Source organism: Callorhinchus milii, unplaced genomic scaffold (genome assembly GCF_018977255.1).
Source record: "Callorhinchus milii isolate IMCB2004 unplaced genomic scaffold, IMCB_Cmil_1.0 Scaffold3, whole genome shotgun sequence".
Taxonomy (NCBI): Eukaryota; Metazoa; Chordata; class Chondrichthyes; order Chimaeriformes; family Callorhinchidae; genus Callorhinchus; species Callorhinchus milii.
In genome coordinates, this window is record NW_024704744.1 from 98,201,310 (window position 1) to 98,273,398 (window position 72,089).

General features: G+C 44.2%; 3 protein-coding genes across 5 annotated transcripts in view; 2 read left to right on the top strand and 1 right to left on the bottom strand.

The window, feature by feature from the left end:
- Window positions 1-18,050: 18,050 nt before the first annotated feature.
- On the bottom strand, window positions 18,051-26,832 carry LOC103186158 (NSL1 component of MIS12 kinetochore complex). Its single transcript, XM_042333178.1, has 6 exons — window positions 26,716-26,832; window positions 25,572-25,653; window positions 24,674-24,804; window positions 22,582-22,639; window positions 20,569-20,636; window positions 18,051-18,263 (listed from the first exon to the last, which is right to left on the bottom strand). The coding sequence occupies exons 2-6, from the start codon at window positions 25,651-25,653 to the stop codon at window positions 18,051-18,053; spliced, it is 552 nt and encodes a 183-aa protein (XP_042189112.1). The 5' UTR covers window positions 26,716-26,832.
- Window positions 26,833-27,515: 683 nt separating this feature from the next.
- On the top strand, window positions 27,516-46,474 carry LOC103186159 (putative deoxyribonuclease TATDN3). 3 transcript variants are annotated; one of them, XM_042333461.1, is made up of 10 exons: window positions 27,516-27,605; window positions 32,939-32,971; window positions 34,503-34,576; window positions 38,219-38,303; window positions 38,567-38,629; window positions 40,798-40,907; window positions 42,834-42,889; window positions 43,803-43,915; window positions 45,206-45,286; window positions 46,187-46,474. In XM_042333461.1, exons 1-10 carry the CDS (start codon window positions 27,540-27,542, stop codon window positions 46,328-46,330), a joined length of 825 nt encoding a protein of 274 aa, XP_042189395.1. In that variant the 5' UTR covers window positions 27,516-27,539; the 3' UTR covers window positions 46,331-46,474. The 3 variants fall into 3 exon arrangements, with proteins under 3 accessions (XP_042189395.1, XP_042189396.1, XP_042189398.1); XM_042333462.1 differs by having other exon boundaries at window positions 45,209-45,286; XM_042333464.1 differs by lacking the exons at window positions 27,516-27,605; window positions 32,939-32,971 and adding an exon at window positions 33,937-34,131.
- A 21,624-nt stretch (window positions 46,475-68,098) lies between these two features.
- flvcr1 (FLVCR heme transporter 1) overlaps window positions 68,099-72,089 on the top strand; it is a 16,742-nt gene continuing 12,751 nt past the window's right edge. Inside the window, exons 1-2 of the mRNA XM_042333179.1 lie at window positions 68,099-68,221; window positions 68,327-68,842. Of these exons, the coding sequence (XP_042189113.1) occupies window positions 68,099-68,221; window positions 68,327-68,842 (639 nt within the window). The remainder of the gene's footprint in view (window positions 68,222-68,326; window positions 68,843-72,089) is intronic.

The window sequence follows — 72,089 nt, forward strand, 5'->3', positions numbered from 1 at the left end:
AACCAAAGAGAGACATCGAGAGAGAAACAGACAGAATTAGTTTTCAAACCTATAGCGACGACCAGGTTCCAGTTTTTACAGTTTTACTTTATTCTATGTGGTTAGAGCACTCAATTAGTGGTTAGAGCACTCGCCTCGCAAGCGAGAGGACCTGGGTTTGATTTCCGGTAGGGCAAAAATTTGGGAAAGTTTCCTTACTCCACACTCCTCTGTTTACCTAGCAGTAAATAGGAAGACGGTTGTTAGTCGATTGGCAGATTGCTTTTCTGGGGTTAATAATTCCTTTAAATGATAATTAAACAGGAACAACAAAATTGATACTTTTGTTATAATAAAATAATAATAATAATAATAATTTGGCCACTCAATTTGTGACTGTTTGTGGGACGCTGCTGTGTGTAATTGGCTGCCGTGTTTCACCCACAAAACATACAGTCAATTCACTTTACAGTATATACTGTGAAGCAGCTTGAGACGTCTTGAAGACGTGATAAGGAGCTATATCAAATGCAAGGATTACTATTATTATTTATTCAATTTTGGAGTTTACATTGCGTGTCAGATTTTTTTAAAACAAAGTTTAACAAATTGATTCCAGATAGAAATCAAGGGTTCAAATCCAATAATACAAAACTTCAGCAGTAAAAAATCCCTTTCCAAGGTTCAGTTTAACCTTTTTTGTTAGGACTAGTGTTGAATTTTATTTTGACAAGAACAATGTTTCCAGACCTCATCTTCTATATGAGAAACATACCGTTGTTTACATTATAAGCATTTATGTCACACAACCAAATCTTCCAAATCATAATGCCCTTTACATAGCTAATAATAAGACTAATTCTTGCATGTGATGTAGCGCCTTGTCACGTTGAGACATTCTCAAAGCGCTTCACAGTAAATACTATAAAGTGAATTGACTGTGAGCAAAATATGTAACTACAAATATCAGATAGGTGGCTTCTAAAGATTTTTTTCAGAATCATACAACCACAAAAACATTTAACTCACTGATTGTAAATGTGTTGGTCATCCAACTACATTGCGGCATTGCTCATGAGTAAATGAGTAAATGTAAATCAATTTACTGTTAATTGAGTAAACTAACAACTTACAAGAAAAACCTGAGGATAGAGAATACTGGAAGTTTGCTTCAATGATCACTTGATAGCTATTTCTGACATTCATTAAAAATAAAAAGTATCGAAGACGTGATAAGGCGCTATATCAAAATGCAAGGATTATTATTATTAAAACAAAATATGCAGCTGCTTAAAATTAATTGCCTCTTTTTGGGGTGAGATATTTATAAAATGGTCTCCGTTTAGCTAAGATTTATGAGGGTTTAGGATCTTTTCGAAACCATGTCAACTGACAGAGCAGTGAGATGTCACTGCTCTCCAGGCGAATGGCACAATTCACTGCTTTAGGAAACCCTAAAAAGTAGGTAAAGAATATAGTACAGAGGGAGTATTCCAAATTAATTTCCTGTGAATGTCATTGATTTTTATTGCATTCTGAATTACCATTAAGTTTAACATGTATTCTGGTCCATGTCGTTTGAGTTTTGCTTAGGAAGGATTCACTCGAAGTTAATTCACTTCAGCAGAAAAACTAAAGAAGATGTCGATAGCCCCCCCCCCCCGATGATAACAACAACAACTCACATTTATATAGCGCCCTTCACGAGGGATAGCGTCTCGGAGCGCTTTGATTGGAACCCAAGAGGAGTGAAGGAACAAAGAGACCTGGATATTCAGATCCACACATCTCTGTACAGTAGCAATAGAGGCCATATAACAGGTCAATAGGCTTTATATCCAGAGTGATAGTGTATAAAGGTGAGGAGGCAATGCTGAATTTGAATCTGTTGTACTTGTACAAAACCTTGGCTAGACCACATTTGGATTACTGGGTCCAACTACAAGAAGCATATATCAGCGATGGAAAGAGTACAGCGAAGGTTTACTAAGATAATACCAGGGCTGGCAGGTTACTGCTATCAGGATACACTGGATAGGTTAGGAATTTTTTTCTCTAGAGACGTTTTGAGTGGGGAACTAATAGAGGTGTTTAAATTTATAAAAGGTTAGCATAAATAGGCCGTTCCCACTTGTTGCAGGATCTAAAACCAGGAGACACAATCATAAGATAGCAGCTATAATCATAATCCTTGCATTAGCTATCGCGCCTTATCACGTCTTCGAGATGTCTCAAAGTGCTTCACAGGATGCACTGTAAAGTGAACTGACTGTATATTTTGTGAGCGACTATGGGATCTAAATAAGTGAAACTCGCTGCTGGAAGTGTTGGTTGAATCAGGTAATATATACACATTTAAGAGGAGCCCAGATATACACACGAGGGAGAAGCAAACAGTAGGGTATAGGAGGAAGTAAGGAATGGGTGGAGACGCGTGTGGAGTATAAACACCAGCATGTTTCGTGCTATAAATAAATTTTATGTAAATCTATGAGGAAGTAATCTGATTCTCTTGTAAATCACCGATATAGTCATCTTTATTCACGTTCGAGAAAATGCACCATTCATACCCTCATACACCCATTCATAACATCGAGGCTTGACACTGCAGCTGCAGATCATCCAGAACTCTGCAGCCCGGGTCTTCTCCTGCTCCAGGCTCCGCTCCGTGACCCTATCACCCACATCCTCACCCGACTTCACTTGCTTCCCATCACACAGAGGATACAGTTCATGATCCTGGTTCTCGCCTTCAAAGCCCTCCATGGTCTTGCTCCCCCCTACCTTAGTGACCTCCTAACCTCCTACCATGTCTGCTCCCTCTGTTCAGCGGGCTCCGGCCTGCTTCATGTTCCCCGTCTCGCTTGCTCCACCATTGCCAGGCTGGCCTTCAGCCACTCTGCCCCCACCCTCAGGAACTCCATCCTGCGGTCCCTCCACCTCGCCCCTTACCTTGCCTCCTTCAAGACCAATCTCAAGACCCCCCCCCTTTTGGATCGTGCTTTTGATCACCCTGTTTTCCCCCCCTGCCCTCCACCCTCCCCAATACCGACCCTCAGCTCGGGTCCGAAACTCTCTGACTGTCCAGCACCTTGGGACGTACACCCCGACGTGAAAGGCGCTTTCTAAATGTAATGTTGTTGTCGTTGTTGATTGTGAAGCCTAAAGCAAAAAATAAACCTCCTAAATCCCTACCAACCTGCTCACTCCCTCCGCTCAGTGGGCTCCGGCCTGCTTCACGTCCTCCGTCTCGGAAGGCCAATTAATCCATCACCTGAACTATAATAACCAGCATGACATGTCATTGCAATGGTGATCTTCTCACCTATGTCATCCAATTTTGGAACTTTACTCTCAGATTTGTTGGTTACACAATGTCATTGCCTTGGATACTTCCAAAGCTACAGGACAACATATATCTTACAGTGTTGCATGCAACCTATGTTCATCATTGATCAACTCAGTTATGTGGTCTGTTCTTGGTTCCACCCCAATTCCTTTCCCATATTAATGTCTTCCTCATTATACATTGTCCATTGTTTTTCATTCCATTCTGGATTAATAAACTTCCTTCAGATTGCAAACCACAATGTCACAAACATTCCCTCCTCTCAAAATACAATAGTTACATGGCTCCACACACTTCATGGAGCAAAGCAAATGCTGTTTTCTCCTGCTCTTCTAAGACAGTTTTTTAATATTTTTGGTTAGACCAACCAACAATTATAAAAATAATCTTTGTATATAAAGTAGCACCTTGTCAAAACATCTCAAATCGCATTGGAGGGTTTACTGTAAAGTGTCGTGACTGTTTAATTGTAGGCAAACTCAGTAGCCATTTTACCAATGTCAATGTCCCACAAACAGCCATGAAGTCATTGATCAGTTTTATCTGGACGATAGCTGGCCAGGATATCCGGAGAAACTCCTTTTTTTGAATAGTGCCGTGAGATCTTAACATCCACATTGAACAACCAGACAAGAGGCTGGTTTAACATTATCTGACAATGCTGCACTCCCCTGGAGCCTCAGCCCTAGACTACGAGCGTAAAGACCCGTCATGGGGTTTGAAGCCACGACTTTCTGATTCAGAGACAAGAGTGCTACCAGCTGAGCCTGCCTGACACTTTTCCCTTTCGATGGTTCCATGAATGGCATGTTATTTTGGTCCATTTAGAAAATGTAGCAAGTGTTTTTGATGTCCTCTATATTGTTCTGCTCTATCGATAACGTTTAACAAATTTGTTACTGCCTGCTTACCAACAACTGCAATGGAGTTATAAATAAAATTAAGACCTCTAACTTATTTTTAAGCACGTAGTGATAAATCCGTTATGCTTATTGAACATCAATGCTGTTGCTGAGTATGACGTGAACATGAATATGAGTATTGGGGTCAATAAGTACCTCACCACATGGAACAGTTATGATCAGAAAATGTTTGAGGTGTGTCCTTGGTAAGTAAGGGTATTTGAGATCACAGTCCAGGCTGACACTCCAATACAATATCAGGGGAGTGCTGGATTGTTGGTGGTTCTGTCCTTTGGATGAGACACTGAACCAAGGTCTTATGGAGTCCTGTAGTTTAAGTGGTTCGAGCACTCGCCTCGCAAGCGAGAGACCTGGATTCGATTCCCGGCAGGGCAAAATGTTGGACAAGTTTCCTTACTCCACACGCCTCTTGTTGACCTAGCGGTAAGTAGGAACTCGGTTATTAGTCGATTGGCGGAGCGCTTTTCCAGGGGCAGTAATTCCTTCGAAAAAAAAAATCCCCTCCAAAAATCGGTCACTTCGATCCACGACCGTTCCTTTGTTCTCACGTATCCACTGAACAATCAGAGAAAACAAGTTAGGAGTTGTAAAGAGGACCTCAAACACAACAACAACTTGCATTTATATAGCGCCCTTCACTTGGGATAGCGTCACGGAATGCTTTTGTATCTCTCTACCGGACAGATGCAAAATCTTTTGCATCTATCCATCTATCCAGAGATGTCTATGTGATATGAGTGCATCATTGATTGTTGAACGCTGCTGATCATATGCATAGCAACAATACACACAACATCAAAGTAATATTTTGTTCATACAAGCTGTTATTTTATTTCAGTTCACACAGAATTTATGAAAAATCAGTTAGGAATAATGATTTGGATATCTAGACTGTTCCCGCTACACCTGTTTTCTTCTACGCCTGTTTTTTTTCCCCCCAATGCACCAAGAAAGGGTCAAACAAACAGTGAAAACAATGGAATGATTCAGTTTGGCGCACAAAATTATACACAAAAGGTCCTAGTAAATCTCTGCCCTCTAAATCGCCTCTTGTTAAAAAAGCAACTTATCAAAATCCTTACGGTCAAAATCAATACGGCAAAAATGTACAACATCTAAAAAAAATTCACGGAAGAAAAAATAAATAGTAAAAAAATTCACCAATAACTTTGCAAAGATCTCGCCGATGAAGAAATACAATATTATGGGCTTCCCATCAGGACATTAAATCTTTACAACTGCATCTCCCTTTATGCTGTATGATGAGATATCCAGATAGAAAACTGCAAAGGGAAACCAATGTTCGAAAAGTATCTTATCGAGTGAAAATATTTTCCATACAAAGTATGTGATCAGTACACTTTGCCCAAAACAATCAATTACAACACTACTATGGCAATAACAGGTCCACCTCACCAGCCTTAAACAGAATAAAAGCAAATTGTACCACAGGAGTTCATAACTTTTACCTGAAGCATAATTTTGGACGTGTTTTACATTCTTTCATGTGCAGGTGAGCAAAATAGATAATACGACTTGAAAGGCAATTGGCTTTTACATTCAAACAATAACAAACATTCAGCAGTTTTGTCAACAGCAATGTGCATTCATATAATATCGTCAGGTGGGCAGATTGACAGTCAGTTAAGCTTGCACGTTGTGCAGACCTGCTACAGAATTATACATTAAAAGTCTCAGTATTTTTAGAGGTAACATTTTTTCCTTCTTTACATGTAAAACAATAATAGGGTACTTCATTCACGGAAACATTCACTCTGACTTTCTCTTTTCTGAAACCAACAGGTTAAATATTCTGAATTAACCTCATATTGGCAAACAATATACATAAACAGCATCATAACTCGGTTCTAAAGGTGAGGGTCATAATCAAGTACTCCAGTTTATGAAACTTCACTCTGTGTTTTGAAGAAAGCTCCTTCCCTGCCCCGTACTGCTTAAATGTCAATTACTACAGCAACAACTAATTTTGCAAGCAATTAGCTCTTATATTCATACAACAATGAAAATGTAGGATTCGAGTCAATAATATATAACGCTAAATATGTGTTCTCTTAATCAAACACTTTTACGGCTCTCCATTACCAAGAAACCATTACAACTGAGGCTTTGGAAGCAAAGTAAACCTCCAATTTGACAATAAAAAAAACAACAAATTCTAACTTCTCAATAACAGTCATGAAAAAAAGAGTTCATGTATTATTCATTGTAAACACATTTCACTTTGTAAAAACAAAAGTATACAATAAACGTATCTGAATACAGACCTGCTGTAAATCCTGATATAGTTGGCAAATTATGTCCAACTACTTATTTTACTAAGTCTATACAGTCTGTTCTATTTGGTTACAAGCAACATGTATTTCCACGCTGATCTACTGAATCAAGTGTACGTGGAATGTGCAAATCTATGGCCTGTTGCTGATGAGACATACCCTGTGGCTCACTAACAAGTCCCATTAAAAATGATTCATCAGTAAAAGACTTAAAGATAAAAACACCGGCACAATCATAATAATAATAATAATAATAATAATAATAATCCTTGCATTTGATATAGCGCTTTTCACGTCGGGAGGACTTCCCAAAGCGCTTCACAGAACACACTGTAAAGTGTATTGACTGTATATTTGTGGGCGAACGCGGCAGCCAATTGCGCACAGCAATGTCCCACAAACAGTCGTAGATTGAAAATGACCAATTTATTATTGTTTTGGGTTTTGGAGGGATTATTATTAGGCTCTGTGTGGAGTAAGGAAACTTGCCCAAGGTTTCGCCCTCTACCTGGAATTGAACTCAGGTCTCTCGCTTGCAAAGCGAGTGCTCTAACCACTGAGCTACAGGACTCCACGATCACAAACATTTACAATACACTATCATGAGCATGAAAAGAAACCTAACTTTTATTCATGTGACAGGCACTTCGTGAAAAGCAAACTTGTGAACAAAAACGCAACCGAGGTCAACAGTAAAATTCTAACTTTCCAAAAATAATGGTACGATTATATCTAATTCTCCTAAAGCTTATTGAGTTATGATTCCTCAGGGGAACATAGCAACATGGACAGTCGATTTGGCCTATTGAGTCTGCTCTGTCAAGCTAGTTCTTTATGTTTCTAACCGAAAATACTATTACTTCCCACAAATTTCCCATTTAAACAATTTCATGAATTCTGCACCTGCCGTCCTTCTCGAACATTCCCATTCCACATCCTCGCAATATTTTTGGTGAAGAAATGCTTCCTGGGTTCACTGTTGATGGGCTTAGGTCTAATTTTAAGATTACGTTCCCGAATATATTGTTGCAAAGGCTATTAATGAAAACACCCCTTACAAACACCGCGTACTTCAACAGCAACAGAATTCCGATTCGAAACGTGGCACCAGAATCATGTTTTACAATATATAACTTATTAGCGTATAGAATTTGGTATAAATTCAGAATCTCCTAAAAGACAATAATGAGGTGCACTGACTGATACATTTTCCAACAAAACTACAATAAATCGCATTATTCGGTACAAAGATGAGAGAGAGAAAAAACGTCACAAAAATGTGAAGGATGAAGTTTCTCTCAGTCGTGTAACATTCAGTATATATGAGGATTATGCTTTCGCACAAACTTTTCTAGGTCCTGGTTTGCCTATAATAATAATAATACTTGAATGACTTGAATGAGGATAAACTTAAAACATCTGCATCACTGGACTCTGGATCCTGTGACTGAAGTACAGTCAGTGCTTCTGTGTCACTTGTCCACATGGCTGTCATAGGAAAATGCCATGAACTTATTTAAATGGCACCTATAATGGTTTGGGAGAAGATAACATGATGTATTGGTGTTTATTATTGTATAATTGGAGGTGGCAGAAGACATGAAAACAAACTGCTTGCAAGCAGCAATAGCTGGATAGTATTTATTTCAAGCAGCTATTGAATTGACATAGGTTTATTATTCCCATTCTACAGTAACCTACACCAATACTTGATGCTATCCATACCACCAAAGAAGGACTATGGTAATGGGAAGAAATTGGAGAAGCTAGGCCTGTTTTCTTTGGAGCAGAAAAGGTTGAGAGAGGGCCCGATAGTGGTATACAAACATATGAGGGATTTTGAAGGGGGTAAATAGGAAAATGCTATTTCAACTGGTAGCAGAATCCAAAACTGGATGTGAACAGAGATATAAAATAGTCACAAGATGAGCGAAAGCAGAGCCTATGAGAATCTTATTTCAGAGAGTTGTTGGGATGTGGAATGCCCTTCCAAGTAAAGTGGTGGAAGCAGAGTCCACTGTTGGTTTCAAGAGGGAAGTAGACAGGTATATGAATTAGATAAAGGCTTGAAAGGGAATGGGGATAGGGCAGGGCAATGGGATTGAATGGACAACATCCTTTGAGAGCTGGAGCTGAATCGCTAATGTGAATGACCTCCTTCTGCATTATAACTTTCTATGATTCCACGATCGTCTCGATAGCTATCAATGCATTAGATCATAAGTATATTTGTAGTGAAAGGCAGTGTCCAGTAATCTTCCAAACATGTGGAATTAGGAAATTATGTTCAAGGTAATTTGTCTCTAGTTTACCTGAACATCCCCAAAAAGTACAGCAGAGCTTTACATTTTGGATTCAATAACAATTGGATCAGTTACATTCATTGCCCTTTTGGTCCCATCAATCCACATCTGGAGTTATAATAATAATAATAATCCTTGCAATTTGATATAGTGCTTTTTCATGTCTTCTCGGCCTCTCAAAGCACTTCACAGAAAATGCTGTAAAGTGAATTGACTGCATATTTGTGGGTGAAAAACTGCATATTTGTGGGCGAGTTACTCAAAAATGGCAAGGAAGATCACTATAAAACCATTCTATTGCTATCACCAGTCACTGAAAGCAGCATATTAAACGAAGAGACTAAGCATAAGCTAAGCATAAGACTTCAGTGGTAACGTAAAAGAATACTTCAAAATAAATATAACAATACAGTATTAGATTTGGTTCTGTCATCTGTAAGAATACTATGAATTAAACAAAGTTCTGACATAGGAATCCCAACGTCATGCATGGTTGATTTTCCCTGCAAATAAATGTTGCTCCCATTCACAAGTCAGTTTCTAACCACATCTTAAGCAGTGCTGGAACTGCTGAACATTTGGTGAAGAAATGAATCTGCAAAGCAAGGTCACGTAACATGGCTGTAATGTGCGATATGCAACATACGATGCCCAAAACCTTCCGAGTTTTAAATAATATGGTGTAATCTAGCCACTACTGCAATGAGTCCTTGCATGAACTGAGTGTTCCTGGATCATTCGTTTCTAAACAGTTTCCAAATGTTGTTTCCTGTTACATCAATGTTTTGTGGAGACGGTTTTATGTAATAATTTCCTTGATTTCACACAGTCCCGTCCTCCCCCGACATCCTGCTTCCTTCAGGTTTTGCAATCTGTTTCAGTGTGAATCTCGTTGCTGAAACATAGTCCTTTTTGGTGAAAGAGATCAAAAAAAAGCCAAAGAACACTAAAAGATACTCTTCACACTGCATTCAGAGACATAAAGTAAATAAGTTGACCTTTAGGCTTCATTGCTAAGTGAATTTGTAAGATCGGCACAACACTCATATCCAGTGTAAGTCAGTTGACCTTTTATCTGTTAAATACGTTAAATAAGGGCTCATTTATAGTGAAACTAACGACTAAACTGCTTATGTTTGTCTGCCACCTATAAGCTGCCTAACAGTAAGTGTATCTAACTGACATGGCTGAGGCTCAGTGCAGTTTGGAATCCTGCATTAAAAAAATGAAGTTAATATTGGTTTGTAAGGGCTGTGAATACATCAAAAGCCCTCACGCTTCAAAACACAATCATTGCTTTGTTATGCCTAGAGCTCACAATGGAGCATAATGCACACGTGGGACCATGTGTGTGCACCATCTGTGTCTTTATATTCTAGCCGCACAGCGTGCAAAGGCCAAAGAAGCATTTGCAAGTCTTACTGTAGCCTGATGCTCAGTTCGTTCCTATAGAGCGTGTCCCAAAGACCTTCCCAAGTTGTAAACCGGAGTGAGATGTATTTAAAAGCTTTCGTTGTAAACCAGAGTCAGATGTATTTAAAAGTTTTCAAGCTCTTCGCCTTAAAAAAAAAGAATTGCTGCAGCAAACACTGTCTATGAGACTCCACTTTGTCCGCCACGTGATAAGCAGCTGGCTGTAACATCAGGGTGAGATCTCGGTGTTGTGACAAAGTTCATGGCGCAATGTATCAGCGGGCATATTCGTTCATGATCTTTCAAAGCTTCTGACAAATGTTTCACTTCTTCACCAAGTTTCCTTATTTCCCTTTTTAGAGTAGCGTTTTCCTGTTCCAGTCCTTCGTATTCCTGTGAAGAAAGGAGAGCATTAAAAGAAGGGGAACTCGACCTTTTAAAATACACGATAAGTTAATAACAACATTTACCCTGACAGTCGGTTTGAGCAAGCCCATCTGGATCACAATATCAACACGTTGCTTTAACTCCCACCCGGGAGGGCCTTGATTTCAGAATCAATTTGAGGCAACCCATCAAACTCATCTGTCCTCCTTCAGTCTCTTTGTGCTTTGCCAATTGATGACAATTACAATTTACATTTATATAACAGCTTTCCAGTCGGGAGTATGTCTTACAGTATTGAGTGGGGATGAGAGGCCAAAGAGGTGAGAGGGGAGAGATGTTGAATGTGTAGCCAAAGAGGTACGTTTGAGACATGCCTTGAAAGAGGGAGGTGGAGGGGAGGGGTTGAGGGAGGGAGTAAGTTGGAGGGCCTCAGGTGAAGTTTCAGAGAAAGGGGGTAGAATGATTAAAAGCCTACCCACCAATGGGTGGGACAGGTAGGGTGGGGTGAGACGAGACTGTGGAGGGATCTGAACAGGGAAAACAAGGATTTTGTACTTGCCCACGTGGAGGGGAGGGAATGTGGAGACTGTTATACTTGTGGCAATCAACAACTCTGTCTCAGAAGTGGTAGGAAATAACGGAAGGCAGTAGAAATTGGCAGGAACCTTAAACACATCACCTTCGGCTGGTCATAAAATAACACTGAAGGTGACAGTGCTTTCAACCTTTTCAGCTGAATGAAGATCTGTGAAAGGAAAGTGAAATGTCCGGGGGAAGGAGGGGAAAGGAGACTGTAAAAGGGCAAAGCATTCTCCTGTCTTAAATTTCAATGATTGTCTCAGACACCCTTTGGATTCTGGTGTGTGTCCTGGCCAGCATCCCCCCTCCCACCCTCCTACCCCCCAAAAAAAATAATAGATTTGGACAATCACTTCCTGGCTAGTTGGCATTGCTGTGTGTAAATTGCTGCTGTTGTGTTCACCAATAAATACACAGTCATTACACTTTACAGTGAAGCCTTTGGGGTGCTTTGAGACATTTCGATAACATTCTAAGGTACTATATCAAATGCAAGGATTACTATTATTATAATTATTATTATTTAGCCTAACTTGAATGAAGATCCCATGACATTTGAAAAGAGGAGGGAGTTTCTCCCGGTGTCCTGGCCAACAATCTCCTAGATAAAATTGTTTAGGGGACACCGCTGAGTGTAAATCGGCTGCTGCGTTTGTCAACAAAGACGCAGTCATGACACTTCACAGTGAAATCCTGTGAAAAGCTTTGAGAAGTCCTGGCGATGTGCCAAGGCACTATATCAAACACAGGTATTATGATTTTAAAAGACTACAATTAGTCAACATATCCTGTACAATCTATGATGGGAAGGAACTTTGTGCTTTCCTGACAAAGAAACTACCAATGAGTCAGGCATAAATCACCCACTATACACGCACGTGTACAAGATAAGTGCTCGCCCACTGTCGGTTTACCAAAAATAAAACCACGGTTGAGTAACTTTGGTGGGCCAAATTACAGCGTGTAAAACTGCAACCGTACCCAAGGTCGGAAGGAAGAAGACAATTTGTAGAACAATAATAAGGAATCTAAAGCTGGAAAAGAGCAGATGAGGAACAGAAATATAATGGAGAGGCTCAAACCCTCTTAAATATAAATACTCACAAAGCACTATTGAGCGTTGAGTTCGTAGAAAACTATTTCTACAAAAACTTCACAGCGTTAGATGAAATGTCATCAGTTTAATCTAGGTTTTTCCCCCCCACCACCACCCCATTGTTTCCAGTAACACTAATATGCAAAAAGATATGTTTGAATTTCCTATAATTTAGCAACAGAAAAAAGAAAACTGGATCAATACATTTTTTTAAAAAAAATTAAATGCCTTGGATGCAAAAGGGTATGTGCTGCAATGTACAATGTCTTTCTGCATCAAAGTGAGCGTTGTCAAGCTGTTGACGGAACATTAATTTCACATTTAATACTCCCAGTGTTGGCGCAGTTGTTCCTAGATCAGGTAAGCAACAGCAATATAGAGCCATCCATTACTTTTTTCCCCCCCTCTCTTGTCAAGTTCTTTTCCCTGCTTTTCCTTTCCATTCCTTTCTTTTGTTTCCTTCTAATCAGATTGAGTTCCATGCGAGCCAGTTCTCTTCAACACTCAATAGTGCTTTGTGAGTATTTTTTTATTTGGGCATTTTGCACAAGTGACCATTATGTGGTGACATAAGGACTTTCTTATCAGGTTTGGATATTGAGTTGAGTCAGAGTAGATACAGCTCTACGCTGTAGCAGACTCATGCTCATATTCGTGGTCGAAACCCAAATCTACCTTTCTGCTCTACCCTCAAAGTTAGGACTGCTCTGTTCGGCCAGTCTGCCTGTCAGACATGAAGTCCTGGATGAAATCTAATTTTCGTCAATTCAACGATGACAAAACTGAGGCTACCCTTCTCGAGTCCTGCCAGGGTCTCCTCACCTCAGTCACTGACCGTATCAACCTTTCTGGTTGCTCACTCCAATGCACAGAGCCTATACACGTCCTCGGCATTTTGTTTGAGCCCTCAATTCCTCTTTAAACCTTTTCATCTGGGCTCCGACCAGCTGGTTTCTTCTATTGCCACAATATCAGCAGCCTCCACTACTACCTCACCCCAATGCAGCAGCCAAAACCTAAATATCTCCTCGGATGCCCTGCTGGCTCGCCTCCCCAGCTCCAACCTCCACAAACTCCAGACAATCCAGAACTCTGCAGAACTCATACCCTTTTCCACTCTTGGCTCCTGGACCTCGTCATTCTCACCCTCACCCCAGCTCCATTGGCTCATTATTTCCCAGTGGATCAACTTTCAGATCCTGGTCCTCGTTTTCAAACACCTCCATGGCCATGCAGTCTGTGATCTCCTCCTCCAATCATTTCCTCCGCTTCACCAACACCGGCCTACTTCACATCCCCGCATGCTCCACTATTGTTAGACGGGCTTTCAGTTAATTTTCTACCGGACCCCACCCCCTCCACCCCATGCTCTCGAACTCTCTTTTGAGAACCCTCTACTTTGTTCCTTCTATCTGCTTTCAAAACCCATCTGAAGGCCTTTCTCTTTAACCCTCTCTTGACAACCACCCAGTTCAAGCTCCCGCTCCATCTCTGTGAAACCCTTTGAGACCTTCTTCTTATATGAAAGGCTCTATAATGCTGTTCCTTACCTGGGAACAATTGCGCTGACACTGGGAATATCAAAGGTGGAAAAATGTTTCATCAACAGCTTGACAACCCTCACCTTGATGAAGAAAGATATTTTACAATGGCTTTTTTTAAAAAAATGTATGAACCCATTCATAAGGGGAAAATAAAACATGAAGATTATTTTGGTACAACAGTACAGCTCTCATTACCGCAACAATAGAAGTGAATTTACGTTAACATTTGAATGCACATCAAGTCCTTAAAGGGAACTACTTGTTCAAATTGCTCATATTAAAAATACTCCTTAATCCCCATTTAAAAACCATACCTGAGTTCCAGAGCCTTCTACCTACACTGTTCCACCGACACATAATACTGTCAAAAGCTGGAGTGGCTTCCTTGAGTTTATGATGAGTTACGGACAACCCTTTGCATTCGCACACTTTACCATTGTTCTACACGGCTGGGTTTGGGTTTTGCGATAGGCAAGAAACTATAATAATAATAATAATAATAATCCCTGCATTTAGTATGGTACAGCACCTACAATTTCAAGAACATCTCAAAGCTCTTGACAAAGTTTTTTTTTTGTGTGTGTCGGGTACTGACTGTGCCAATCTGCGCACTGCCATGAAGCGAATGGCTGATCACCACCTGCTCATCTGGAGGACGGTAGTTCGTGAGACCTGGAGAAACTCCCTTCTCTTTTCAAAATGTGCTATGTCCTTGATGTCCACCCTAACAAGCAGACAGGTCCACAGGATGGTACCTCAGTCAAGGCAATCCTCCCCCAGCAAAGCATGAGAGGGTCAGCCTAGAATGAGCCTCACCACCTTGACTTGGGGCTCGAACCCACAGCCTTCTGACCCAGAAGTGAAAGTGCTACGATCACAAACATTTACAATACACTATCATGAGCATGAAAAGAAACCTAACTTTTATTCATGTGACAGGCACTTCGTGAAAAGCAAACTTGTGAACAAAAACGCAACCGAGGTCAACAGTAAAATTCTAACTTTCCAAAAATAATGGTACGATTATATCTAATTCTCCTAAAGCTTATTGAGTTATGATTCCTCAGGGGAACATAGCAACATGGACAGTCGATTTGGCCTATTGAGTCTGCTCTGTCAAGCTAGTTCTTTATGTTTCTAACCGAAAATACTATTACTTCCCACAAATTTCCCATTTAAACAATTTCATGAATTCTGCACCTGCCGTCCTTCTCGAACATTCCCATTCCACATCCTCGCAATATTTTTGGTGAAGAAATGCTTCCTGGGTTCACTGTTGATGGGCTTAGGTCTAATTTTAAGATTACGTTCCCGAATATATTGTTGCAAAGGCTATTAATGAAAACACCCCTTACAAACACCGCGTACTTCAACAGCAACAGAATTCCGATTCGAAACGTGGCACCAGAATCATGTTTTACAATATATAACTTATTAGCGTATAGAATTTGGTATAAATTCAGAATCTCCTAAAAGACAATAATGAGGTGCACTGACTGATACATTTTCCAACAAAACTACAATAAATCGCATTATTCGGTACAAAGATGAGAGAGAGAAAAAACGTCACAAAAATGTGAAGGATGAAGTTTCTCTCAGTCGTGTAACATTCAGTATATATGAGGATTATGCTTTCGCACAAACTTTTCTAGGTCCTGGTTTGCCTATAATAATAATAATACTTGAATGACTTGAATGAGGATAAACTTAAAACATCTGCATCACTGGACTCTGGATCCTGTGACTGAAGTACAGTCAGTGCTTCTGTGTCACTTGTCCACATGGCTGTCATAGGAAAATGCCATGAACTTATTTAAATGGCACCTATAATGGTTTGGGAGAAGATAACATGATGTATTGGTGTTTATTATTGTATAATTGGAGGTGGCAGAAGACATGAAAACAAACTGCTTGCAAGCAGCAATAGCTGGATAGTATTTATTTCAAGCAGCTATTGAATTGACATAGGTTTATTATTCCCATTCTACAGTAACCTACACCAATACTTGATGCTATCCATACCACCAAAGAAGGACTATGGTAATGGGAAGAAATTGGAGAAGCTAGGCCTGTTTTCTTTGGAGCAGAAAAGGTTGAGAGAGGGCCCGATAGTGGTATACAAACATATGAGGGATTTTGAAGGGGGTAAATAGGAAAATGCTATTTCAACTGGTAGCAGAATCCAAAACTGGATGTGAACAGAGATATAAAATAGTCACAAGATGAGCGAAAGCAGAGCCTATGAGAATCTTATTTCAGAGAGTTGTTGGGATGTGGAATGCCTTGCCAAGTAAAGTGGTAGAAGCAGAGTCTACTGTAGGTTTCAAGAGGGAAGTAGGCAGTTATATGAAATAGAAAGGCTTGAAGGGGTATGGGGATAAGGCAGGGCATGGGATTGAATGGACAACATCCTTTGAGAGCTGGAGCTGAATCGCTAATGTGAATGACCTCCTTCTGCATTATAACTTTCTATGATTCCACGATCGTCTCGATAGCTATCAATGCATTAGATCATAAGTATATTTGTAGTGAAAGGCAGTGTCCAGTAATCTTCCAAACATGTGGAATTAGGAAATTATGTTCAAGGTAATTTGTCTCTAGTTTACCTGAACATCCCCAAAAAGTACAGCAGAGCTTTACATTTTGGATTCAATAACAATTGGATCAGTTACATTCATTGCCCTTTTGGTCCCATCAATCCACATCTGGAGTTATAATAATAATAATAATCCTTGCATTTGATATAGTGCTTTTCAGTCCTCGGCGCTCCAAAGCCTTCACAGAAAATGCTGTAAAGTGAATTGACTGATATTTGTGGGTGAAAAACTGCATATTTGTGGGCGAGTTACTCAAAAATGGCAAGGAAGATCACTATAAAACCATTCTATTGCTATCACCAGTCACTGAAAGCAGCATATTAAACGAAGAGACTAAGCATAAGCTAAGCATAAGACTTCAGTGGTAACGTAAAAGAATACTTCAAAATAAATATAACAATACAGTATTAGATTTGGTTCTGTCATCTGTAAGAATACTATGAATTAAACAAAGTTCTGACATAGGAATCCCAACGTCATGCATGGTTGATTTTCCCTGCAAATAAATGTTGCTCCCATTCACAAGTCAGTTTCTAACCACATCTTAAGCAGTGCTGGAACTGCTGAACATTTGGTGAAGAAATGAATCTGCAAAGCAAGGTCACGTAACATGGCTGTAATGTGCGATATGCAACATACGATGCCCAAAACCTTCCGAGTTTTAAATAATATGGTGTAATCTAGCCACTACTGCAATGAGTCCTTGCATGAACTGAGTGTTCCTGGATCATTCGTTTCTAAACAGTTTCCAAATGTTGTTTCCTGTTACATCAATGTTTTGTGGAGACGGTTTTATGTAATAATTTCCTTGATTTCACACAGTCCCGTCCTCCCCCGACATCCTGCTTCCTTCAGGTTTTGCAATCTGTTTCAGTGTGAATCTCGTTGCTGAAACATAGTCCTTTTTGGTGAAAGAGATCAAAAAAAAGCCAAAGAACACTAAAAGATACTCTTCACACTGCATTCAGAGACATAAAGTAAATAAGTTGACCTTTAGGCTTCATTGCTAAGTGAATTTGTAAGATCGGCACAACACTCATATCCAGTGTAAGTCAGTTGACCTTTTATCTGTTAAATACGTTAAATAAGGGCTCATTTATAGTGAAACTAACGACTAAACTGCTTATGTTTGTCTGCCACCTATAAGCTGCCTAACAGTAAGTGTATCTAACTGACATGGCTGAGGCTCAGTGCAGTTTGGAATCCTGCATTAAAAAAATGAAGTTAATATTGGTTTGTAAGGGCTGTGAATACATCAAAAGCCCTCACGCTTCAAAACACAATCATTGCTTTGTTATGCCTAGAGCTCACAATGGAGCATAATGCACACGTGGGACCATGTGTGTGCACCATCTGTGTCTTTATATTCTAGCCGCACAGCGTGCAAAGGCCAAAGAAGCATTTGCAAGTCTTACTGTAGCCTGATGCTCAGTTCGTTCCTATAGAGCGTGTCCCAAAGACCTTCCCAAGTTGTAAACCGGAGTGAGATGTATTTAAAAGCTTTCGTTGTAAACCAGAGTCAGATGTATTTAAAAGTTTTCAAGCTCTTCGCCTTAAAAAAAAAGAATTGCTGCAGCAAACACTGTCTATGAGACTCCACTTTGTCCGCCACGTGATAAGCAGCTGGCTGTAACATCAGGGTGAGATCTCGGTGTTGTGACAAAGTTCATGGCGCAATGTATCAGCGGGCATATTCGTTCATGATCTTTCAAAGCTTCTGACAAATGTTTCACTTCTTCACCAAGTTTCCTTATTTCCCTTTTTAGAGTAGCGTTTTCCTGTTCCAGTCCTTCGTATTCCTGTGAAGAAAGGAGAGCATTAAAAGAAGGGGAACTCGACCTTTTAAAATACACGATAAGTTAATAACAACATTTACCCTGACAGTCGGTTTGAGCAAGCCCATCTGGATCACAATATCAACACGTTGCTTTAACTCCCACCCGGGAGGGCTTGATTTCAGAATCAATTTGAGGCAACCCATCAAACTCATCTGTCCTCCTTCAGTCTCTTTGTGCTTTGCCAATTGATGACAATTACAATTTACATTTATATAACAGCTTTCCAGTCGGGAGTATGTCTTACAGTATTGAGTGGGGATGAGAGGCCAAAGAGGTGAGAGGGGAGAGATGTTGAATGTGTAGCCAAAGAGGTACGTTTGAGACATGCCTTGAAAGAGGGAGGTGGAGGGGAGGGGTTGAGGGAGGGAGTAAGTTGGAGGGCCTCAGGTGAAGTTTCAGAGAAAGGGGGTAGAATGATTAAAAGCCTACCCACCAATGGGTGGGACAGGTAGGGTGGGGTGAGACGAGACTGTGGAGGGATCTGAACAGGGAAAACAAGGATTTTGTACTTGCCCACGTGGAGGGGAGGGAATGTGGAGACTGTTATACTTGTGGCAATCAACAACTCTGTCTCAGAAGTGGTAGGAAATAACGGAAGGCAGTAGAAATTGGCAGGAACCTTAAACACATCACCTTCGGCTGGTCATAAAATAACACTGAAGGTGACAGTGCTTTCAACCTTTTCAGCTGAATGAAGATCTGTGAAAGGAAAGTGAAATGTCCGGGGGAAGGAGGGGAAAGGAGACTGTAAAAGGGCAAAGCATTCTCCTGTCTTAAATTTCAATGATTGTCTCAGACACCCTTTGGATTCTGGTGTGTGTCCTGGCCAGCATCCCCCCTCCCACCCTCCTACCCCCCAAAAAAATAATAGATTTGGACAATCACTTCCTGGCTAGTTGGCATTGCTGTGTGTAAATTGCTGCTGTTGTGTTCACCAATAAATACACAGTCATTACACTTTACAGTGAAGCCTTTGGGGTGCTTTGAGACATTTCGATAACATTCTAAGGTACTATATCAAATGCAAGGATTACTATTATTATAATTATTATTATTTAGCCTAACTTGAATGAAGATCCCATGACATTTGAAAAGAGGAGGGAGTTTCTCCCGGTGTCCTGGCCAACAATCTCCTAGATAAAATTGTTTAGGGGACACCGCTGAGTGTAAATCGGCTGCTGCGTTTGTCAACAAAGACGCAGTCATGACACTTCACAGTGAAATCCTGTGAAAAGCTTTGAGAAGTCCTGGCGATGTGCCAAGGCACTATATCAAACACAGGTATTATGATTTTAAAAGACTACAATTAGTCAACATATCCTGTACAATCTATGATGGGAAGGAACTTTGTGCTTTCCTGACAAAGAAACTACCAATGAGTCAGGCATAAATCACCCACTATACACGCACGTGTACAAGATAAGTGCTCGCCCACTGTCGGTTTACCAAAAATAAAACCACGGTTGAGTAACTTTGGTGGGCCAAATTACAGCGTGTAAAACTGCAACCGTACCCAAGGTCGGAAGGAAGAAGACAATTTGTAAAAGCGCTTCACAGAACATACTGCAAAGTGAATTGACTGTATATTTGTGGGCGAACGCGGCAGCCAATTGCGCACAGCAATGTCCCACAAACAGTCGTAGATTGAAAATGACCAATTAATTATTGTTTTTGGTTTTTGAAGGGATTATTATTAGGCGTGTGGAGTAAGGAAACTTGCCCAAGGTTTCGCCCTGTGCCTGGGATTGAACTCAGGTCTCTCGCTTGCAAAGCGAGTGCTCTAACCACTGAGCTACAGGACTCCAGGAAGGGTGATGGGCAGGGAGGGTGGAGGTAAAAGGGTGACCTAAGGTGCGGTTGAAGAGGAAGATCTTGAGACGGTCTTTGAAGGAAGTAAGGGACTGTGGGATGGAGTTCCAAGGGGGGGGGGTGGGGCAGAAAGGCTGAAGACCTGATTGCCGATGGAGGCGCAGGCAGGGTGAGGGATGTGGAGCAGAGTCTGCCGAGCGGAGGAAACAGACAGGGCACTAGGGGCTTAGCAGAGCAGAGAGGCAAGGCTGTGGAGGGCTTTGAAAGCAAGGACGAGGATTTTTGAACTTGATTCCCTGTGAAGCCGGGCGAGGATGAGGGTGATGGATTCACGGAGTCTGGTGCGGGAGAGGACACGAGCTGCAGAGTTCTGAATAATGAAGAATCTCTTAACAGGAGTGCCGCTGACAAAAAAGTCCTGAACAATTAAAATGTACAGAATTTCTGAAGTGCTTACCTTCATAATGTCATTCATTTCTTGTGAAACAATTGATGCATTTTCCATTAATTCAGTCTCCGTTGTTACTAAACACAAACCATATTTAGCAAATACACTCAAAAAAGATACATAAGTGTATATTTATGTCCTGTAAGTTAGCAAACAGTACGCTTTACAAGTACTCTATATGTACAGGGACAGGTAATAATATGTATAAAAAATTTGAAATAAAATTACATAATTCCTTTGATTCAGTATTATCCAAAAAGGTCTTTAGACGATGGACATTAAAACACTCACACATCAGTCCCTCCACGGGACTGTTTACCTAGCAGGAAGTAGGAACCCACTTGTTAGTCAATTGCCAGATCACTTTCCGGGGGTAATAATCTCTTCACCCCAAATAATGATGGTTTGGTCACTCACTCTATGGCCGTTTGTAGGACACCGCTGAGCGCAATTGGCTTCCGCGTTTCGCCCACAAAATACAGCTTCACTACACTTCACAATATATTCTGTGAAGCGCATCGAGAAGTCTCGACGAAGTGATAAGGCGCTATATTCAAATGCAAGTATTATTGTTATTAATAATGCCACAGCAGACAATTTTACCTTCATGAGTACGATAACTACCATTATAACTAACTAGCAAAAATGGGAAACATGGAAATCTTCTATACCTAACAGATCAACGTGCAACTGAAATAAATTTAAAATGGAGAAAAAAGTGTAAAACTACAAGAGAAGCGGAGTGGTTACGACTGTAAAACTGAACTCCTCGATTCAATTAGAGCTTTAGAGCTGCTTTCTCAAATATCATTATTCAATTAAAAAGATACACTCATTATGAAAATGTTTACAATCTGAATCGCAGCAATCCCTCTCCTCTCAGAACTCCAGTTAGGTTTAAGGGAGGCAGGTGCCAACAGCAGGAAAGACTCTAGGTTTGGTGTCACCACACTTATGGTTTCAGTGATTTATGGAGCAAATGAAAAGTATTCAGTCTTTGAGTCAGTGCACCAGCAGGTGGCTGAAAGTCCAGGGTCGCTTGCAATAACTAGATGCACTCATTCTGTGCTGCAAACTTGGAAAGAAACACATTGCTACCAAGGAAAATAGAAGGTAAACTGGAAGATTCAAAACAGGAAAAAAAATTGAGGGCAAACTAAAGATTAAAAAAGGAATAAAGCTGAAATAAAAATATCTCCACCATTCAAATTCATGTTTTCCCTATAAAAATGTGCCTAAGGACACAACTTGCTTTACAACAGCAAAATGAGTTCCTCATCATGCTTGATCAAGATTCATTGTTTTGTTATTTTGAGACCCTTCAAGCTGTGTAGGATCTTCCCTCATTTTGGGTCACGTTGAATTTGTTCCCACAAATATAGCATCAAGGAAATGGAAAGGGGAAATGAAAAATGGGATTGAGCAATGCACAGCACTGATTGTTTACTCTGAATTGCACTATGCTCTCTAAGTGGTAAGAAAACCTCTCAAACTCAGAATTAGCTAAGCTTGGCGGTTTACTGATAATATTCCTTGCATTTGATATAGAGCCTCACGATAGAGGGTCTCAAAAGTATTTAAATGGATTTACTCTGTGCATGAATGTATTTTGTAGGTAAATGCGGCAGCCAAAAGAGAAGATGAGTAACGAGGACGATCAGAGACTTCAAAGTAAGAATGGCAAAACAAAGGCAACACTAATGTACAGTAGTAGCAGTCCGAAGGTTAAAGCAGGGCTGAATGTTAAAAACAATAAATGCAAGTTCTGTTTTAAGCAGCGGTACTTTTCAGTTAACATAATTTTGTTGCTTGCACATATATTCAACAGAACATTTTCCTCAGCTATGATTCCCTGAAACAAGGTGAACCAATACAATTTATTTAGAACAGATTTGGTTCGTTAGGGTAAAGATTCCTGCTATATATATATATATAAAATTATAATATGTTTTTATTCAGTTTAATTTTCCTTGTCCCTCACATATAAATTTAAATAAACACACCAATTTGGTACATGCTTACCTTGCTCTAGGTGTAGCTGCAGCGTCCTTTTGGGAATTGTTACTGCCTGTTGAAGCTTCTATAATATAATGAGGTACAAGTCTTCCTTAGTGATGAAAAGTAAACGTGAACGACATTTCAACCCAACTTGCAAGACACCAAATTATCTTTCAGGCAAGTACAGTGTATGAAAACTGACAAAGTTTATACAACTGACCAAAAAGGTCATCCTATTAAACTTCTAGACCAGTATCCCAGGTTGCTGACTTCATCATAAATCTGGAGGCATCACTTATAACAGTAGTTGGTGAAGACCACTGGTTTTGCTTCCCATAAAAGCAGAATGTTTACCACAAGATGCTTAACCAAACAGCAAGGAATAAACATTCTAACTATGGTAAATATTTTGGATTAATGATTAACTTTGTAACAATGGGTATGTCTCGGCTGCACTTTAACAGCTAAGTTTGGTCGCTATATAGTTTTCTGTAACAAAAATTGGAGGTAGGACAGTTAAAAGCATCAAACATTACACCACAGCACTCGTCATAAGCATCTAAACCCAAATACTGTATTTGTTTCAGGGAAATAATTGACTCAATGGTTATTGTGCCATCACTAAATTGTTATTATTATTATTATTATTATTATCATCATTATCATCATCATCATCATCGAAGCTCCAAAGTCCTATTCTGACAGAACATCTTTCTGGAGTAGGAGAGAATTTGAAAAACCCTAAAAGGAAACATAACTCACTTGGTACACTTAACTCGAGAGTTAAGAAGTTTTTAGTAACGGGTTGACATCAAATATACTCTTTTTTTTAAAAAAAAGAGCACAGCTGTTAAGAACTGAAAGCTTTTAGGTTGGAGTACAAAGAGTATATTGTATATTGCTGTAACAGTTCCAAATACATTCTGTAGTCATATGGGCCTGTAGTGGCCCACATGGGTACCACAGCAATCTTTGACTGTTCGATTGCTTGCTGAAATTGACATGTTTAACATTAAACTCAATTGACTTGTCTCAACAACGTGATAACGCACTCTATCAAACACAAGGATTATTATTAGTTATTATGTTTAAAGAGGTCAAGAAATACTCTAGCTAGCTTGGTTGTTTATCACATAATACTCAATTAGTCATCAGTCACTCAATTATCAAACGCAAGGCTTATTATCTATCACCTGGTCACCATTCAGATTCCGTGATTCCATGTCTGCTCTTTTTTTTAAACAAAAGCAATACAATTCCAGCAAAACCAATTCAACAACAGATTTGGAAGCTGCGCTCAAACTGTGGAACTTCAAGTAGGTGGGGAGGGTGCCATACAAAATTCTGAAATGAGCTTCAGATGTTAAAAATTGGGTGCAGAAGTTTTTCTTCCATTGCACTCAAGAGAACTTCATTTTTCATCTCCCTCCCCTCAAAAGATCAACAACAACTTGCATTTATATTACACCCCTCACCCAGGGTAGCATCTCAGAGTGCTTCAATCATGATCGTGACCCCAGTTTTTCCTTTAAAAACACAACTTTTTCAGTCATAAATCAAGCTCCCACTGTTCAAGTTTCTTGCAATCGCAGTAGCAAACTTTTATCAAAAGATTTATCCCTTTTCCGAGGTGTGCCCCATCCTTTATCACAATAATCTTTGCATTTGATATAGCGTCTTATCACGTCAAAGAGCTTCACAGAATATAAAGTGAAATGACTGTATTTTGTGGGTGAAATGCAGCAGCCAATTGCACACAGTAGTGTCCCACAAACAGTCATGGATTGAGTGAAGGGAGGATTATTACCCCTGGAAAGCAAGCAATCTGCCAATGACTAACAATTGGGTTCCTACTTATAACTAGGCAAATAGAGGTGTGTAGAGTAAGGAAAAGGGAGTCAATTAGATTACCCAGTTTCGCAGAAAAAACATAGACATAGAGCACAGAAACAGGCCCATCATCTTATTGAGTCTGCACTGGAATCTGGTACATTTCACTCTATAATATATTCTGTGAAGCACTTTGAGACGTCTGAAAGACATGATAAGGTACTAAATCAAATGCAAGATTTATTATTATTTGTAAGATCAAAAATAGAGGTAAAAAAGTACATACTAGTTTTTCTCTTTCCGCTTTCATTGTCTTAGCAACATGCCCACAGATCTTCCTGGGAAACTTCTTGCGTTTTGTAGCTGTCTCTTTAATACACTCATCCAACTCGTCATCTAAAACCTTGATGTCATTGCCTGAATATTTAGCAAATATTAGAATATTTAGCAAATCTACAAGCAGTGCTCAGAAGAGGCTTGAAAACAAGGTAATTTATTATTTTGTACAACAACTTGCATTTGTATAGCACTGTTCACATGGAGTAGCGTGTTAAACTGTTTTAACAGTGGTGGAGCTCGACACCAAGCAAGGGAGGGAATGGAGGTGACTGCTGGCATGGTCAAAGGTCTTGAATGTGTGATCTGTAGACGGGCAAGGAGCATGGCAGAGGGACTGAGTGAAGAGTTCCAGAGTTTCGGGGCAGAGTGGCTGAAAGCACAGCCAATTATGGTCGAGCTGAGGGGATGAGGGATGTACAGAGGGTTGGAGCCAGCTGAGCAATGGGGTTGGACAGAAGAGTGGGGTACAAGCAAGTTGAAGAGGTAGGGAGGTGGTAGGACATTAAGTGATTTGTACGCGAGTGTGAGGATTTGGAAACTGAAATTGTTTTGTAGTGGGGAACTAGTGTAGCTTAGGTTCTGGGGTGGTGTGGGCGCAGATCTTGATACAGGTGAAGATATGGGCAGCACAGTATTGAATCAGTAACTGAAACAGTAATCTCTTTCAGCAAAGATTTATTATTTAGAAACTCTTCTCAATGTTATATTTTTGTACAGACACAAGGTCACATAATTTGCCAACAAACTCACATCACGTTGGTGAGAAATTGGCAAGTGGTCCACCTGTGGAACTACCACCCGGAATAGGATGAAAGGATTTGGGGAAAAGTTATTTAATATCATACCATGTTCCAGCTCTTCTTCTGGCAATTCTTGCCATAGCATTTCATTCACAAGAATATTTTCCTGTACAGCGGCTTCAAACATCTGTAAGAAAACAGTTGGGACATAATGTCTGAGAAAAACAACACCAAGATTTCATTTATTGAGTGCCTTTCACGTCAGGAGGACGTCCCAAGGCGCTGTAGAAGGAACCATAATACAAGACTGATAGTTTAGATGACACACGCTCCCTGAGGTGCACAGCGCACGCACGCACGCTCCCTGAGGTGTTTATCACACACACCCTCTCTCTGAGGTGTATATCACACACACCCTCTCTCTCTGAGGTGTATATCACACACACCCTCTCTCTCTGAGGTGTATATCACACACACACTCTCTCTCTCTCTGAGGTGTATATCACACACACACTCTCTCTCTGAGGTGTGTATCACACACACACTCTCTCTCTCTCTGAGGTGTATATCACACACACTCTCTCTCTGAGGTGTATATCACACACACACTCTCTCTCTCTGATGTGTATATCACACACACACTCTCTCTCTCTCTGAGGTGTATATCACACACACACTCTCTCTCTCTGAGGTGTATATCACACACACACTCTCTCTCTCTGAGGTGTATATCACACACACCCTCTCTCTCTGAGGTGTATATCACACACACACTCTCTCTCTGAGGTGTATATCACACACACACTCTCTCTCTCTGAGGTGTATATCACACACACACTCTCACTCTGAGGTGTATATCACACACACACTCTCTCTCTGAAGTGTATATCACACACACACTCTCTCTGAGGTGTATATCACACACACACTCTCTCTCTGAGGTGTATATCACACACCACTCTCTCTCTGAGGTGTATATCACACACCACTCTTTCTGAGGTGTATATCACACACACACTCTCTCTCTCTCTGAGGTGTATATCACACACACACTCTCTCTCTCTGAGGTGTATATCACACACACACTCTCTCTCTGAGGTGTATATCACACACTCTCTCTCTCTCTCTCTCTGAGGTGTATATCACACACACACTCTCTCTGAGGTGTATATCACACACACACTCTCTCTCTGAGGTGTATATCACACACTCTCTCTCTCTCTCTCTCTCTGAGGTAAACAGCACTCACCCGCTGGACCTGCTGCTCCCGCTCGGGTGTCAGGTTGAGTGTGGGCCCCAGGAGGAGGCGGGAGCAGCGGGCCAGGGCCTGGCCGAACTGGCGTTTGCTGCCCCAGCAGCGGATGCGCTGCCCGGGCTCGGGGGCCGCGGGGGAGGGTGCGGGGGCCGCGGGGGAGGGTGCGGGGGCCGCGGGGGAGGGTGCGGGGGCCGCGGGGGAGGGTGCGGGGCCGCGGGGGAGGGTGCGGGGGGTGTGGGGCCGCGGGGGAGGGTGCGGGGGGTGTGGGGGCCGCGGGGGAGGGTGCGGGGGCCGCGGGGGCTGTGGGAGAAGGTGCAGGGGCTGTGGGGGAGGGTGCGGGGGCTGTGGGGGCCGCGGGGGAGGCTGTGGGGCCTGTGGGCTCCGGCTCCATCCCTCGCGCTGAACGCCTCGGATTCAAACCTAACGGCCGCTTCCGAGACGCGGGTGCGCGCGCTTTTTTTTTTGGGGGGGGTGGAGGGGGTGGGCTCCACTTCCTTCCGGTTTGGTGGGTGTCACCAGCAAATGCCTCCCCCCCCCTTCCCTGCCATCACACACACCCACACACCCACACACACACGTGCCCTGAGTGCTACAGCTGCTGCTGCTCCGGGTGGAAACCACACCCCCCGCCCCGCCGGAGCCTCGCACGAGAGTTCCGGCCCCGTCTGAAGAAAGATCAATCAATCGATTTAAAATAAAATGTCCGCCCGTGTGTGTGTTTTCATGTGTAGATATATATATATATTTTGAAAGGCAATCCCCCCCCACCACCACCACCACCCCCTCAGGAGAGGGGCGGGAAGGAGGCGGCGGCGGCGATGATGATGATGATGAGCGGCTGCGTGGACTGTCACTGCCACTTGGCAGCGCCCGACTTCACCACAGTAAGGACCAAACCCTCCCAAACGCTCCCCCCCCCCTCCAACCACCCCCAAAGCAGACAGTCACAGTCCAGCTGTCAGCCCGGTGTGCGGGATGTGTGGTGTCGACCGCGCCGACGGTCACCTTTCCCCCTCCATCCCCCTCCCTCCACCCATCCCCCCCTCTCTCCCCCATTCCCCCCCTCTCTCCACCCATTCCCCCTCTCTCCCCCCATTCCCCCCCTCTCTCCCCCCATTCCCCCCCCCTCTCTCCCCCTTCCCCCCCCCTCTCCCCCTTCCCCCCCTCTCTCCCCATTCCCCCTTCTCCCCCCATCCCCCCCCCCTCTCTCCCCCCATTCCCCCCCTCTCTCCCCCATTCCCCCCCTCTTCCCCCATTCCCCCCTCTCCCCCATCCCCCCTCTCCACCATTCGCCCCCCTCTCCACCCATTCCCCCCCTCTCCCCATCCCCCTTTCCATTCCCCCCTCTCCACCCATCCCCCTCTCCCCATTCCCCCCCTCTCCCCCATTCCCCCCCTCTCTCCCCCATTCCCCCCCTCTCTCCACCCATTCCCCCCCTCTCTCCACCCATTCCCCCCTCTCTCCACCCATTCCCCCCCTCTCTCCACCCATCCCCCCTCTCTCCCCCATCCCCCCCTCTCTCCACCCATCCCCCCCTCTCTCCCCCATTCCCCCCACTCTCCACCCATCCCCCCATGTCTCCCCCATTCCCCCCTCTCCACCCATTCCCCCCCTCTCCACCCATTCCCCCCCTCTCCCCCATCCCCCCCTCTCCACCATTCCCCCCCTCTCCCCCTTTCCACCCATTCCCCCCCATTCCCCCCACTTCCCCCCCAGGCTCGGCCTTGGGCTGCACCATTGTTGAGCGCTCTGGGTGGGGGGAGATATCACAGGGTATACGGTGACTGTGCATCTTGTGCGCCAAACGCGGCAGCCAATTGCGCACAGCGACGTCAGCCCACAGACAGTCGTGGGTTGAGTGATTATTATTATTGTTATATTTTGAGGGATTATTACCCCCAGAAAGCGATCCGCCAATCGGCTAACAACCAACCAGGTTCCTACTTACTGTTAGGTAAACAGAGGCCGTTTATTTTTATTTTGTTTTTGGTTGTACTGTATCCCAAGTTATTATTTCCTACAAAGAAGTCTAACACTTTCTGCTTCCACCGTGTTGTTGTTGTTGTTATTATTATAGCTCTCGTCTCTGACTCGGCAAAGGAGGTTTTGGGGGCACCCTTGGGGTTTGGCCAGGAAGTAAAATACATTTGTATCAGCCCCCAAAGTCAACCCAAATACTAGCCTTCCTCCTCCCTCCACCCCCAAAAAAAGGTAACAACAATAATAAAATCCTTGCATTTGACAACCACCACAACAACTCGCGCTTATAAAGCGCCCTCCGCGCAGGGCAGTGTCTCAGAGCGCTAAACAGTGGCGGAGCCTGACTCCGAGGGGAGGGGGCCGTAAGCACGGTCAAAGAGGAAGGTTTTCAGGTGGGACTTGAAAGAGGAGACGGGGGGGCAAGGCGGAGAGATTGAGGGAGAGTGTTCCAGAGTTTTGGGGCGCCAGTGGCTGTTGGCAAACCATAAATGAAATCGCAGCCGGCATTAATTAAAACTCTTGTGGTATTCTGACAGATGGAAAATCCCTCTTAACTCCCTTAAAAGTGTCCTTGGCAAGTTGCTGCCCCATTAGCGAATTGTCTGTGAATATTGTTAAGTACTTGGGAGATGTAATCAACAGCAATGCTGTGTATACACAGTAAGCAAAATACTTGATATCGTATTCCTGTTTGTGCTCCTGTTGATAATATGATAAGCACTGGAAGAGCAGTAGAGGTACATTTTTCCCTTGTTAGGAAACCGTTCACACGCCCACTTTGCAATGGAGTGCCCTCTGCTGCTGCACCTAAATATACCTCTCACATTGGATTTAGCACCTTTCACATCCGGAGCACAATTAAAAGCATTTGCAGGATTTATTGCAAAGTGTTGTGACTGTGTACCATTGGTGGGAGAGCCTTCAGCCACTCTGCCCCCAACCTCTGGAATTCCATCCCCCAGTCACTCCGCCTCGCCCCCTCCTTAGCCTCCTTCAAGTCCCACCTCAAGACCCTCCTCTTCGACCATGCCATCGGCCACCCCCCTTCCCCTCCCCTCCCTTATCCCCCCCCAACCCCAGCTCGGGTCTGAAATGCTATACTCTGTCCAGCGCCTCGGGACGTCATCCCGACGTGAAAGGCGCTATACGCATGTAATCTTGTTGTTGTTATTTTGTATTCAAACAAGGCAGCCAATTTACACATGGCAATATCCCGCAAACAGCCCTAAAGTGAGTGATCAGTTTCATCTCGGGAATTTTTCAGCATTCTTGAGGCACCCACCCTGGGTAAAGGGCATAATAAGTACTCTGTTTTGGTTGGCTAAGGCAGCATTCGCCGTTCTCTTTCTAAATAGTGCCATAGGATCTTCAGCATCCACCTAAATAGGCGGATGGGACCTTGGTTTAAGGTCTCAAGAGGATGACACCTCCATCAATGTGGACTCCTGTAGCTCAGTGGTTAGAGCACTCGCCTCACAAGCGAGAGACCTGGCTTCGATTCCCGGCAGGGGGCGAAACCTTGGGCAAGTTTCCTTACTCCACACGTCTGATAATAATCCCTCAAGAAAAAAAACAATAATAATTTGGTCACTCAATCCACGGCTGTTTGTGGGGACGCTGCTGTGCGCAATTGGCTGCCGCGTTTCACCCACAAATATACAGTCAGTTCACTTCACAGTATATTCTGTGAAGCGCTTTGAGATGTCTCGAAGACCTGATGAGGCGCAATATCAAGTGCCCAGGATTATTATTATTATTAATGCCGCACTGCTCCAGCATTGTATCAGTAATTCAGCCTGGACTGTGATTTCAAAGTCCCTGCTTTGGGACTTGAATCCAGATAGCCTTCTGGCTCAGAGAGTGCATCCAACTGAGCGAGCGAGTGCTACCAACAATGACACTTAATTGTTATATTGACGTTTGTCCAAAAGAGTGTACTCTCAACTAATAAATATTGACACAGTACTTTGAGGATTCAATTCACTGTTTCTAGTTGTGTACCCACTATCTCCCCTCAGTCTCAGTGCTGATTATATTACAATTGCTTTGTAGTTTCCTTTTGGTATGGGTAATGTTGCTTTTCGGGAGGGGGTTTGAAAAATATCTGATCAGGATTTAACTTTTCACACAAGATTAAAAATCTGTTTGTTTTGCCATTTTTTAAAAAAAAAAATAAATGACTTTGATGTGCACAGAAAGAGACGGAAGTCTTTTTTTTGTTATATCAGGCGACATTGTGTTGAGGAAGTACAGCTATCAATGTGCGTTTTGGATGGATGACTATTTCCATAATATAATCCATGGACTGATTGAATCTCCCATTCAGTGTGTTGTGTTGGGCGAGCCTTTACATTACAACAATGACTGCAGGATTTGCTAAAGGATGTGTAAATAGCACAGATCTTGCAGATGTGCCTTGGGGGGACTTTCCAGAACTCTGTCGGGATATGTTAATCTTCCCCTGAAGCACCTTACAGCAGTTTTCAGGCGTCGGCCTGGCTCTGTAGGTAGGACTCTTGCCTGCGTCAGAAGGTTAAGGGTTCGAGCCCCGCTTTGACACCCCAAGGCAGTGCTGGGGGTGTACTGCGTTGTTGGGGGTTGCTATTCTTTGGAACGAGACTATCAGTGAAGGGTCCTATCAGCCTGTTCAGATGGACTTTAAAGATCCCGTGTCACAATTTGAAAAGAGGAGGAAATTTCTCCTAATCCCTTGGCCCACATTCAGCCGAGAGCAGCTAAAAGGCTTCGAGTAGAACTAACTGCATTGGCACGCAGTTCTGATGAAGTCCTTTGATCATGGGGGGGATGCTGTGTGCCATGGCACATAAAAGACATTCCTGTACAATCGGAATCCTTGACATGAACTCCACTTTTTTTCTAAAATAGGCAACTCTTCTCCACCTTTTCCTGTCAGTCTGGTCACTGTCCTTTCTCCGGTGTTTATCTTGCTCAAAGGTACAAAAAAGGAATCTGCCACGGGTCCTCGAATACTCCTGTCTCCTGGGCTGACCAGCTCTGCTAATTTTCAGGTTACATGCTGTTTTCCTGAATTCACCCCAATTCCCCACAATAATATTACATGAATAAAGCTAAACAAGCATCAGTTTAGCATTATTAGTCCGGTAGTTTAGCGGTTAGAGCACCCGCCTCACAAGCGAGAGAACATTTGTTCGATTCCCGGCAGGCCGCAATGTTGGGGAAGTTTCCTTACTTCACACGCTTCTGTTTACCCAGCCGTAAGTAGGAACCCGGTTGTTAGTCGATTGGCAGATCGCTTTTTCTGGGGTAATACAAACAATATTATAATGATAATTTGGTCACTCAATCCACCACTGTTTGTGGGACACTGCTGTGTGCAATTGGCTGCCGCGTTTCGCCCACAATATATACGGTCAATTCACTTGACAGCATATTCTGTGAAGGGGCTTTGAAACGTCTTGAAGGCTTAATCAAACGCAACTATTATTATTATTCCTGTGACATGGATGCTAACCCATGAAATAAATATTAGCACAATTTTAAACTTTGAAAGATTATGATTTTGCCTAGTTGTCTTCTTTCTTTTCTATTCACCCTTGTTCTGTATTCTCTCTTCTTCACTATTTTCTCTGAACTATTTTACATTTTGAATTTACACTTGGTCTCCTCCCCACACCCTACTTCCGTTGTAACCTTGTTATCGTAATTTATTAAACATTAAAATATTGTCGACCTTTTATTATTTTTCTGCTTTGTGGGCCAAAAAGTAAAATGTTTCATTAGCTGAAAAACGTTTTTTGAAGCTCGGTTTGCAGCTAATGAAAAAGGCCACATTTGCATTCTTGATACGCCGCTTCTTTAAACTGAAATAAAATCAGGAAGTGAGAGTTTATCTAATCGCCCACAATCTGAGAGTGCCCAGTCAAAGCACCCGTGCTTGAAATCTTTTAATAATGAAACGTCAGACCTATTTCTTGCTTCAGACTCTCTTTCAATCGTTTAATTTTGGACATCCTTGCTTCAGATTTAGCTAAACGGTGCAGAGATTCATGGGCAGTTAACAAAAGTGCATGGGGGTGACCAGAAATGTGAAAGAAGTGTAGATAACTAGACATTTACAGACAATAAATTATATATATCATATATACCTCAGATTTTATATTATTGAGAACATTTTCTACTTGAACTGCAAAAGCTAATTTTGGTGAACTTTATTGCGCTATCAACATTCTTACTGACATTATCATCCCTATTTTAGGATATTGATGCAGTGATCGATCAAGCTAAGAAGGTACAGTAATCGTTTAAAATTAATCAATATTTCAACAACAAGTTGCATTTACATAGTGCCCTCAGGCGGAGTAGATTCTTGTGCGTTTGAACCATTTTCATCTTCCGAAAAATAGTAATCAATGTGTTCAACGTTGTCATAATCTTGTGAAGAAAGGATCTCACTTCTAACTAGGTTTGCTCTACATACAACAGCAACAAGTTGCATTCATATAGCACCCTTCACGCTGGATGGCGTCTCGGAGTTGTTAGTCGATTGGCGGATTGCTTTTCCAGGAGTAATGATCTCTTTAAAAAAAAATGTGGTCACTCAATCCACGACTGTTTGTGGGACGCTGCTGGGCACGATTGGCTGCGGTGTTTCACCCACAAAATATGCAGTCAATTCGCTTTACAGTATATTCTGTGAAGAGTTTGAGACGTCTCGAAGACCTGATAAGGGGCTATATCAAATGCAAGGATTACTATTATTATTTACAAGACTTATTTTGGATCCTCCACTAGAAGGAAAAAGTCATCCCTAGCTCTGCTTGTCAATTCTTGTGGTTTTGCTAAACACCTCAATCCAGTTGATCTTTAACCTCATCTCTAGGAACAGAACTCAGATTTATCCTGTCTTGTGTCGTAACTGAGCCTCTTTATCACAGCTACTGTATTAATCTGGTGACTAAACAAGTTATCGTGTATAGATCCTCCCACTATGTTGAAAGCAGCTAATTATCAAATAGCTGGTGAGCTGCTGGAAGGCCAGTGTGAACGTACACTCTTATATCCAAGGCTTGGTGTCTAACCTGATTGGAATACAGAGAAGTACGCAGCTGCTGCTGAAACTCTGCACTTCCAATTGGTGGAGTCAGGGTTCAATGGGTTGAGAAATGTGTCCGGATTATGGATGGTGAACATGCTCTCAGGAATTTCGTGCTTAGTTACGCTGCTCACCACCAGGCTTGCAATGAGTTTCTGGGACATGCACCTGGTGAGGGATCGCGTGTGCACTTGTTAGATGTTAAATCATCAACTCGTGACAATCCTCCCAGGGGGGAGGAGATATGCAAAATCTCCGTGCTGTTGAACTGGCTCGAAGGCAATTTGCCTGGCAATGGAATATCAAAATCAGGTAGATCCTCTTAGGGGGTCCTGGTGGTCCGGTTCCTGCGACAGGTGGGTCTGCAGTACACCAAAGCACAAGCAGCAGTTGAATACGCTGTGTTTAATTAGAGGGGCACCAGCATGTCTGTGGGTCAAGATTCCACCTCGCCTTTATTGCACGGATTTGTGGAAAATTGTTAAATTTGGTCTCTTATTTAAAGTTGTTTTCCCACTGTTCTTTAAAAAAAAAGAACCGGCTTCCAAATTAAGCCTGAATTAAAGAATTTTACACAGTTTTTCATAACCTTAAATTGTTGAGCCGGTCGACGTTACAGGCTGAAATGGGCGAAATTTGGGACTCGGCTTTGTACGAGGTGTAGCAGTGATACAAACGGCCTCTGCTGTTGTGAATGTATTTGCCATGGGTAAGATTTTCATTACAGGCCGGCATTCTCGCCCTCGTGGCTGTAGCCGAACATTCAGAAGAATTTGAAAGGCTAATGGAGCTTTCGGAGAAGTGAGTATCCAGTTGGCTTTTGAACATGTATACGAGCGCTTCGTGTGTGTGGCTCAATAGCTAAATGAGCAACACTGTCCGATATCATACAGACCAAGGAGGCACAGGGCGGGGTGGTGCTTCAGTTGTTGTTTTTGTTTTGCTCTGGGAACTGAGGGGACATATTGAGGATTTCATACAGCATCTGTACGACACCAACTGTGTTTCCCTGTGTGAAGTGCTTTGAGACGGTTTGACATTATAGATGCGATATGAAATGCAAGGATTATAATTATTTATTATGAAGCAAGACCATTAGAGTGAGGTCTGAGTGAGGCGCCCACCCCACCCCCCACGCGGCTCCATCCCCAATTGACATGTGCCTCCGCCGAGAGGCAAAGACTAGAAAATTGAAGGAAAATCCCTTCAAAACACTGCAAAAAAATTTTTCTCATTTCCTTCACCACGTGCTCAATTCAAGAGCAGTTCATGTTTCTTAAACAGTATTCGCCCCAACCCCCTTCCCTTTGTGTGCTCGCTGTGCATGTCTTCCTATTTAAATTTGAACTTAAGTGTCCTTCCTTAATATTTGTAGAAATATTTTTTTTTTAAAAAAAAGGTGTATTTGGCCAGATAAGCTTTTGAATCTATAACTTTACAAACCTAAGAGAAAGAGCGCGGTGTGAAACTATTTGGGCAACAGTTAGTGTTCAGTTCATGGCGGATGTGGTCAGCTCCATTTCGGCAAACGTTCGAGATTGAAATCTTTCCCAGAAATTTGCGAGTACAAAGAGATTGCTTAGAGACGGATATTTTTAGCAATGAAATTATTCACATTTTTATTTGAAATTCTCTCTGATGAATTTTGTAAAGTTTTAAATAAAACTATAACTTGATCTTGATTAAAATTTAAAAAGGCTGCAGTAAAGTTACGTTGATTGGTGGCGGTTGGCAAACGGCTGAACGTTCTGAGGCTTGGGCAAACTTACAATTATGATACAATAATACTTAATAATAATCTTTGCATTTGATATAGCGATTTTAATGTAATGATTCTAGACGTCTCAAAGCGGTTCACAGAATATGCTGTAAGGTGAATTGAATGTATATTGGTGGGTGAAATGTGGCAGCCAATGGCGCACAGCAGTGCCTAATTATTGTTTCTTTTCTTGAGGGATTATAATCAGGCGTGTGGGGTAAGGAAAGTTGCCCAGGGTTTTGCCCCCTGCCGGGAATCGAAGCCAGGTCTCTCGCTTGCGAGGCGAGCGCTCTAACCACTGAGCTACAGGAGTCCTCCAGATATATTTCTGGTCAGCACAAGACATGCTTATTGAGCAAGGACACAATATAGGGTTGAGACAAAGGAAGTCTTTGAGCCCAGCCCGTTTGATCCCACCCTTGCACGATAATAAACCTTTCCTTCCACCTTCCCATTGTAGCATCAAACTGCAGCTTAAATGAACCCAGTTTTGGCAATTGTTGACTCTCGGTAACAAAACTCTGCAGCTGGCACTCCTTCAAAAGAGCCTTTACAGACACAATGGGCTGAATGGCCTTCTTCTGTACTGTGAATTTCTGTGTTTCTAAAAGATTTCCAGATACGTGGGTTAAAAAACACAAGGGAAACTCCTGCTGAAAGAAAATGCGTAACTTGAGCAATCACACTTGATTCTCCACTCAAGGCGCTCTGGGCCGCTATATGGGGACGCTATATAAATGCAAGTTGTTGTTCGCTTGAACGATACCTTTGGGAAATCGCAAGAGATTTGGGGAAAGAAAGAAGTAATTTTGGAAAAAAAACTGCTTCAGAGCCCTGGTCAAAGTGACAAATGCCCATCTGCGACCATGGCTCCCTCTGCCTCCTTGTCCTCCTCGACCTTTCTGCTGCCTTCAACACCATCGACCACTCTATCCTCATCCTCCACTTCCCCTCTCACCTCAATCTTCATGACTCTGCCCTTGACTGGCTCAGATCGTACCTCTCACACCGTCTCCATTTCATCTCTACTAACGGTTTCTCCTCTAGCCCCCGCATCGTCTCGTGTGGTGTTCCTCAGGGCTCTGTCCTTGGTCCCTTCCTCTTCAATATCTGTATGCTCCCTCTTGGTGACATCATCCGCAGACATGGGGTCAACTTCCACGTGTATGCGGATGACACCCAACTCTACCTCTCTGCCTCCACCTTGACTCCAGGACCACTGCTGTCTGGATGAAATGTCTGTCAGACATCAAGTGCTGGATGAGAGCGAATGTCAACAAGACCGAGGCTCCTGATTGGTTTCTGTCAGCGCTCCTCACCTCAGGCGCTGACAGCATCACCATCCACGGATGCTCACTCCACCTTGCAAAGGCAGTCTGGAACCTTGGCGCCTTATTTGACCCTCAACTATCCTTTCTACCCCACATCCATGGCATGACCCGCTCTGCCTTCCCCCACCTCCGCAACTGTTACAACTCTCTGTGTGTAAAAAAAAATGTCCCCTCATCTTCCCTGGGGTTCTTTTGCCAATTATCTTGAATCTGTGTCCCCTGGTTATTGACCCCCCCCCCCCCCCACCGCCAGTGGAAACGGTCTCTCCCTATCTACTCTTATCAAAACCTCTCCGAATTTTTAATCTTTTTATCCATTTGTAGCAATGAATACTTACAAAATCGAATTGCAAAATATCAGAGCTGTATTACTCACAATGAAAACGTACACACGTGGGAATGAGACCGAGCTACTCAGTTAATCAATCTGACTGGAAACCCATCACCATGCTCGGGACTGGATTAAGCTTGATGGGGGCTCAGGGCTGTTGTAGTTTTGGGGGCCCCTCTTTGCATGTTCAATTCCTTCCCTTTACTGTTTTACCAACTCCTATGCCTGCAGCGATGTCAAAACACTCTTTTTCAATTTACCTTGAGAGAGACACACAGACTCACAAACAGAGACATACACAGACACAGACAGACACACAGTCAGATAGAGAGAGGAGAGATACATGCACGGAAACGGGGCTTCTCGTGCATGAGCAAAAGCGCTCTGACCTCCAGAGAAATCAATCTCAATCTCTCCGGACGTCAGAATGTTACAGAGACTGTGCCGTGCTCCCGATGCCCCCAGCAGCCCCTAAAGCCCCTGCATTAATCCAGCCACGACCAAGGCTCCAGAGTATCCAAACCAGGCTGAGAGTTCCACGTATGTATGCCACCTAGACAGGAGATTTCCCTGGGCCTGGAAAGGAATGTGCGCTCTCTTCCTCGATTAATCCACCCTGCTTAAGTAATTCCAGAGGGTATTAAGCACATTGTTTGAGAGCCAAGGCTTGGGGACCCCAGAGCGTGATTCAGGGTACTGCTGGACACCAAGCAGCTAAAATTGCTTAGCGTGCCCTTGCGAGCACGTTTTAGCAAGCTTCTCCACTCCTTGTCCAGCTCGGACCACTCTGCCCGTTAGGGCTTGACCTTGCAGAGTTAACAGGTAACTGAGTGGGAAAGAATATCTTCTCCCTCCAAATCCTGTGGATTGGCCAGTTGGCTGGTCTATCTGGAGTAACCTGATTAGTAATTGGAATCTGTTCCCTTTTGATAGTGGGGTTGTCGTTATTCCATGCTTTTCCGTTGATCAGCTAAAGTCACGTGCATTCCTTACCATTTTGTTTTTGTTTAATTTATTTTCAGATATTCTGGCTTTGTATTGCCATGTCTTGGTGTCCATCCAGTGCAGGTCGATCCATCAGGAGAACAGCGTAGTGCTACTCTACAGGTAACCTCAGAGGATGATCTTTCACCTGCAGAAGGGGTGCTCATTAAACATCAAGAATTCAGGCAAATTAAAACAATCTTATTTTTAATTAGAATGTACTGACAGGATTCTGTTACCATGACTTAAGCTGCTCTGACATTAATGTTGCCGCTTCTTGCACAGATTAACTACTTATTTAATATTTTAATCTTCTCTTTTAGAAACACATAAGCTGTATTATCAATTTCTTTTGGCTTATTTTCTTTTTTTTTTTCCTTTTCCAGGATCTGGAAGCTGCGCTACCATTAATAGAAAAATATAAGGAACGGTTACTGGCAATTGGCGAGGTAGGGTATATTTTTGTAACTTTCAACATTTAGGGTGTTTTGTGTTCACTTTGGTTACAAGGACAATTGTGTAACAATATTAGATCCACTAATAGTAAACTATCTTGACTGAAATAGAACAAAATGCATTTAACATTACATATCTTGCTACATCACATATAGGTGTGGATCCTTGACTGTCCAGCGCTTTGGGACATCCTCCTGACGTGAAAGGCGCTAAACAAATGTAATTTGTTGTTGTTGTATTGTATCAAACATGCGGTGCACCACCAAATACCGTGTGGAGCAATGGTACTCCCTATACAGACAGCCTTAAAGCAATTTGAAGCCAAATGTTCTGCTCCCTGCATCTCTGGGCCTCTTTTCATTACTTAAATGGTTGTGGAATATTAACCGAAGTGAAATTCAGTCCAGTTTCCTCTCTTACTTGCTGTTCAGCAGAAGAAGACAGGGGGATTGCTATTAATGCAGGACCATCAAACATTCATGAAGCAAATGACAGGGCCCTGTTAATTTAGAAGTATGGTTGAGTTCTTGCAATTGACAAAAGGCCATAATGGCATGATTTAATCGGTATATCAACGTGTGTAGACCCCAGGGCGGGGCATTCAGTGAACCACATCATTCCTGATTGCAACTCTGGACTATAACGTTGGTGGGAATCTCATCAAGAAATGAGTGAGTAACTGGTGTAGAGGTTGCATGATGGGGCATGTAGCCACTAAACATAAATTATTGAGTGACAGTGTTGAAGGATAAGTGAATCGGGCAGGTCTTAGGACTGAGTCACTGTTTTTTCTGTGAGCCATCAACTCCTTTATCTTATTCATATAAATGATTTTAGGTTGGGTTTCTTTAAAAAAAATAGTTAGGACAAGAAATAGGTTTATTATATAGAACAAACTATTATCTAGTGCTCAGCGATATACAAGATCTGAAATTCCACCGTGTCTCAGCATGCAAGACCATTTTGTCTTAAAGATTACTCAGAAATGTGAAAGCTTCTTAAATTTAGTCTTAACCGGGGGTCACAACCTTAAAATCAGAGGCAGCCCTATCGCACTGAGTTGAGGAAGAACTTCTTCACTCAAATGTATGGAACTCACTACCCCAAAGGGCTGTTAACGCTCAGTCCTTGAATATATTCAAGACTGAGATAGATAGATTTCTTATTGCAAAAGGGATTAAGGGATATGGGGATAAGGCAGGGTCAGGTTATTAGCTGGAGTTAGATTAGAAGATCAGCCATGATTGAATGGCTGGGCAGGCTCGAAGGGCCGAATGGCCTCCTCCTGCTCCTACGTGTTATGTTAAAATGTAAGCCAGTTTTCCATGCATTTAAAAAATGAACAGCTTCCAGTTTAAGACTCAATTCTGGATTTTTTCAAAGTCTTCAATTTTAAGACTAAAACTGTAAAGTAGAATCAGGGGAATGTTTAAAAGAAATGGACAGATTCTTGTGTGGTAGATGTATTAAAGGCTAATGCGAAAGGGCAGGGCATTGGGATTAACGTTTCGCCCACAAAATATATGGTCAATTCACTTTGCGGTATATTCTGTGAAGCGCTTTGAGAATTCTTGAAGACGTGATAAGGCGCTATGTCAAATGCATGGATTATTATTGAAAGATCTAACTAGATCTAATAACTAGATCTAACTAGATCTAATAAAGTGGTGGAACTGCTGTTTTTTGTTTTCCCATGTTCCCACAACTAGCTGGAATTTCAGACCTCTGACTTATACCGCAGTTTATTCATGTTCATGGTGGGCGTAGGTCATCAGAGCATTGATAGGCCATGGGGTGGTGTAATGTGCGTTTGCACATAATGTGCAATCCCCATTCCTGCTACAAACCCAAACTCAGACGTTTTGCCAGAATTTACCACATTACAAATGCGGCTTCTGAACTGCAACCCCCTCCCCCCCCCAACGGCCCCAGTATTAAAACCTGTGCTTATTTTGTTTTGTTTTTTTAAACAGCATTACTTTCTTTTCTTTCCAAAGCGTTACCTCCAGAAAAACACAATAGGCATTCCACTGCAGATATTGAAAGACTGACATTTTTTGTGTAATTGTATACAGTATATCAGTATGAAATACATGGGTAGATCAAGTACATAATAAAATATTAAACATTCCCTCACAATGGGTCTCTGATTTTTCTTTAGGTTGGATTGGATTTCACCCCTCGATTCGCAAGCACCGATGCTCAGAAGAATGAACAGAGACAGGTCCTCATCAGACAAATTGAAATAGCAAAGCAGCTGGATTTACCTTTGTAATTTACCTTTAACTATAGGTGTCGTGATATCTAATCATGAGACTAAGAAGTGTTGTGTTTTTGCTCCTTATTTTCTCCACCTCTGCCAACTCTTCTGAAGCTGTTATGACTGATGTTTGTTAATTCTGGGGTATTGTTCCACAGGGGCCAGGTATCTTCCCGTTCCTTTCCAATATTCATGTGTCAGCATGACTAATTGTTATGGTAAAAAATTAGATTGGTCAATATAATTACTAATATTGTACTTTATGAAACAACTGCATGCATTCAGGTTTCAGCCTGCCTCAGTTGGTAGCATTCTAGCCTCTGAGTGAGACGGTTGTGGGTTCAAGTACCTAGGCAGAGACAAAAGAGCTATTGGTTCACCCATACCTCTTGTAACCCCCTCTATGGTTTGACAATGTCTGTTTAAAGTATATTGGGTGTGATATTCGTTTTAAATTGATATTAAGAAGAGTTACTGTATGTCCCCCGACAGTTGTTTCAAATTAAATCTCAATAAATAAGCAAGCAAGCAAGCAAGCAAAAATAATAATAATTGGTCACTCAACCCACGACTGTTTGTGGGACGCTGCTGTGCACAATTGCCTGCCACGTTTTGCCCACAAACTATACAGTCAATTCACTTTACAGAATATTCGGTGAAGCGCTTTGAGACATTTCGAAGATGTAATAAGGCGCTGTATCAAATGCAAGGATTATTATTATTATTGGGTGTGACGTTCTTTTTAAATTTATATTAAAAAGAGTTTCTGTGCGTTGGCAGACAGGCGTTTCAGATTAAATCTCAAGAATTCTGTTTTGCACGCTTGTGGTTTCTGATATGTTCATTAGGTCAGGGTGTCAAGGGGTACGGGGCAAGGCCAGGTCATTGGAGCTGAGATGCAAATCAGCCTTGATCTTAGAATGGCAGAACAAACTCGAGGGACTAAATGGCCTCCTCTTGTTTCCGTGTTTCTATGTGGTTCCTGAATGCTTACTAAACGGCATGGCTGCGTTGCTCATTGTATGACACCTATTCAGGACATGCAGGTTCTGCAATCATGGTAAGTGAGCTTTTCAAATGGAAATTATTGTTGATATATTGTGCACCACCACCTTCTGTCAATATTTAATCGGAACACAACATGAAGGTGACAGACCAGACCATACTTTGGGAGGCAAGGGGAGAGAGGAGACATTATAGTATTCTGTGTTCCTGTGTACTCACCTGGTATTGAATTCTCTCAGTTTGGACTCCTTGCAGGGATGCACAGGATTTCCTGACAGTTCACTGGCAAGCTGCTGTCACTGTTCTTAGCTGAGCTAGTTCCATCTCTGTATTTTACGATACAATTTTTTAAAATGTGTACAAAGCGCCTTTCATGTCAGGAGAATATCCCAAAGGGCCTAAAGGTACTGGCGGGCACCCGAGCTGGGAACTGCGGAACTGCGGGATGGGAAGCAAAGATAACTAATCGTGTGGTCATGCATATAATAATAATAATAATCCTTGCATTTGATGAAGCGCCTTATCATGTCTTCTAGACGTCTCAAAGCGCTTCAGAGGATAGACTGTAAAGTGAATTGACTGTATATATTGTGGGCGAAATGCAGCTGCCAATTACGCACAGCAGCGTCCCACAAATAGTGGATTGAAGTGACCAATTTATTATTTTTTTTACACAAATCTGGAAGTTGCTCCATACGGGCGGGATCAAATTAAAAACACAATGACTAAATCTAGACCTGGCAGAGATATTTATGTTCAGAATACCTGGCTGGGAATGGTATGTAAAAGACAGCGGCCGTAATATTCCCTCTGCAGCAATGTCCCCCTTTAAGAATTGATTAGGAACGAAAGCTTTTCAAACCTATCCAATTAATTATTCAGTCTAATACCGAGTTGTATTGCGCTGATCTCTTGGCTCTTTCCTTTTACAGAAACGTTCATTCTCGATCTGCTGGACGCCCAACAATTAAACTTCTAAAAGAACAAGGTCTGGGGTTTCAGTTTCTTGTTTTCAATTTGATTTATAGCAACCCTTACATTGGGGCTGGAGAGATGGAGTAGGAACCACGGTATTAGAATCGATGGTTCTAAGTTCATAGTATGGATCAAGACCGTATTTTGAAATTAGAATCGTAGCATTGTGTTCAGAACCAACATCGGCCCTGTTTAGTTTCACTCCCCTGCCTTTTCCTCATACCCATTTTTATTTTTTATTTTCAGATACAGTTAATTCATTTTTACAAATTGTTGTAGATGTCAAATCAACCACTGTTTTTTGGTTGGACCCATTCATTAATTGGGGGGTGTGGGGTGGGGGGGAAGAGAAGAGGTGACAAAGCCCAAGCTTTCACCCATCGTAAGTTCATGGGCACCATTTCATGAGGTGATGAACACATATCACAAGCACATTCTTATTCCTCTGGTAAGAATTGAGGTCCTATTCATTTGGAAAACAGATGCTAAATTGGATAGCGTGATGTTGTGGAGCAGTTGTACTCCCTGTAGCACGTTTGCCACTGTATTCAAAACATCATTGCCATTCAAATATTGAAGACCAAATTATTTGCATCCACTGATTCTTTCGGCTGATAAAACAGCAATGTAATGTTGAAGTGCTCTAGTACGTTACCCTGCGTGGGGAGTGCTATATAAATGCAAGTTGCTGTTGTCATCGTGGCGTCTTTCGTGGTTCACGTAAACCCAGCCCCCTGGCACAAGTTGGTCTATCGTATTGCTGCAGGACAAGAGCATAAATGACATGAATTATGAATGGCAGAGATAAATTGCCATGGGGGAATCTGAAAATATGCAGGATCAAATTACTGGTGCAACGGCTGCTTTGTTTACAAAATATTGGACGATCTGTAATGGACTATAGCGAAGGTTGTCTTGTGTTCCAGGTGCTGAGAGAGTTCTGCTTCATGCTTTTGACGGGAAACCTTCAGTGGCTATGGAAGCGGTGAAAGCTGGATTTTTCTTTTCAATTCCACCCTCTATTATAAGAAGTGAACAGGTTAGACTAAACGCTGTAACAATATTCATTAGGTGTGTCGAAATTTAGTAATGAAAGCCCTTTTGATAACCCAGAGTTTTCTTATTAAGTTTCAGTACTGTAGTCCCCAAATTCAACCTACTCTTATCCTGTCAAACCATTTTGTATTGAAATTTTAAGCTGCTGCAAACCTGGAAAATCCTTCAATCCAGTTTTAATTTGGAAGCCAATTTCTTTTTTTTAAAGAACTGTGGGAATCGGACTTTGAAATTGAGATTGAATTTAAGAAATTGTAATATTGCTCTTTGTCTGACTTTACACATGAAGAATGTGGACGAGATACCCGAGGCTTCATGGAAGCACTGATGAATTTTAAAAACAAATCACATTGCAGACCTTCAGATGAAACGTTAAACCAAGTCTGCCTGTTCAGGTGGAGGTTAAAGATCCTGTGGCGCTATTCAAAAAGAGGAGTTTCTCCTGGTCTCCGAGCCAACAAAACTCAAATTGTGTTTTCACTTTATGGTTGTTTGTGAGACATTGCTGCGCGCAAATTGGCTGCTTCATTTACCCCCCAAAACAGTCACTAAACATCAATTACCTGTGAAGTGCATTGAGACGATTTGATGTTTCCAAATGCAAAGATTAATGCTATTTAATTGTTTTCGTATAGTGCAGAAGTCATGTTTTGAGATTAGGGTTTAATTCTCAAGATTCATTGCATTAATCGCATCTGGCACAGCACAAATAATATAATAATAAGCCTTACATTTTACACAGTGCTTTATCATTCTTCAAGGGGTCTGAAAGCGTTTCACAAGATTTACTGTAAAGCGTAGTAACTGTATATTTCGTAGAAAAAAGCTGCAGCCAATTTGGAGCCAGCAGTGCCATAAAGCAAACAATCAATTTTATCTGGGGGATTAAAAACTCCTTTCTCTTTTCAAATCATGCCATGAGATCTTTAATGTCCACCTGAACAGGCAGACCTTGTTTTAACATCTTAATTGAAGGACGGCACCAGCAACAATGCAATGCTCCTCCAGCCCTGCACTGACTGGCGTGGCAGCTAGGACTATGTGAGTTTATACAACATTCTGACTCGGAGGCTACCAACTGCAGGGCTGACTGGTATCACACGTCAACAAGTCCAAAGACTGTCGAGAAAATGTTTTACATGTGATTTACTTCACAAAATGTTCTGATGAACTGACTGACTTGTTCTCTCTACGAAGAAAGATCTTGAAAGGTATCGCTTAATGTGAAAATGTGATCTGAAGGCAGACTAACCTTTGTACTGTTTTACCCAAGAAGCAGAAACTGGTGAAACAGCTGCCATTGGAGTCCATGTGCCTGGAGACAGACTCTCCTGCATTAGGGCCAGTAAAACAGGTAAATCTCAATGTAACATTCTCCGTCAGGTAAGACTTTTGTGCATCCAAGGTCTATCATTCATAGTTCGAGGCCAGCAGTAACGCAGAGTCAGTAGTACTATTAAAAAAAATGGGTGAAAACATGGGAGGTGGGTGAAAGAGGCCTCATTCATCCAGTATTTACACAAACTTATCTCCCACCCCCATCAACGTGGGCTCACAGTTGGTTGAAGCGCATTGATACGTCTTGCTGATGTAAAAGGTGCTATATAAAGTATTGTTATCAGTTTAACAACTTGCAGATTGGGTATAGGTTGTGGGATCAAGTGCAGTGGGGACTTTCAACTCACAGTCTCGGGTGACACTAATACAGTGTTGCAGGAACTACTATTTCGCTGGAGTATATTAATCTGAGACTTTGCCGACTGTCCAGCTGGACGTTAAAGATCCCATGGCACTATTCAAAAATGTAGAGAATTTCTCCTGACGCCCTACAAAATTGGTCAATCACTTTATGGCATATTGGTGTGCAAATTGGTTGCAGTTTTTACCCATACATACCCAGTCATGACACTTTACAGTAGAATTGAGTGAAGCATTTTGAGACGTCTTTCCAACATGGAAGGCGCTACGAGGATTAACATTATTTGTTATCGGTGAGATATTTTGAGCTACTCTTGAGATTTTTATATTTCTACGTTATAATTCTAGCCCATGAGCGCGACATTTTAATCGTTCAGTTCTAATCAGTGGAAACTGCAGTTTTAGAGGGAAGGGAGAAGATCTTAAGTTATTCTCTTTAGAGAAACATTAAAGTATATTTCTCTATTTATTGTTTCTTGATTTGTGCCCTTCATTATCTCCTGTAACTTGCTCTATTGTGACAAGGGTCACTGAAACACTCTTTGTCGTTTTGCAGGTGAGAAACGAGCCTAAGAACGTATTGGTCTCCTGTCAGTACATCGCCCAGGTTAAAGGGATTCCAGTGGAGAAAGTTATGGAAGTCACAACACAGAACGCGTTCAGACTGTTCCCAAAGCTCCAGAAACTCATGCGGCTGTAACAAGGATCACTCTGCTAAACCAAGAGTGGTCTTGGAGACTTTAGTCGATTGAAAACAAATGTTGCTCTTTATTTTCAAAATATTTAGGTTCAGTTCAATTAAAAAAAAACAGCAAATATGTGCAATGTTGCATTACTCTCGGAATGTTTTGCCGTTTGGTTTCTTTCCACAAGATTTTACCCACAGACAGTTTTATTGGTCCTTAAAGTCCCAGGCATTTATTATGTTAACTATGTTTATATATTGCGAAAATTATTTTAAAATAATTTTGTAACTGTATTTATTTGGGTTGCAAAGACTCTGTTGTAATGATAATAGTAAGTGCTATTCCATCAAACCATCAGAAGGATAAACTAACCTGCCTCATGACTGTCTAAACCCGCTCATGAAATTCTACAACCAACCTTCATTTTCAAGATAATGGCCTTAAATATATAAAACCTTTATATTTAATAGACCCCTTTTCATTCATAAAATGATCCTTGCATTTGTTATATTGCCTTTTCACATCAGGAGGGCGTCTCAATGTGCTGTAGGGTGCAGTGGCTGGTGTTTTGTGAATGAATGTACTATGGCACATTCAAAATCCCATATCAAATAACTATTCTGTCCACATTATCTCCACTCCCTCAGCATCAGTGACATTCCTGCAGAATAATGTTGGGACGCTTTGTGGGGGGGGAGTCAATTTAATTGTATACTCACTCATACTGCCCACAGTTAAGTAGTCGAAATGCGAATATTCTGGTGACATCCAGAGTCAACAAACTGGAACTGATAAAAAGTAATGCAATCCCAATCCCTGCAGCATTTGGTTCTGTTTTCTCTTGGGGTTGTCTCTCCTTCGCGGGGGGCGGGGGAGTCTATGATCAGAACAACATCAACGCTTAAACTCCTGCAGCAACCCCCAATTCTTTTGTGTGTCAGCTTTCATTTCAGTGATCAGTGAATCGCGCCTTTGGTCACCTTCCTCCCCTTCCCCCCAGATCGGTCCCGGGATCCGTTACTGTGAAGCGCTCTGAGATGCTGTCCAGCGTGGAGGACGCTATATAAATCCAAATTGTTGTTGTTGGATGATTGGCAGAGTCACTAAAGCAAATCGCTTGCTGCCCAGTTGAGTGTCATTAAAAGGTTGCAAGGGTTAAAAGAGAATGTTTTAATATTTACCTGATATATAGGTTTATTTACATGCAACGGAGAGGCACACACTAGCCCTTGAAGTAGGTTCTGCTTCAGCCCAGTTTAAACAAAGCAGAGACACGCTTAACTGAACCATCACTGTCACAGCTCAATCAGACATAGAGAAGCAGCTGTTCATAGCAATGAGGAGCATTTTCATATCGAGTTGCATGTAAATGGAGGCCGCGTGAGTGGTGAATTGCCACTGCCACATCTAACCCCAGGAGCTTGAGCGAGTGAGTTTAACCATCAGGTCTGAGCCCAGCAGTCCTTTGCAGTGAACAGTATCTCTTCCCTTTTGATCCAAGTTCTACAACGGAACATAGGAAGTAGGAGCAGGAGTAGACCATTCGGCCCCTCGAGCCGGCCCCGCCATTGAATAAGATCATGGCTGATCTTCTAACCCAACTCCATCTCCCCGCCTTATCCCCATATCCCTTAATCTCTCTGTCCTTTAGAAACCTATCAACCTCAGTCTTGAAGATGTTCAAGGACTGAGCATCTACAGCCTTCTGGGGTGGAGAATCCCATAAAGTCACTGCCTTCTGAGTGTAGAAGTGTTTCCTCAACTCTGTTCGAAAAGGTTCTACCCCCCCCCCCACGCGGCAGCATTAAACTGCAGCAAAGAAACCTCACCTGGATCCACAGTGCAGGGCAGCAGTTCAAGAGATGTGCAGAAGAAAACATCAAGGACATTTCCCCAAAACCTCCAGTATACACCAAAAAATTAAAGAGGGGTTAAAAAAAAAGTCGAGACATATTCTCCCAGGGCCCCCACCACCCCCCACCCCCCCCCCCCCTCCACACACACATTTTTCCCATGCTCTCCCAAAGCTTTAATAATTATAATCGTCGCATTTGATATAGCGCTTTATCACATCAGTGAGTCACTCCCAAAGCGCTTCACAGAATATACCTTAAGGTGAATTTGACCGTATGCTATTGTGGGCGAAATTGCGCACAGCAGCGTCCCACAAACACTCGTGGATCGAAGTGACCAATTTTTTTTACGCTATTACCCAGATATGTTTTTATCTGTGTAATAGTGTAAAAATCACCAGGGGTCTAACCCATGCCGAAAACCACCATCGCGCTTAAGAGCGGTGGCGGGACCTGGTATAAAGGAAATTGGGAGATTTCCCGACTGCTCCAGTGAATGGCTCCCGATGCTCGCCCTGTGCAGCCTAGTTCACAAGTTCCGTTTAAACATACGGATGTTTTACCGCAATCAGAGCCCCCATGAACTGGATCCCCCGCAAATCAGCTCCCACTCCCCCCCCCCCCACCCCCCCTCCCCGGCCCCCGCCACACACACACACACACACACACACACTTTTCCATGACAGTCACAAGCGCTATTGGGGAGCTGGTCGGCTACTGCTTAAAGGGCGTCCAAATCAGACTAAGTGAATGCCACCTACACGTGACATTCCTGTGTAATGGAATGGAATGTACCCTCTCTCCCTGGAGGAACGCCACTCTGCTTACCTAAGGCTGAAGAAAAATACTCGCGGCTTGGCGAGAGCCAAGGCTCGGTGATCCCAGTTGTGTGCGTTGGGGTTTAAGCAGCTGAAACCACGTGCCGATGGGGAAAGGGGGAATGGCTCCTCCATTTATCATCCCCTGCGACCCAGCTAAGCATTTCGTGTATAAGGATGACGTGCTCTGGTCAGATTGCTCAACGTGCAATCCTTTTAGTCGATCAAATACAGCATATGTGGGTTTGCACTTTTTCTGAAAGAATGTATTTGTTTCTTACAGGACGTGAGCGAAGTGACTGAGAGAGCCAAGCAGGCAAGTTACATTTGCATCATTACAACACACTTTTGTACTTGCAACAAAATAATTTTTCCCACAGTTTTGTCTGTAACAGCCAGGCCTTACAGAACAAAATCCCGTGGTTTTAAGGGCCGAATTAAAATTTTGTATCAGGTTGGGAGCAACAACACACACAGTCACTCCACTTTAAAATATATCCCGTGTACTCTTTGGGACGTCCTCCTGATAAGAAAGGCGATGCCACAAATGTAAGGATTACGATTATCGTTCTTAGTATTAGCAACAATAACAAAATTACATTCGTATAAATATATTTGTATGTGTTCCAAGGCGCTGGGCAATCAGTGTTTCGGACCTGGGCCGGGGGGTTGGGATTGGGGAAAGTGGTTGAAGAGGAGGATCTTGAAGCAGGCAAGGGAGCTGGGCGAGGCGGAGGGACTGCGGGATGGAGTTCCAGAGGGTGGGGGCAGAGTGGCTGAAGGCCCGCCCGCCAATGGTGGGGTGGAAGAGGTGGGGGACGTGAAGCAGGCTGAGCGGATGAGCGGAGGGAGGGAGCGAGCAGGATAATAATAATAATCCTTGCATTTGATATGGCGCTTTTCACGTCGGGAGGACGTCCCAAAGCGCTTCACAGAACACACTGTAAAGTGAATTGACTGTATATTTGTGGGCGAACGCGGCAGCCAATTGCGCACAGCAATGTCCCACAAACAGTCGTAGATTGAAAATGACCAATTTATTATTGTTTTGGGTTTTGGAGGGATTATTATTAGGCTCTGTGTGGAGTAAGGAAACTTGCCCAAGGTTTCGCCCTCTGCCTGGAATTGAACTCAGGTCTCTCGCTTGCAAAGCGAGTGCTCTAACCACTGAGCTGCAGGACTCCACAGGATGGTAGGGGGTTTAGGATGTCGCAGAGGGCATCAGAGTTCTGGATGATCTGCAGCCTATGGAGGGAGGAGTTGAGAAGGCTGACGAGTAGGGAGTTTGCGTAGTCGAGCCTGGATGTAATGAAGGCGTGTGTGAGGGTCTCGGTGGCCCGAGTTGTGAGACAGTGTCAGAGCCGGGCGGCGTTGCGGAGGTGGGGGAAGGCAGATGTGGGGTCATGGCCTGGATGTGGGGTAGAAAGGATAGTTGAGGGTCAAACAAGACCTCAAGGTTCTGGACTGGCTTAGCAAGGTGGAATGTGCAACCATGGATGGTGATAATGTCAATGCCTGAGGTGAGGAGGCGCTGACGGGAGCCAATCAGGAGAGCCTCAGTCTTGTTGATGTTCAACTGAAGAAAGTTGACGCTCATCCAGGACTTGATGTCTGACAGACATTCTGTCAGCACAGCAGTGGTCCTCGAGTCAAGGGTGGAGGCAGAGAGATAGAATTGGGGGTTGATCCCATGTCTGCGGATGACGTCCGCATAACAATATTAGTATGATTAGTTTATGTATTCTGAAGAAATCTATTGTGTAAAATATGAGGCCAAAGGAAAAAGCATACTTCAAGATTGAATTTAAGAATTTTTCATAATTCTGCAGAATGTTACATTTTAAAGCAATGGTCTGAAGACAGAAACCATGCGATCGTGGGCCTGAGAATACTAATTATTGTGAAGTTTGGAGCAGGAAGCACTATTTGTCACTCTGAGTTGCAACTATCAATTCCTTTTGCAAATACCACATTTTAGATCCCTGTAGTCAATAGAGAACTGCTAAACAAAATAGTAACAACAATAATAAAAATCCTTACACTTGATTACCAACATTGGGAGGGCATCTCAAATTGCATCACAGGACTTACTGTAAATTGTTGTGACTGCGTGTTTTGTAGGCGGTATTTTGGTTCCTGGTACTAAAATATACCATCAAACAATCAAAAATAATCTTGTAGATGGTTTGCTTAGTTGTCAAACGCCCATGATATCGTATTCCAATTTGCTGAGCGTTGGAACGATAATAGTTGAGTTTTCTGACTAGGAATTCCCACATGGCAATCTCCTCAATTTGACTGTTCCCCAGAGGGAGGTACTGAGCAGGAAGTGAGGAATGGAGCATGTGTGACTCTGTGTATTTTATATTTTATTTTATATTTATATTGATATATTTTGCATTTGCTATAAAATGCAAATAAGACTGTGTATTTTGTAGCAAATGGAAAATATATCAATTTGTGCTCATGGTAGAATTAGAGTTCGGTTTACATTGTAGTAATTGGCATTGTGTTGAGGAGAACAAGAAATCCCTTTTACATTTTTTTAAACAAAATCAGTGAATTCAATAAAGAAATTTAATTGGTCATGAAATTGTGATTTCCTCAGGCAGGTGTGCAGGCGCTTATTGAAGTTACTGAACACTCGGGAGAATTCGAAAGGCTAATCCAACTCTCAAAAAAAGTAGGTACTGAAGTCTGTTGCTGGAAGGTAAACAGCAAAGTGAAAGAGAACTCTTGAGAGTGAAGGACGCTATATAAATGCAAGTTGTCGTTGTTGTTGAATTTAGTTTGATGAACGCATAGTACTGCAATTCCACTGAGTATCAGTACAGGTATTTTTTGGCAGGTATTTTCTCACCAGACTGTGCTGCCGTGGTGCTGTGCACCTATTCCCTGCACACCTGACTCAATGCAACTTGGACTTTAATTCCAGGTGAAATCCCAGAATGGACAGTGTGCTGCCTCCGCTCTGGCTCCCGAAATGTGCCCCCGCACAAGCTAAAGAACCGTATTTGTGTAATAATATCAACATCACACACCAGGTAACCTCCGCTTGTGCAGCCCAAACAACATTTTCTAATCAACACAGTGTAGATCTCAGAAAACTTAGTTTAGCATCTCATTTAAGGATATTTATATTCAGCTGGGGAGAATTAAATTAATACTGTACAACAGGAACCCTTGAAAGTAATTTCAGGCGCTGTACCTTTGAAGATGTGACATCTATCGTGTGTACTCAGGATAGAGTTAAAGTTCAGTATACAGAACAGCACAAACTGTGATAACAAATCTATTAGCTGTTATCAATGGAGTCCCTTCGCACTGTAAACACACCAGCTTCTGGGGTTATAATTGCTGAGCTGAGCCTCATGTTGCCGTCCACAACTATTTACAACACTTTCCAGGTGGATCATTAAGCTAATTTCTCCCACCTCCTCTCCTTCACCCAAGGTTACAGGGGAGGGTTAAAAATCTCAAACCAAGTTTACTTTGGAGATTAGATTGCTCTCCAAAACTATGACCCTTGATTTCTAGTTTAATCTCTGCAAATTCTGCACTTTGGAACAAATCCAACTCCGTCAAAGACTGAGCCCGATTGACAGGTAGAAGAGTACCGCAGGATTTGGTTTGTTTCCACTTCAATAATAAATTGGTCACTCAATCCACGACCGTTTGTGGGACAGACGCTGCTGTGTGCAATTGGCTGCCGCGTTTCGCCCACAAAATATACAGTCAATTCACTTTACAGTGTATCGTGTGAGGCGCTTTGAGACGTCTCGAAGACGTGATGAGGCGCTATATCAAATGCAAGGATTATTATTATTATTGTTATTTACCAGGTATCTATTTCAATTCATTGAGAATTGAGTAAAAGAGTTCCAGGTACTCAATGTGGGATGCAAACATTGAGCACCTGAAACTCTTACGCATAAAAAATAAAACTGCGCTCCTGGAACTAGACGTTTGAGGAATGGCCAACTGACGTACTGAGTATGGATTATTACACTAAGATTATGTTTGAATATTCACGCTACAGAATGGAATGCATTTTGTATAACGCCTACATTTGATACGTTGAAGCCATCATGTGGGGCTATGGGATGCTGTCCATGTGAAAGGGCGCCACATAAATGCAAGTTGTTGTTGTTGACTCTTAACATCTTGTAATTAGGATGTTTCACGTTATCTCAGGAGCAGATGGTGTGATTGCAATGACCTACCGATGTTTCCTTGTAGTTATTGACGGTGAGGTTCTTGTTTTGCCAGGTATCCTGACTTTGTGCTGCCACGTTTTGGTGCTCATCCTGTACAATGCTCTTCATCTCCGAAACAACAAAGTGTAACCAAGCAGGAACGACTCATTTGGGTATCAGCAAAGATGCCTTTGGTATCTACTGTAGATCTGAATCCAAGGGCTGCCTCCCACTTGTCAATACCATCTACATAATGATTGTGAATCATATTCAGACCCATAATTGTGCCAGTAAATACAAATCGACAATGTCCTTTCACTGGATGAAGAATGGATATGGAACGTCTTCACTGTGTGTGTGTGTGTGTGTGTGTGAGAGAGAGACGTCTCCAAAATATGGAGTGGCATTGGTTCAGACTGACCACAGTGACATTTGCAGCACCATTTGTATTTGCTTCTGTCCAGTATCCCAGTAAATATTTGTTTGCTGTAATAATAATACCTACATTTGATATAGTGCCTTATCACATCTTAGAGACGTCTCAAAGCGCTTCACAGAATATACTGTAAAGTGTAGTGACTGTGTGTTTTGTGGGCGAAACGCGGCAGCCAATTGTGCACAGTGATGTCGCACAAACAGTCGTGGATTGAGTGAATTGTTACAGTGAGAATTAAACACGTATTAAATGTACCAAGAAAATTACTTTCATATTTTTCCTTGAATATGTCCAAGAGGTGTATTGCTGTACATTCACTTTCCCTTGTTTTATCTTTCGACAGGATTTGGAACCTGCAATGCGATTGATAATGCGTCACAAAGAGGAATTGGTAGCGATTGGTGAGGTAATCAGTCAGGGTCACTTCAATGAAACCCTCAAATAAAACTCAATTGAATAATCTGTATGGGCTCCATTTGCTAACACAAATGCCCCTGTAAGAACGTTATCCCCCAAAAAATAGAACACCACCTACTGTTAAAGCAATTGTTGGATACTCTTGGGTCTCGGATAAAACACAGCACAAATGGTCCCTTGCACTGGAAAACACTTCAGGATATAAAGTGTTTCTCCAGCTGGGGAATATCCATGTCCCTCACGCCAAGCCTTGAAGACCGAGGCTCTGCTGTGATCTCAGTGTGGAGCCAAGGTCTCGCGGGTTAGCACGAAATACATGGGGTTTCCCGCTGGAAAGTTTTCTCTGAGAAAACAACTGATTTCCATGGGAGGTTACCGCGAGTTGCCCAGGGTCAAATCCGAGTTCCCGCAGAGTCCATTACTTACAAATCCTTTTGCAAATTTCGCAATTTAGATCCCAAATTGTTAGCTCTTACGGTCCAATGCGTGAATTTGTTGCGACTGATAAGATAATGATGTGAAATGGATTTAAGACTTCAAGGCACTTCTGGAACTGAGAGGAGGCGATTAAAGGAGGATTCTGTTTTAATTGTGAAAGTATCACACTGAACGCCTGAAACCCAGAGCCTTGGGATGTCCTCCAGACGTGAGAGGCGCTATACAAATGGAACTTTGTTGTTGTTGTTGTTGAAATAGCCTCGAGTGCCCCTTACCTGGTACAAGCTATTGATGATTCTTTTATTTCCTACCTCTGCAGGTTGGTCTTGACTTCACTCCCTGGTGTGGAAGCACTTCAGAGCAACCCGAAGAACAGAAAAGAGTTCTGTCCCAGTGGCTTGGAATTGCAAAGCAACTGGATTTGCCTGTGTAAGGATCAAATCCACAGGGAATTAGTATAGCAACTTTATAAAGTTAGAGATATACCAGAGCACAAAGAAACATTATTTCTGCGTCATAATTGGGCACAACCTTGTTCAAGGATTAACTTGTCTGACTGTGGATTATCCTAGCACGTAACCGAACTGGGTTACACATCACACGCTCAACAAGCCGACTGGAATGTTCAACTTTAGGAGTCCTTGAATCCACTGTTGTAAATACTGCCACAGAAAGATGCCTTACCCGGTTTATTTAGCATAAAAATCCTTCTGTCTTTTTGTGCCGTGGGCGGGGAACATTTAGGCGCAACGTTTGCACATCATCGATCATCACCACTAGCGAATTTTTAAATTCCAAACTTTTTAGAATCACATTACCTATGATGCAAGTCAGATGTTTCTTCTAAATGTTGTTCCTATGTTAGGAATCAAATGAAAGAAAAGCTCCATAAGGATGTAAGCTACACCCTTTTGATGGTGAGCAAAGAAAATGACTCTTGGATTGTTAAGTGAATCAACCTGATTGAAAACGATCACTCAATCTAAGTGACATAAAAGCATCCCAAAGCAGGCTTTTTTATGGAAACAATTCATTTTTCGTGATCAATTTGAAATTGGGACAGACTCATACGGTAAGAGGATGAGAGCGGTCAGCTTGCCATTTGAAAGTTGGTAGTATTTTTAGCTCTGAGTCAGAATGGTTGTGAATTGAAGTCGTGCATTTGGACCTTGAACTCGTAGTCGAGGCTGATACTCCAACTGGGGGAATGCTGCATTGTTGCAGTTGTCATCCTTTGGATGAGATGTTAAACCGAGGTTCCTTCTGCCTCTTCAGGTGGACGTTAAAGATCCCATGGCACTATTCCCTTCAATCAAATCAAATTCCAAACTTCGTGATAGAATGAGGCCAGTGTTTATGCAAGTGACACTGTTTTACTTCATCACAGTATTGATACTGATGGGAGTTTGTTTTCCTTTCAAACAGAAATGTGCATTCCCACTCTGCAGGAAGGGAGACCATCCTATTCCTCAAGGAACATGGTACGATGCTTCCAAAGTACAAGTATTCTTCATTACACTGAAACCCCGGCTCGGGGGAGATCCGATCTGGCAAGCTGGAATTTCTGGCTATGTGTAATGACACTGGCACTTACCAGCTTTGTTTTTAGAACCGGCTTTTATCAGTGCCGAAATATGCCAGTAAGTCCTGGTACCAGCCTAATAATAATAGTAATAATAATAATCCTTGCATTTGATATAACGCATCATCATGTTGTTGAGACTTCTCAAAGTGCTTCACGGTATGTATCGTAAAGTGGATTGACTGTGAAATTGGTGGGTGAAATAATTGTAATTGTTTGAATCCCACAAGCAGAAGATAGCAAATAAGCTGGCGGGATTCAAACAGAGTCAAACTCGATATTCCTGGCCACTGAAGGCCAGCAAGCACAGTGAGGCAGGGGCTTGTGCTGAGAGAGTGACTGGAGTCTATACATACCTCAGGGCCTCGGAATTAAAAATTCATTTCGAGCCCGGTGGAAGGTATGTATTCCAGATATCTGGCCTCTGGTATAGCGGGGGTTTACTGTATAATAGTTTGGATGGCAGCCCAGTGCAGTGTTGTCTTTGTTGGTCAGTTATAAAAGAACATTTTGTTTTTGGAGTCAGGTTAAGGCCTCCTCTCACAGTTCAGTGGGTAAGTGTACCTTGAGCAGTGGGATGCGGAATGTATCCCTGGGCGTGCTGACTTTGATGATCTGGGTTATTGCAACAGCAGGGAATTAGAATTGGTCTCATTGTCCTTCAATACGGGTGGGAAATATGGTCTGTCAGGGTTCCCACTCCCGATTACTTCACAGTGATCTCTGCTGGAACATGTGTTTATGTGGATGGCAGGCAGGCCAGGATTAGGCTTGCCTGTTGTAGCGCTGCCAGTATTCACTGTCTGACCTCTTACATCCCGCAGTAATCTCCGTACCCCCATCACACCAGTTCTTGCCAGGCCCCACTGGCTCCCTATCACCGAACAGATGGATTTCAAGATCCTCACACTCGACTTCAAATCTCTTCAAGCCCTGGCACCTCCCTGGTCCCTCGATGGCTGGCAGCGCCTGTAGAGAGGAAGAAATAAAAACAGAGAGAGAAAAAGAAAAACCCATGCTAATCACAAACCTTATGAGGGAGTTCACAACCAAGGATCTCAAACCACTTTTCCAGCCTACGCCACACCACACGGTAAATAAAATAATAAATTCTCATGGAGGGGTCGTTGGGCGGGTGGAAATTTTCGAGCCGGGAGGATTTATTTTATAGAAGGTTTCCTTTTAAAAAATAGAGCATTGTTTACCTACCAGCATTTCCATTTTCTGTTTCCAATTCTGCACTTTATGTTCACAAGCCTTTCCCTTTATCTGCTCCGTGGCTCAAACTCAAACACAGGTCAGCGGTCTTCATAGAGAATCACGCTACAAATACAATTCATATCTACAGCTGTCTCTTCTCTTTCAGAGCAAACTGTTGATCCCATCTGTCCTTTTTTTAGTATCGTTCCCCATACTGGCCTCTCTGTGGGAGGGGATTACACCACACCAAGTTTCAACCTTTTATCTCTATATATTGTTCTCCATTCTGAAGCAATTAGATTGTTTTTTTTAAAAGATCTCATTGCGCTATTCAGTTTTCCCAGTGCCCCTCTTTATTCGAATCCTCCCCCTCCAAAAAACATTAACTGGTCAATCACCTTGTAATGCTTCACCGCGCTAATATATTAAGTAATTCCTTTATTCTCCGCGTCCGACCATGAGCCCTGGTTTCCTTCCCAGGATACTTTTATACTTTCTGGTTCTATTTGATTGCCTATTTCATTAATTTAACCTCTTAAGCAATATCCTACACATCTCATTAATATTTGTGGGTCGGACTTGTTGGTGGAGGAAAGCCGTGTTGTTGTTTTATGTAACAACAGTCTCTCCACTTCAGCGCAACTCGTGAGAAGTGCTCTGAGATATTTTCATTGCAGTATCAATATTATTTATTACAAAGCTTTCAGCTGCATGGCAATGTGAAGATCAGCTTTAGATTTCACTTCACCGCCTGATTTCTGGGCCAAAATGTTTCTTTGTCCTGTAGTTTAGTGGTTAGAGCGCTCGCCTCGCAAGCCAGAGGACCTAGGTTTGATTCCCGGGCAGGGCGAAATGCTGGGCCACACAATGTTAGATAATCTGCAAAATAATGAAAGCCATTTTGTACATTCATTTAATATTCTGAAACTGTTCTCTCCAGTGTATGAATCAAATTAAAGGATGTTCTTCATTTTCATCCTGCACCTATTCGTTTTGATGTTATTGCACGTTATGCCTCTCTGCTGTGACTAAAGCTATGAAATGTAATTGCCGTACTAACCTTTTGCAGGTGAGAAATGAGCCCAAGAACATACTGATCCGCTGCCAGCACATCGCGCAGTAGTAAGAGTATTCCGGTAGACAACGTTATGGAAGTGACAACTTTTATCACGTAATGCTGAAGAAACTGAACACTATTTTGTTGGTGCTTTCCATTGCCTGCGACTTTGTGGTAATTAGGGTTTTTTTAAAAAAAATCCTGCAACGCACTGTGCATTATAGTTTCCGTCTACCCATTTGCGGCTGAATTCAAAAATTTGGGGGCTTTAATATAAATTCGCTCCCAATTCTTTCACAAGTTGTGCATGTTAGGGCAGCTGAAAGAAAATAATATAAATCATTTCCTAATATTCATATCAGAGAGTCTTTAGTGAGTGCAATCAGAAACTATTATCAACCGATTGCCTCAAGGATACAGGCTGCATCCTGCCTCAACAATGATCTAAATATTTTCTACGTGCATATTCTCTATATATTTCTCGACACACATTTTTGGATTTCGTTTTCAAACGCATGCTTTTGCTGATATCTCTTATTGAGATTCTCTTATCGCACATGATTTGAGAACAGCTTCTTCTGCAGAATCACTGTGCCCACTGTTCAAGCAACATTCAAAGAGAGAAGGGAGTTTCTCCCAGCGTGCTGGCCAGCAATCCCCCAAACAAAATGAATTATTCACTTTATGGCTGTTTGTAGAACATTGCTGCGCACAAATTGGCCTTCCTACAAAATGCAGTCACTGGATAGATTATTGTATGAAATTCTGAGATACTGTCGCCACTTGAAAGGTGCTATATTAATTGCAATGATTATTATTATAGGATTATTCTAATAAATTTGGCTAATAAAGTTAACTTTTGGTTTCTAGTTTTGGGGCTGCAATTATTAAACTATGAAGGCCATTATGTTACAAAAGTGCACTGAAGGGAGCATTTAACATTCTTTAAATATGGAACAATAGTGTGAGGCAATATCTCTGCTCTTACTCTGACTTTTAATAATGATAATCCTTGCATTTGATATAGCGCCTTACTGGGTCTTCGAGACATCTCAAAGCTTTTCACAGAATATACTGTAAAGTGGATTAACTGCAGATTTTGTGGACAAAAGGTGGAAGCCAATTGCACACAGCAGTGCCCCACAAACAGTCGCGGATTGAGTGACAAAATTATTATTACTTATATTATTTTGAGATATTATTACCCCTGGAAAAGCAATCTGCCAATCAACTAACAACTGGCTTCCTACTTACTGCTTGGTAAACAGGAGTGTGGAGTAAGGAAACTTGCCCAACGTTTGGGCCTGCCCTGGAATTGAACCTAGGTCCTCTCGCTTGCGAGGTGAACGCTCTAACCACTAAAATACAGCCTCCACTGGTTCCCCAGTTAGAACTGACCTTTGCTATAATACCACGGCAGACTCCATCTGTTAGCTGCATCAGAGCTGCCCTCTCACCCACATCTATTTTGAATCGAAGGCTGAGTAATCTCAGTGTTCCGACCCCTGATGAACCAACATGTGAAATTTGAACTCATTGCTCAACATTTTGCACCACAGTGCAATTAAGTCAGAATTGGAGCATTTCGAATAATTCACTGTAATTGGCTATTGGCTTGTAGACTTAAATTCCTATTTATTATTGGGGGGTTTTTCTGAGGGATTATTATCAGCCGTGTGGAGTAAGGAAACGTGCCCAAGGTTTCGCCCCCTACTGGGAATCAAACCCAGGTCTCTCGCTTGTGAGGCGAGTGCTCTAACCACTGAGCTATAGGACTCCACTGTTAGAGGTTCAGTGATGGTTACCAGAGGTAACGTTGGCATTGGTATCAGCTTGATCAGTGTGCATGGGAGTGTGCATTAACATTGGATTCTTCAACTCATCTTCACCTTCAAACCCCATACACTATACTTCTGCAACCTCCTGCCATCCTGTTGAACAGGTCACTCCCTTAGCTCAGCGAGCAGCGGCCCGCTTCATATCGCTCGCACTGCCTACCTCGATATTGGTGGGGGGAAATCTGTCAGCCGTTCTGCTGCCACTCTCTCTGGAACTCCATCATGGAGTTCCTCCAACTCACCCCCTTCCCTCAACTTTGGAGGGTCAATCGATTGCATCACTCCTTCGCCCACAAATGTACGGTCAACCCACCTTACAGCATATTCCGCAAAGCGCTTTGAGACGTCTAGAAGATGTGAAAAGCGCTATATCAAACGTAAGGATTATTATTATTATTATAATATAAAGGGAGCAAGTATTGCAACTGTTTCAAAGGACAACTGATGTAAGCCTGATGGAAGTTCACTTGATTAACCTTGCACCTAGAACACATATAATGTTCAGAGTCTGTGGGGGTAATGTTTTGATAGGCAGTGTTGCTGAGCTCATTTATAGGCCAAGTTCCAATGACAGGAATCTTGATGACTGCGAGTGCTATTCTACCCTTGCTGTCAGCTAAATTGCAGCGTGACTAATCTTTCACAGCTAAGAAACCTAATAACCCCAGATAAGTGCACACGTAAACAGTGCTACCAAGTGTGCGGAATTATTTTTTTGGAGATGAGCTGGAAGGAAACTAAAACAAAAATGGGGCGCAGTTAAGAAAAAAAATCCCTCCTGTCTCGTAGATTTCTTTGAGATGAGAACAAAAACATGTGTGGCTTTCGATTCAAACAGAGAAAAATGACTAATTTAATGAAAATCTATTCTCACTTGTTCGGGAGGATGTCTCTATAAAGTTCAGTGACTGTGTCATTTGTAGGCAAAATGGCACCATTAGAAATGGTAGAAGATAGTAGGACACTGTGTGTATATACTGTATGGCAATTGATGATGGCTCTTATCACACTGGTTTCCTAACCTCAATCAGGATCTCCTGACATTTCATTGAAGGAATGAATTTTAGAGGGGAATTGAATAAACTTGGACAATTTTACAAATATATTTGACTCAAATAATGATTTAATGAATTTAAATTTATTTTCTCTTTCCCCCACCCACGTCATTTCCTCCCAATTAATTATCCAACACATAATTAAGCAGGTTGGACTGTATTGCCCTTAGAATTTCTCTAAATTTCTAGGTTTCTCTCAGTGTCTCCTCTGTTGGCATGTTAGGACATTGAAAAATCACAGATACAACACTTAATAATCCTTGCACATTATCATGTTGTCAAAATACCTCAAAGGGCTCTACAGGATTAACTGTAAAGTGTTGTGAGTGGGTATTTATAGGCAAAATTGATAGCCAATTTGCACATGGCAATGTCCCACAAACTGCTGTGAGATGAATGACCAACTTTATCTGGACAATTGTTGGCCAGGACACTGTGAGATACCCACTCCTCTTTCCAAATAGGGTCAGGGGATCTTTGACATCCACCTGAACAGGCAGGGACAGGATGTTGTTTAATGTCTCATCCAAACGGCAGCACCCTCCGCCAATGTAACACTGCAATGGGGCCCAATCCCCTAGCACGGCAATGGAGCATCAGTCTTAGTTACGAGATCAAAGTGCCGATATGGGGGTTGAAATCCACTGTGGCTTACTGTGCTGGAGCACTAAATGCATTACACTATCATTCAAAATGTCTTTGATTTTAGTAATACAAAACCACTTCAATTCACATGGAACATGGAATCCTGCCCCATCCATAAGAGCAATGTTGTGTGAGTAGGGCATCATCTTGTAGTATAAAGCGCTCAAGAGAAAACAGATGATTAATATGCATTATTATAGACAAGCGACGGATATATTGATTCATCTCTACATACTGCATAATTTCCACTTGTTCTCCCCTGGATAGTTTTAAATAAAGAACAATGTACCTATTTCCCAAAATGAACTCTTTTGCCCCCAAAATCCCCAACATTTTGCTAATGGTGACTTTGAAAGCTTATTGGAAGTTATTTAAGTTATCTAAGACCTTGCAGGTATTAAAATGGAACCAATCTAAATCAGTGGGTGTTTATTATTTTCATATGTATTCCAAATTTCCGATATTGTTTCTGATATCATTTAGTTCCTTGAGTAAATAATCAATGCAGCTCTTGAAAGAATCACACAAGATGTGATATATCTGTAATAAAAACAAAATATTTTTCAAAAATTATTGCACTTATATTTTGATCATTTAAACACAACAATAATACGGATATTTTTTTTTGCAAGGAGTTTAACTAGAGCAGCCTTGATCAATTAATTATAATATGCATAGAGGATCAGAATTACGTATGTATGATATTTATATTATAAGTTATATGTATAAATATAAACTAAATGTATGTGTGACCCTGGACAGGCTATTGGTCATTCCCACCAGACCCCCCAACCCCAGCTCACTCAGGTCCCATTCCCCTCAGCTCCCACCCTGACTTGTATACAAGCCCTGGACCGTCCAGTGCCTTATAATAATAATAATAATCCTTGCATTTGATATAGCACCTTATCGCGTCTTCGAGACGTCTCAAAGCGCTTCCCAGAGTATACTGTAAAGTGAATTGACTGCAAATTCACTGCCCTGTTTGCCTACACAAATAGGCACAGGAATTAGCTATAAAATGCAAGCCTTTCTGTAACTGAGTTGGGTCTGTAGCAATGGGAGAGCATACATTGCTTTTCTGAAATAGGCAGTGAGATGAACACAAGACATTGCCTTACTGGGGAGGAGACCTGATAATAATAATAATATCTGAAATAGGCAGTGAGATGAACACAAGACATTGCCTTACTGGGGAGGAGACCTGATAATAATAATAATAATTATTATAATAAGTGCCAGCACAAGGTGTCTACTTATGGAGGTGTGGAAAAGTATTGGCAGAGACCCAGGTTAACCCAGCCAGCGCTTGGTCAGAGGCAATTATGGAAGGAAAGAAGGGAAGGGATTGGGAAAGATGAGAAAATAAGAGTGAAAACAGGGAGGGGGGGAATGGGCAAAGGTGTGGGGTGCCTCGATCTGCCAAATACACACACACACAAGGGGTGGGGGGGGGGGTGTGTGCATTCAAAGGAGGTTCAAAGCTGCTGTGGAGTGAAAACATCCCACTTTTGGTGACTTACTACAACTTTTCTCAGGAAACTGCCTTTTCGGTTTTCCATTTGGTTTGCAACCCATCCACGAGGACCTCCCCGCGTCATACTCAACTGCTGGGAAGTCGCACAGCAGATCGCCACTGACCAGGTGATGGGCAAAGTGTCGCCTTTGGGCTCTCAACCACGACTGACTGCTGCTCCTGTCCGACATGTACACACTGGTACTCTGGAACTGCTCGAGGAGGGGATTCGGGCACTCCATCCCGACAGAGAAGGCACCAGCACTGGTGGGGGAGGGGGAGGGCGATGGGGGTGATGGGGGCAAAATACTCTTTGGGCAAAAGAAACCCAACACACACACACACACACACACAGAAGCACAAGACCAAATGATGGAACCAGAAGGTCCAGGAGCTGACGCGCTCCGGCGTTTGTTATACAAGGATTTTTGTAATCACACCGACATCCCCATAGCAACTGGTATTCACCCCCCACACCCCCCCCCACCCACCCACACCCCCCCCACCCACACACACACCCACCACCCACACACCATCCCCACCACCAAACCCCCACCCACCCCCACCCACACACCCACCCCACCACCCCACACCCACCCCACCACCCACACACCATCCCCACCACCAAACCCCCCACCCCCCCCACCCACCCACCCACCACCACCCCACCCACCCACACACACCCACACACCATCCCCACCACCCACACACCATCCCCACCACCAAACCCCCACCCACACACCCACACACCCACCACCCACACACCATCCCCACCACCCACACACCATCCCCACCACCAAACCCCCACCCACCCACACTCACACACCATCCCCACCACCAAACCCCCCACCCACCACCACCCCACCCCCACCCCCCCACCCACCACCAAACCCCCACCCCCCACCCACCACCAAACCCCCCACCCACCCACCACCATCCCCACCACCCACCCCCCACCCACCCACCACCACCCCACCACCAAACCCCCACCACCCACACCACACACCATCCCCACCACCCACCCCCACCCACCCCCCACCCACCCACCCACCCACCACCCACCCCCCACCACCCCCCACCCACCACCAAACCCCCCACCCACCCACCACCACCCCCACCCACCCCACCCCCCCACCGCCACCCCCCACCACCCCCCACCCACCCACACCAACCACCCACCCCACCACCAAACCCCACCCACCCACCCACACTCACACACCATCCCCACCACCAAACCCCCCCACCCACACTCACACACCATCCCCACCACCAAAACCCCACCCACCCACACCATCCCCACCACCCACACTCACTTGTGTCCCGTTTCCTTTCCTGAGTAACTCAATCGCCTGAATTGTGGAGGTTAGTAATTATTATTCATTATTGCCAGCTCAACACTCATTCACAACTCCGACCCCCTCCCTCCACTTCTCTACTTTATTAATAATCCTGACGAAGGTCTCGTCGGCGAGACGTCCCAAATCGCCACTCAGCATACTCCGTAACCTGAATTGACTCTTACTTTATGGGCGAAACGCAGCGGCCCATTGCGCGCAGAAGTGGCCCATAGACAGTTGCGCATTGAGTGACCTATTCATTTATTTATTTATTTATTTATTTGCTCGTTTATTTTTAAGCAATTATTACCCCCCGGAAAAGCGATCCGACAACAGACTGACAACCGGGTTCCTACTTAACGCTAGGTGAACAATGAGTGGCATGTGGAGTCAGGAAACCTGCATAAAGTTTTGCTCTGCCCAGGAATCGAACCTGGGTCCCTCTGGCTCACACACCCACACACTCACCCGCACACACACACACACACCTCTTCCAAAACCCCAGAATTTTGTACTGTTTTCTTTCCTTCCCGAGTAATTTGATCGCCTGAATTGTGGAAGTTAGTAACATAATTCGATACCGCAACCTCGAAACTCATTCAGAACTCCGCAACCCCTAGTCTGTCCCTTATTGGTTTGGGTGCCAGTTCACCCCCACATTCCCATCAGATGGCTCCCTCCAGCGATACGCTGAGGTCCATGATAGCATATGTTCCATGTCTTATACATAAAACAACAACAACTTGCTTTTTATATGGAGCCCTTCACACAGGGGAGAGTCCCGGAGTGCTTTACAGTGGCTGAGTCTGACCTCCAAGCCAGGGGGAGAGGGAGGGGGGGAGGGAGTGACGGGGGTGGTGGGGGCTGGGATGTGACCGTAAGCACGATCGAAAAGGAAGGTCTTTTAGGCGGGATTTGAACGTATTGCTTCGCTTCAAAAGTCTTGGTTTTCTTAGCGATAACACTAAAGATAAATTGTCCTTTTAACCTATTCTTCTTTCTGGATCTGACCATTAACTTTGGAATCCGTTGGCTTAACAGGATTCCCGCGGACACTGTAACATCACCAGCGACCTCGTTCTCTCGCCCCTCAAAACCGCGCTTCCCGTTTACCCCCCAACTCCCCCAGCGCCGCCCTCCGCTCGGCTGGCTCCGGCCTCCTGTTTGTCCCTTGTCCCTCTCCAACATCTCTGGGACTCTCTCCATCAATCCCATTGCCTTGCCTTCCTCTTCGACCGTGCCTTCAGCTCCCCTCTCGACTCTCTACCCCCCCTTCCCTTCCCTCCCCTCCTCGCTCCCTCCCTTCCCTCCCCTCACCCTGACCATTGCCCCCCCCGCTCGGGTCCCGACCCAACTGTACAGCGCCTTGGGACGTCCTCCCGACGTGAAAGGCGCTCTATAAATGCAGTCTTGTTGATGTTGTTATTGCCCCTCTCGCTCCTCCCGTCTCTCTCTTCCCCCCTTCTCTTGCTCCCCCCCCTCCCTCCTCTTGCTCCCCCCCCCCTCCTCTTCTCCCCCCCTCCCTCCTCTTGCTCCCCCCTCCCTCCTCTTCCCCCCCTCCCTCCTCTTGCTCCCCCCCTCCCTCCTCTTGCTCCCCCCCTCCCTCCTCTTGCTCCCCCCCTTCCCCCTCTTGCTCCCCCCTCCCCCTCTTGCTCTCCCCCCTCCCTCCTCTTGCTCCCCCCCTCCCTCCTCTTGCTCTCCCCCCCTCCCTCCTCTTGCTCCCCCCCTCCCTCCTCTTGCTCCCCCCCCTCCCTCCTCTTGCCTCCCCCCTCCCTCCTCTTGCTCCCCCCCCCCTTGCTCCCCCTCCCTCCTCTTGCTCCCCCCTCCTCTCTTGCTCCCCCCCCCCTCCCCCCCCTCCTCTTGCTCCCCCCCCTCCTCCCTCCCCCCCCCTGCCCCCCTCCCTCCTCTTGCTCCCCCCTCCCTCCTCTTGCTCTCCCCCTTCCCTCCTCTTGCTCTCCCCCTTCCCTCCTCTGCTCTCCCCCCCTCCCTCCTCTTGCTCTCCCCCTCCCTCTCTTGCTCCCCCCCCTCCTCTTGCTCTCCCCCCTCCCTCCTCTTGCTCCCCCCCTCCCTCCTCTTGCTCTCCCCCCTTCCCTCTTCTTGCTCTTCCCCTCTTGTTCTCCCCCCCTCCCTCCTCTTGCTGCCCCCCTCCCTCCTCTTGCTCCCCCCCTCCCTCCTCTGCTCCCCCCCTCCCTCCTCTTGCTCCCCCCCTCCCTCCTCTTGCTCTCCCCCCTCCCTCCTCTTGCTCACCCCTTCCCTCCCTCCTCTTGCTCCCCCCTCCCTCCTCTTGCTCCCCCCCCCCTCCTCTTGCTCCCCCTCCCTCCTCTTGCTCCCCCCTCCCTCCTCTTGCTCTCCCCCTCCCTCCTCTTGCTCCCCCCCTCCCTCCTCTTGCTCCCCTCCCTCCTCTTGCTCCCCCCCTCCCTCCTCTTGCTCCCCCTCCTCCTCTTGCTCCCCCCTTCCTCTTGCTCCCCCCCCCCTCCTCTTGCTCCCCCCCTCCTCCTCTTGCTCCCCCCCCTCCCTCCTCTTGCTCCCCCCCTCCCTCCTCTTGCTCCCCCCTCCCTCCTCTTGCTCCCCCCCCTCCCTCCTCTTGCTCCCCCCCCTCCCCTCCTCTTGCTCCCCCCTCCCTCCTCTTGCTCCCCCCTCCCTCCTCTTGCTCCCCCCTCCCTCCTCTTGCTCTCCCCCCTCCCTCCTCTTGCTCCCCCTCCCTCCTCTTGCTCCCCCCTCCCTCCTCTCCCCCCCTCCCTCCTCTTGCTCCCCCCTCCCTCCTCTTGCTCCCCCCTCCCTCCTCTTAGATTTTCTTTTTCTTTCTTTTTCTTTCCTCCCTCTCTCTCTTCCCTCCCTCCCTTTCCCCTCCCTCCCTTTCCCCTCTCTCCCCGCCCCTTTCCCCTCCCTCCCCCCCTCTGCAGTCTCTGGCCAATCAGATGTTGGTGAGGGTTGCCCCCCTCCCCCCCCCCGGGGCCCGATCCGATCCTCTCATTCATTCAGCAGCGACTGGTCCGTGTGGTGATGTCCGGGGAGAGAGCAGTTGGGCATCATTGCTCCTTTATATAGACAGTACCTCACCCCCACCCAACCCTAACCCCCCCCACCCCCACCCCCCCCACCCCCACCCACAGGTTCACAGCCGTCTGTAACTCTCTCCGTAAACAGTATATACAGATTGGTTTGTTTGGGGGAAAAAAACAAAGTGTATTTTGCATTTTAATTTAATTAAGAGCGAGAGAGCAGAGGATAGACAGAGAGAGAGAGAGGGAGAGAAGGAAAGAACAGAGAAGAGAGCAGAGGAAAGACAGAGAGAGAGAGAGAAGGAAAGAAAAGAGAAGAGAAGAGAGCAGAGGAAAGACAGACAGAGAGAGAGAGAGACCGGAGAGGAGAGAGCGATCAGCGCACAGAGGCGATGGTGGAAGCGGATGGGGCGGATTACGCGCCCGAGACGATCGCCTTCCCTTCGGAGGTGGGGTCCGGCAAACCGGGGCTGGTCAACGGGGTCCAGCAGCAGCCGGTCAACGGGCACCGGCATGTGGGGGCCAGGGACGTGGCCGGAGGGGAGAGGCGGGGGCCGGGAGATGGAGGAGGGGAAGGAGCAGGAGATGGAGCTGATGGAGATGGAGGAGATGATGGAGGAGGAGGAGGAGGAGAGAGGAGGGCGCCCCCGGAGGAGGAGAGGACGGGGATGCTGAGGGGCGATGTGAAGCCCGGTCAGACCCGGCTGTACCGGCACCGGTTCGTGGTCCTGTCGGTGTTCAGTCTGTACTCGGTGATGAACGCCTTCCAGTGGATCCAGTACAGCATCATCGCCAACGTGTTCGTGCGCTATTACCGAGTGCCCTACGCCAACATCGACTGGCTGTCCATGGTGTACATGCTGGCCTACCTGCCCCTGGTCCTGCCGGCCACCTGGCTGCTGGACACCAAGGGCCTGAGGGTGGTGGCCCTGCTGGGCTCGGGCCTGAACTGCCTGGGGGCCTGGGTCAAGATCGCCAGCGTCCGGGAGGACCTGTTCGCCGTCACCTTCGTGGCCCAAACCATCTGCGCCGTGGCTCAGACCTTCATCCTGGGGCTGCCCTCGCGGGTGGCGTCCGTCTGGTTCGGACCCAAGGAAGTGTCCACAGCCTGTGCCACCGCCGTGCTGGGCAACCAGGTGAGCGGGGGGGGCAACCAGGTGGGGGGGAGGGGCAACCAGGGGGGGAGGGGCAACCAGGTGAGCGGGGGGGGCAACCAGGTGGGGGGAGGGGGGGGGAAGAGGGGCTGGGCAACCAGGTGAGCGGGGGGGGGGGGGGCAACCAGGTGGGGGGAGGGGGGGGGTGCAACCAGGTGGGGGGGGGGGGGGCAACCAGGTGGGGGGAGGGGGGGGGGAAGAGGGGCTGGGCAACCAGGTGGGGAGGGGGAGGGGGGGCAACCAGGTGAGGGAGGGGGGGGGGCAACCAGGTGAGGGGGGGAGGGGGTGGTCAACCAGGTGAGGGAGGGGAGAGGGGGCAACCAGGTGAGGGAGGGGGAGAGTGGGGGGCAACCAGGGAGGGGGGGGGGGTGGTCAACCAGGTGAGCGGGGAGGCGGGGGGGGAGGGTCGAAGAATATGGTCTGGACGGAATGGCACCTTTTGGTCACTTGTTTTTGTCGATTAAACCCCCCCCCCCAAAGGGGAGGATACGTTCAGACGTCTCAAAGCGCTTCGCGGGATAGACTGTGAAGTGTAGTGACTTTGTATTTCGCGGGCCAATTGCGCCCGGCGGCGTCCGTCCCCCGCACAAACAGCCGTGGCTCGGGTGACATTATTATTGGGTGGGGGCGCTGGGGGATGGGATTATTACCCCTCGGAAAGCAATCTACCAGTCGACCAACGACCGGGTTCCTACTTACTGCTACGTAAACAACAACAACAACATCCAGTTCATTTGTGTCGCTCCCATCACATCGGAAAGACGTCCCAAGGGGTTTTGGAGTCGAGGACAGAAGGGGTGGAGGGCAGTGGTTGGGGGGGGGGGGGCTGGAGGAGTGGAAGGAAGGCCAAAGGCATGGTCCAAGAGGAAGGTCTTTAGATGGGACTTGAAGGAGACAAAGAGGGAGGGTGCGGCGGGGAGATTGAGGGATATAGTTCCAGTGTGTGGGAGCAGAGAGGCTAAATGCCCGACCGCCAATGGTGGGGCGGGAAGGGGTGGGAGGTGGGGGGGCGTTGGAGCAGGATGGTGTCCACTGAGCGGAGGGAGTAAGGAAATTTGCCTGGGCTTTCATCCCACCCAAAAGACTTTTTTTTTAAAAAAGGGCAAGGAGGGGGCAAGACGAGGAATCTACCTCCTCTCTCTTCCCCCTCCCCCGCGCCCCCTCAGCCGGGTCAGGCACCGTTCCTGGCCAGGCTTCATTGTTCCCGGAGGATCAACTTCAAAATCCTGATCCTGACCTTTATAACTCCCGTCACAGACTCGCTCTTTCCTAACTCAGCAAAATTTCTTCCAGCGAAGATTCCTATCTGCCACTGCCATGTGCGCACCAACTGCTTATCCACTGCTTATACCTCATTCTCCCTTTCCTTTTGCCACCTGTGACTGAACCTCCAGCCGCTCAATGCCTCCGCTCTGGCGAATGCTCCCAAATTCCCTTTCCCTTGTACTTTCCTGCCCTGCCTTTTGTCTGCATTGACACCCATATATTGGATGAGTAGAAACGTATGAGTACGATTCTAAATCGGACCACATGTAAGGAGTTATTCTCTCTCCTCCTTCCCAGTCACAAAGTGTAATTAATACAGCAGGGAAACAGGCCATTCAGCCCAACTAATTCTGTGGCGGTGTTTATAGTCCACACAAGCTCCCTCCCCTCCTATTTTCTTCGCCGATACCTCGGCGTTACCTTCTACCTCATGTTTTCTTTTAAATACACTGTTGATCGTAAGGCAGGGAGGGGGAATGAGAGGCTCTCTCATGTCTCTTCCGATGCATCTTTTTCCCAGCGTCACTGTTGGCATGAAACAGATGTTAGTCACAAACTTGTTCCAAGGCCGGCTTTTGGCCTCCTTTACAAAGGGATGGAATTGGAGATAACAGTCCCCATCCAGTCAGCTTTATGTACATAAACACCTGATTGAAGAAGAGAGACATCGCCCTTCCTTCCTCTCCACGCACGCACGCACGCACATTGGCAATAGAATCTTTTCGGAACCAAGATATCAAACATCCCCTGGAGAGAGTGTGGGAAAGTGACCTTGAGTAGGTGAAGAGGAGGAAGGCAGGAATCCACATCGAAGTCAGTCACAAGAGAGCCTTTGTGTTCTTATTGCCGTCGTATCAGCAGTAAGAATATCGAGACTCTCGACAATTTTCGCCAGCACTGGAACCAAACTATGGAATTGCAAGGAAATTCCAAAAGGAGATTGATTTGGGCCTCACTGGAAAGTGCATCGGGCCCCTTAAGGCTAACCCATTCATAGGCAGCCTGGAGTCTGTGAACATGTAGAGAAAATCGTCTTATTCTCTTCCACCTCAGTCGGGAGAAATTCCTGAACGCGCGGGCTCTGGGCTGGAAATATTATCGCAGCTGATTTGCTCAGTTGCCTTGTTGAATTGTTCACTCCCGAGGAGAATGTTTCTGTTTTTGCTGGTGATTTAAGGCTACGCTCCCGAGGGAGGGCCGAAAGCAGAAGAGGGTGGCTACGGTATGATCAGAGGGCAATGACCATTCAAACCGTAGTGTTAGCAGTTCACTAGTGATCTGGAGCACTTCTGTATCACTGTGGATGCTTTCGCATCCAACATGAGCTTTAAAAAAAATAGAAATAAAGTTTGGATTTGGTAGTGCAGTAAAACCTTGTTTTGGCAGCGAAATCAACTCATGTTTCAAAGACTAAAGCGCCATCATTCCATGTCATCAACTGTTGAGAACCAAAAGAGCTGCACTTTACGTTGTTCCAGGGGAAGCTCTGGTTGAATATGTTTACGGTTAGTTACCCTGCTGTCCATCAGTATAATTCACATATAAACGCAGAAGTCATTAGGAACACAATACAATATAGCTTTTAAGAGAGAACTGGACAGGTATCGGGGGAAGACGGGTTTGCAGGGTTATGGGGAGAAAGCTGGTGATTGGGGTTAGTGAAAGTGACGCTCTGTCAAAGAACCGCACAGACTCGATGGGCCGAATGGCCTCCTTCTGTGCCATAACGTTCTGTGAATCTATGAAAAAACACAGCAGGTCAGGGGTATATCCACAGAGAGAGGAAAACGAGTTAACATTTCAGGCCTATGAAACTGTGTTTATATCAGATTTCCAGCGTCTGCAATATAATTCACAAACCGGTTCAGTACCACTGTCTGTGAATTATATTGGGTCAATACCACAGGAAGATGCATTTATATAGTCCCCTAAATGAGGGGTTGTGTCTCGGAGTGCTTTTAAC

Coding starts and splice junctions, on each gene's coding strand:
- LOC103186158 (XM_042333178.1), bottom strand. CDS start 25,653: ATGTTTGAAGCCGCTGTACAGGAAAATATTCTTGTGAATGAAATGCTA. Junction 24,805..25,571: donor AGAAGAAGAGCTGGAACATG/GTATGATATTAA, acceptor CTAAATATTCAG/GCAATGACATCAAGGTTTTA. Junction 20,637..22,581: donor GCAGCTACACCTAGAGCAAG/GTAAGCATGTAC, acceptor GTTTGTGTTTAG/TAACAACGGAGACTGAATTA.
- LOC103186159 (XM_042333461.1), top strand. CDS start 27,540: ATGATGATGATGATGAGCGGCTGCGTGGACTGTCACTGCCACTTGGCA. Junction 32,972..34,502: donor TGATCGATCAAGCTAAGAAG/GTACAGTAATCG, acceptor TTTTCATTACAG/GCCGGCATTCTCGCCCTCGT. Junction 45,287..46,186: donor CATTAGGGCCAGTAAAACAG/GTAAATCTCAAT, acceptor GTCGTTTTGCAG/GTGAGAAACGAGCCTAAGAA.